Source organism: Cervus elaphus, chromosome 5 (assembly GCF_910594005.1).
Source record: "Cervus elaphus chromosome 5, mCerEla1.1, whole genome shotgun sequence".
NCBI lineage: Eukaryota > Metazoa > Chordata > Mammalia > Artiodactyla > Cervidae > Cervus > Cervus elaphus.
In genome coordinates, this window is record NC_057819.1 from 19,894,617 (window position 1) to 19,966,080 (window position 71,464).

Here is a 71,464-nt window from a genome sequence, read left to right on the forward strand (position 1 = left end):
CGCCAGGGTGGCTGCGAGGGGCGGGTGAGGTCAGGTGAGAAAGTGCTCCGAAAACTAACTTCCTGAGCTGGACACGCACCGAGAGGAGGCAGCGTCTGCTCCTCGTCTGCGAGGGAGACAGTTTCAGCAAACAGACCGACACACCTGGTTCTCTCACCAAAGCAAACCAGTGCAGAAGCGTGTGAGCTGACTACACTCACGACCCCAGTGGACACACCTTTCCGTGGAGCCCCCCACCAGTGAGCACACCTACCACTCTGGCTGGGGCTGGGCCCTGGGCCTCCCTGGACGGGTCCTGAGCAGCGTGGCCCAGAGGAGGGGGAGCGCTCAGACGGGGCTGCGAGGAGGAGCCAGGCGCACCGGCCAGCCCCACTGGGGGTAGACTACAGACTTGCCTGCAAGCTTGCTAGCAGCCACTGGGAAGAGACAAAACTGTCAGAGACATTCTCGTAAATAAAAGCAAGTTGCTTTCTCAGCAGAAGCTGCCCCCCCAGAGGAAAACCATAGCGTCTCCTGCCACCCTCAGCACCATGAAGAGAACGACATGTTTAGAGCAGACAGCGACGGCAAACCTTCGGCAGGGCAGCTCCAGCCCTTGTGCTCCCGAGAAGAGTCCCTCCCAGGGGCACAGAGGCCGCGGCTCAGCTCAGCCGAGGGCCGCGGGCCCGAGGTTCCTCTTTGCACCCTCCAGCAGCGTGTGATGCTGCCACGGGTCCCCTCCGAACACCTGTGGGCGAGCCTCCAGAGCAGGTCAGCCACCGGACTCGATTCTACCTGAAATCAGCGAAAACGTCCTCACCAGAGTTCCCATCGGCTCGCCTGAACCCAGAGAGCACCCTGAGTGCCCTGCTCTGAGGCGCTGGCAGGGCAGCCCGGACCCCAAAGGCCCCTTCTGGAGGAGGGACGTGCTTCCGTCCTGACATACCTTGAGAATCTGATTAAAAAACGATGCTGCTGTGAGGGCCGGGGCTCCTGGGCCAGGCGGACACCTCAGCCACCTCCGTGGCCTTCCGTGTCTTAACTTCAACTACCTTACCGGTCCACTTCACTGTCGGAATGCTGACTGCTGAGACGCCAGAACCAGACACATCACAAGGCTCCCCAGGCAAATGAAGGGCGGGCCGTTATTAACAACTCTCTATTTATTAAAAAGGGTCTTACAGCTTTACAGCCACAGCTCAGATGTGGCCCTGGAGAGACGGTGAGGCCAGCTTGGCGGCCTCTTCCCCCCATCAACGCCGACCGAGCTCACACGTTTGGCTGTGCCCCTGGCAGGGGGCAGGCACCCCCAACGGCGGGGCGGACGGCAGAGGTACGGGGTGGTGGCACCACTCTCGAGGCTGACAGGCGTGGCAGGCCCACCTGATTGGCAGGGCAGTAAGTCGTCCTGTACAGTTGTTCTCTTGAAAAACAGTTAATGATACAGCAGAGTTCAAGTCCAGGAGTAGAAATGTACAGTAATTGAGGACACAGGGCGGTGGCCTTGCCCATGGCCTGCTGGGCCAGACCCCACCTGGATTCTGTCCTCTGGGCCGTGGCCTGCTGGAGTCACAGGTCCGAGTTCCACCACTCAGCACGGCTTTTTCCGTCAGCAGATGGAGAGAGGCAGCACCACCCCCAACCCCCTGCCCCAGCTGGGCCCTGGGAACCCGGCACACGTGGCACGTGCAGACGAGCGCCCGGGGAGCAGGGAGCACCCGGGGTGCGGCCAGGGCCTCAGCTCGTCGGCCCCCATCCAAGCCGAGGGGTGGCTGGCAGCCGTCGCACCCCTGCCCCACGCCCAGCCAGAGGCAGAGAATATTGGCTATGAGTAAGTATCCTGGTTCGAAGTGGGTGGACCTTCCTTCCACCTGCAACACGACAAGGAACGAATGCAGACGAGACCCCCGCCTGGCCGGCCCCTCCCGGCAGCAGGTGGAGCTAAGGCACAGCACGAGCCTGCAGGTGCGACCGTGCGCCGCTTGCACGGAACGAAACTGCGTCACTTCATCTGCATCTCAACCTGCTCAAGACTGTATGTGCATTTTTCCGAAAGTTTCCCTGAATGGTCTTGTGAGTGTCAAAAACAAAAAATGTTTTCTTCCCCAATATAAAACAGGAAAAGTACACACGTAGTAAAAACATCGGAGGAGTAGGTCTTCACAGAAAGCCTGGCTGGCTCGCAGAGGAGGAGGAGGAGCTGGGGACAGCCTCCGTGTGCCAAGCCCAGCTCCCACCCTCCTCCTCACCCGGCCATGACTCGCCGGCCTCTGGACGTGGCTGGGGGCAAGTGCAAACTCCGCAGGCGGCTGTGAAGCGTCCAGGGTCGGGGAGGGAGGGGCTGGGAGGACCGCTCGCCCCACGCAGGTCCAGAGAGCACCTTCCGGGCTGGCTCACCCAACCAACCCCTGCCGGCGGCTGCAGTGGGTGGTGGGCTGGGACGCACAGAACCGTCTTGAAAATAAAGCAGAAATGATGAACCGTGCTTATTAAATAAAGCTGCAACGGGAAGACAACGATCCTACATGGGAACAGAGGTGCGGTGGGGGGAAGGGGAGGCTTTTCCCCCCAAACTCAGGGGCTCATCAACACAGAACAAGAAACCATACCGAGAACACACACCAGCTCGACCACAGTGATGTCGGGCCGAGCCCCTGCGCAGCTGCCTCGGTGTCCAAAACCAGGGTTCTATGTCTATGACCACTGACCTACAGCGCTAAAACCAGCCAGACGCCCTGCCCCAGGCACCGGAGCCCCCGGCAGAGCAGCTGGTGCCCACAGCCTCCACCTGTGTGTGCGGAGCCCCAGCTGGCGGGCGGCGAGGGAGCCTCCCCGGGAGGATGAGGGCCGCTCACTGGAGGATGAAGCCGGGCTGGTGTGGGGGCAGCCGGGGCGGGGGTCTCTGGGGCAGCGCTGGCGGGTACGGTGGCGACACAAACTGCTGCGCGGAGAAGCCCTGCTGGGCGGGGAGGCCCCCTCGGGGGGGCAGGGGCGGGCACTGCACGGCCGGGTACGGGAGGGCCTGTCCTGAGCCCATGGCGGCGGTGAACGGCGTGGCTAAGCGTCCTGCAGGCGCTGGGGGCGGTGGGGGCGGGATGCGCCGAGGCACCACGGAGGGGGGCCCGCTGGCCTCCGGGATGGGGTAGGGCAGGGGGGCGGCAGGGGCCGGCTCAGGCACCCTGGGTGGCAGCGGGGTGGGCGCGGGGGCCTGCGGCAGTCTCTGCCCCTTCAGCACCATCTCCTGGAGCTTCTCGATTTTGACCCTTCGCATGTGGGCCAGTTTCCGCTTGCTCTGATAGACGTCGATGAAGGAGTCCAGAGGGAGTTCTCCATCGAGAAACTTCTCAGCCATGTTCTGAAGGAGCAGGAGAAACTCAGTCACGGGCTGGGAGGGTCAGCCGTTAGGGGAGGAAGACCCCCTCACCGACCAGGGCAAGGGGAGACGTGGCCAGCTTCCTCCCGACACCCACCCCTTCCTCGCTGCAGACCGTGGCCCACCCAGGACAGGGGCCAAGAAGAGAGGAAGGCCGGCCCTGTCCGCCTCCCGAACCACAAACTGGGCGGGCAGCAGGCCCTGCGAGAGCTGGCCTTCCAGCAACGGGGCCCGAGACCCCCCGTTTCCTTCCCTCCACTGGCTGCGACCTCACACGCTCGCCCCGCGCAGGCCGGGGGGACAGGAAGCTGCTCGTGCCCACGAGGACCGCCCCGCCCAGCGGGCCGTCGGGCCACACGGCCGAGTTTGGCACCGTGCTGCCTGCCCAAGTGTGCCACAGCGGCTCAACTTTTGACCCCGATTCGTTTCCTTATCACTGAGCAAGGCTCCAGCCTCAGGTGCTCGGCGGGCCATGCCCACAGGCTCCGCCCAGCCAGCTGACTCGGACAGATGGTAACTCAGCCGCCGGCACCCACAGGACAGGTGCGGAGTCACAGGAAGACCTGGGCGCCCCGCGGCTCCCCCGGACCCCTGCCCAGCGCGCTCCTCAGCCCACAGGCCCGCCCGCCCCAACCTGGGGTGTCCCCCGGGGCTGCCAGAGTTACCTCGGTGTCTTCCTCAATCTTGGCCCCTTCCGCCTGCAGGAGCGCTAAGAGGGTCTCCAAGGAAGCGCTGCTGGACTGTTTATCTGGAAGAAGCGGGAGGCACGATGCAGTCAGGGGGCACCGGCAGCCCCTCAGAGATCATGTCGGCCCCCAGCCCCTCGGAGCGACACGCCCCACACCCCACGCCCCCTCAAAGAAAGAGTGCACTTGAGCTGGAAAGGTGACAGGAGAAGCTCACCGAGTGAGCGGACTTTCCAGGAAGCAGAAGGGAAGGTGGGAACATGCAGGAGGGGGAGGAGTGCCCGTGGCGGGGCGGCGGGGCGGCCTGTGCCCGAGGGAGAGCGTGTCACCACCCGCCCCACCACACGGGGCGGCTGCTGCACACCTGACCTGAGCCTGCCACCACCCCGTCACTTCCCTGGGATTTCTGAAGGACAGTTCACATAAATACCTAAAGCAGACACGTCTTCAGTGTGTGTGTATAAACCCCCCACCTCAACCCAGACCGAGACAGAACGTTTGCAGAGGCTCCAGCCCCGCTCCCGAGGTGCTGACGTCCGCTCTCCAGGAACGCTGCCTGGTTCTGAGCTTCACCCAAGTGGCCTCACAGAGGGCGCTCCGTGCTGGCCTCTCTTGCTCAACACGTCTCTGAGACCATCCGTGCGGCGGCACAAACGGGCAGCTCGTGCCTTTCAACGCTGCCTGGCGCGGAAAGCTGCGTGCCGCGACTTACCCATCAGTCCAGAGACGGGTGTTTAGATTGCTTCCAAATTTAGCTCTTACAAATAAAGCTACAACGAGCACTCGTGCGTGTATCTCTTGGTACACGAACGTCCGCTTGTGGGGGAGACGCCCGCCAGCGGGACTGCGGAATCAGAGCACGCGCGGCTCCACCGCAAAGGTGCTGACAAGCAGCATCTCCAGTTCTCACTCCTCCCAGCACCGCAAGAGCCCCGCGTGCCCGCCAGCACCGTCATTACCAGTCTTTCCACCTGTACTCAGTCTGGTCAGGCCTGTTACAGTACACGTTTTTTACAGTTACAGACATACACGGATCACCGTGTCGGATGGCCCTGAAGTGTCACTGGAGAGGGATTTTTTTAGCCTTCTCTCTCATGCCACGCTGCATGATACGTGAAGTCTTAGTTCCCTGGTCAGGACCTGAACCCAGGGCCATGGCAGTGGAAGCACCAAGTCCTAACCACTGGGCCCCCAGGGAAGTCCTTTTTTAACCTTCTATGAATCTCAGGGTTTCCTTGAAAGCTACTCAGGCCTCAATGCTAGTCAATTCCTATGTCGCTCTTCATAATGGCTGCAAATTTAAGTGTGACATTAAAATAAAGTATCCCAGTGAGGAATCTCTTTCAGCGTTAACTGTGAGGGCCAAACCTCACAGGATAAAACATTAGTTGTATTATCGTAATTCAGAATATTGCCTTTTTTTTCCTATGCTGTTTGGAAAAGGTGGAGTCTTGTTGAAAAGGCAATCAAGTCTCTTTCTCTAAACTGGTGACACAATCCTATATACAGATGGTTTCTTGGCAGCAGTGATCACTGTCTTAATCTGAAACTGTTCCCTAAATAACATTTCTTTCCTGTTTAGTGCAACAGCTTGAAAACGCACCCTTCCATCGGCTCCTTATTTTTGAAAGATCACCCTAAAAGAGTTACCTAGCTTGGTCTTCTTTATCTGATAGGCTTCAAAGAGCACCTGGAGTTCTTGGTATTTCTGGGTCAAATGAGCCTTCCGCGAGTCCAGCTGGGGCTGGTAGAGGAGGTTTCCTTCTGCCAGGCTCCGGTTGCTGGCCAGCGTCATCTCCTTGTTGAGCTGAACATTCTGTGTCTGAAAGGACCATACAGGGTGATGAGAAGCAGCGTGTTAACCCCCGAGCACCATCCCCAGGGCCACGGCACCAAGAGCTTATGTTTGGCTGGGCGGCTGCTCCCAGCCCAGCTCCAGCCCTAACCTTGGACACTGCTGTCCATTCTTAAAGAGCAAGGCCATTTCCTCTCCCTCTCCCTCTGGCTGGGCTTTGACCTGGGGCCTGTGAGGCTTTCGTGCCCGGAGCTTCGCTGTGACCAGAATTCCTTACTGCTGCCACTGTGCTCTTAGAAGTGACTGGCTCTAAACATTCGGAGCTAGGCTTTTCCTAAACAAATTGCTGCTGCCCCAGAGAAGTGAAAGAATCACTTCTTCTCAGAGGAGGGCCAGTTGGCATGGTGTCAATTCAGGCTTAGTCACCAGGATCTGAGATCAAACATGAAAGCCCGAGATCCTGGGAAGGAGCCTGCTCAGGGGCGCTGTTTTACTCCGTCCTGTGCCCACCTCGGGCTCTGCATCTGAGCAGAGGCCCAGCTCCTGGTCACCTGTCCATCAGTGCCACCGGCCCAAAGACGGAGGCGGCGGATTTATCTGCCAACAGGGGTTCTGGGCATGCAGGGGGTGACAGGTTGTGTGGGGGTGGAGAAGCCCACCTGGACCTCAGTGAGAGGGGTAGTGGGGAGGTCTGAGAAAAGGTGCGGAAGTCCTAAAGAAACAGAATCGAAAAGTACACCTGAATAAAAAAGCAAAAACACCGCGTCGTGCGTCTAGTTCAGTTCCCTTTCCCCTCGCTGGCTGGTGGGCGGGGCCCTCCACGGCCCGCAGCCCCCTCATTCCCTGGATGTGAAGACTCCTTTGCCCCGGCCTCGCTCAGAAACGCTCCTTCAGCCCCACACCAGCCATCCCGCCGTCCACCCTGTAGTAATACTGCCTACACCCCATCCTACCCCACCCCACCCAGGCTATTTTCGTTGCTACTTCCTTCCTCCTGCTTCTCTGACTGTCGATTCCTGGCCTCGTTGCCTCGGCTCTGACCCTCCCCGTCCAGCCATACCGTTTGGTGCTTGTGTAGAGTTCCCAGTGCACACACACACACACGTGTGAGAACAAAGAAAGATCGTGGGAGGCCCTGACTACTGAGGGGTGGGGGTGGGGACGACCCTCTCAGTCAGTCCAGTCGCTCAGTCGTGTCCGACTCTTTGCGACCCCATGGACTGCAGCACGCCAGGCTTCCCTGTCCATCACCAACTCCTGGAGTTTACTCAAACTCATGTCAATCAAGTCGGTGATAACATCCAACCATCTCATTCTCTGTCATCCCTTTCTCCTCCTGTCTTCAATCTTTCCCAGCATTTTCCCCAGATTCTCTCCTTTGCAGACACCTAATCTGCATCTCCCCACCTGGATCACTTCATGGCAAATAGATGGGGAAAAAATGGAAACAGGGACAGACTTTATTTCCTTGGGATCCAAAATCACTGCAGATGGTCTTCAGCCATGAAATTAAAACACGCTTGCTCCTTGGAAGAAAGGCTATGACAAACCTAGACAGCATATTAAAAAGCAGAGACATTACTGACAAAGGTCCCTACAGTCAAAGCTATGGTTTTTCCATGTGTGGATGTGAGAGTTGGGCTATAAAGAAAGCTAAGCTGCTGAAGAATTGATGCTTTTGAACTGTGGTGTTGGAGAAGACTCTTGAGGGTCCCTTGGACTGCAAGGAGGTCCAACCAGTCCATCCTAAAGGAAATCAGTCCTGAATATTCATTGGAAGGACTGATGCTGAAACTCCAATACTCTGACCGCCTGATGAGAAGACGTGACTCATTGGAAAAGACCCTGATGCTGGGAAAGACTGAAGGAGGGAAGAGAAGGGGATGACAGAGGATGAGGTGGTCGGATGGCATCACCGACTTGATGGACAAGAGTTTGAGCAAGCTCCGGGAGTTGGTGATGGACAGGGAAGCCTGGCGTGCTGCAGTCCATGGTGTTGGCAAAGAGTCGGACACGACTGAGTGACTGAACTGACTGACTGATCCACTTGGATGACAGGGCAGGGCCCTCAAGATTAGGCTCAATTTAAAGAAGAATTTAATTTAAAATAGAAAATTAAGCCTATAGCTTAATATAGTTGAACACTATAAATCTGTGCAGTAGAAACACTCTCTTTTGCTGTTGTTTTTAGCCAGCAAAGAAAACGGGGGCTGGAAAGACCTTCCAGAGGACTGGGGGAAACAGAGACTCCAGTCTTGAATGGCACAAACAAAATTTTGCCCGTATCAAGACCCAGAGGAAAGGAGCAGTGACCCCTACAGGAGATCAAACCAAAACTACCTGCTAGAGTTGGAGGGCCCCCTGTGGAGGTGTGGGTCAGCAGGGGCTCACACAGGGATGGGGGCACTGGAAGGTCCCCCTTGGCATAAACCTTCTTGGAGTTCACCAGTAACCCTACCATGAAGCCTGTAGACCCCAGGGCTGGGTGCTTCAGGCCAAACAACTAGCAGGGAGGGAAGGCAGCCACATCCATCAGCAGAAAATCGGATTAAAGCTTTGCTGAGCAAGGCCCTGCCCACCAGAGCAAGACCCAGTTTTTCCCATCACCAGTCCCTCCCATCAAAAAGCCTCTTAGCCTCATTCATCACAGGGCAGACAGAAGAAGCAAGAAAAAACACAGTCTCACAGCGGCTAAAACAAGCCCTATTATAGAAAGTTAATCACGATGAAAAAGCAGAAAGTGATGTCTGAGATGAAGGGACAAGATAAAATCTCAGAAAAACAACTAAATGAGGTGGAGATAGGCAACCTTCCAGAAAAAGAATTCAGAATAATGACAGTGATGATCCAGGATCTCAAGAAAAGAATGGAGGCAAATATTGAGAAGATGCAAGAAATGTTGACCAAAGACCTGCAAGTTTAAAGAACAAACAGCTGAATAATACACTAGAAGGAATCAACAGCATAATAACTGAGGCAGAAGAATGGATAAATGACCTGGAGGACAGAAGCATGGAAATCACTGCCACAGATGAGAATATAGAAAAAAGAATGAAAAGAAATGAAGACAGTCTAAGAAACCTCTGGGACGTTAAATGCATCGACATTCGCACTATGGGGGTCCCGGAAGGAGAAGAGGAAGAGAAAGAGAAAGGAGCTGAGAAAATACTTGGAAGAGATAACAGCTGAAAACTTTCTGAACATGGGAAAGGATTTCCTCAACCAAGTCCAGGAGGTACAGAGAGTCCCAGGAAGGATAAACCCAAGAAGGAACACACTGAGACATATGGTAATAAAACTGACAAAAATTAAAAGACAGAGATAAAATATTAAAAGCAACAAGGGAAAAATGACAAATAACATACAAGGGAACTCCCATAAGGCCATCAGCTGACTTTTCAACAGAAACTACAAGCCAGAAGGGAATGGCATGATATATTTAAAGTAATGAAAGGGAAAAGCCTACAACCAAGAATACTCTTACCCAGCGAGACTTGCATTCAGATTTGATAGAGAAATCAAAAGCTTTCCAGATGAGCAAAAGTTAAAAGAGAATTCAGCACCACCAAACCAGCTTTACAACAAATGCTAAAGGAACTTCTCTAGGCAAGAAACACAAGAGAAGGCAAAGACCTACCCAAAATAAACCCAAAACAATTAAGAAAATGGTAATAGGATCATACATATTGATAATTACCTTAAATGTAAATAGACTAAATACACCAACCAAAAGACATAGACTGCTGGGTGGATGAAAACATGTGCATGTTATGCACTTCTACTTACCACATCACTGCCTGACCCCACAAATTGTATATAATTATTTTATATTGTTAATCATGTTCCCATTATGGCTTGCAATTGTAATTATCTTTTATTTTTTGTCTGGCTATTGATTGTGAAAACTGATAAATCTCTTTTACTATTGTGATTATGTAACTATTACTCACTTAATACCATTGTATCATGACTGGTCAACAGAAAAATAACAGAACTCTATATATCACCAAGGAATACCCTGGTGGCTCAGAGGATAAAGAGCCTGCAATGCGGGAGAACCAGGTTCAATCCCTGGGTCGGGAAGATTCCTGGAGAAGGAAATGGCAACCCATTCCATTATTCTTGTCTGGAAAATCCCATGGACGGAGAAGCCTGGCAGGCTACAGTCCATGGGGTTGCAAAGAATCAGACACAACTGAAGTAACTTCACTTCACATATATCACCAAAACTAGGATCCAACAGAAAAACCTGTAATCACTTTTTGAAATCCAGATGCATATCAGAATCATCTTGAAATTTTCTGGAAAATTCAAATACTCAGATATTGCTTTTTTTTTCTTCTTCAGAGCTCCAGATATGTTTCTAATGAGCAGTCATGTTTAAAAACAACCAGATTGTATGATGATCTTTTACTTTTATCTAGTTTGTTTCACTTTTTCCATTTCATATTCAGTGCTCCCATTTCACTTAGTTTATGTTCTCCAATTTCTCCATCTCTCTTTTTCTGATGTTCTTTCTTAAGCCTTTATCAAGTGCAGTAGAAAAGCTTTTGTATACATATAAATATGTATAATATATATATTTTAGAAAACTTGTGAATTTTTGCCTAACTAAAAAAATTATGACATTTTGATTCCACTTGTTTGACTTAGTATGACTAGACTGCTAGATTTCTGATTAAAAAACAGATATGCAACAAGCAACAAAGGTTTACTGTCCAACACAGGGAACTACAGTCAATATCTTGTAATAACCTCTGATAGAAAATAATTCCAAAAATAATGTATGTGTATTTATATAACTGAATCACCTTCCGTGCACCTGAACCATTGTAAGCAAACTATACTTTAATAAAATAATTTTTTAAAGAACAAAACAAAAATAAACCACTGTACACCCTGGAAAACAGCTCAGAAACTCCTTTTAAACAAAACAGGCAACTACCATACCATCCAGAAGTTGTGTGCTTTGGCATTTATTCCAGAAAGGTGAAAGTTTATGTTCCCAAAAAAACCCTGTACATCAATGTCCAGAATGGCCTGCTATGTAATCAAAACCTGATGCCACCCAGGTGTCCTTCAGCAGGTGAGGGGATTCGTCACAGCGCGCCACCCACAGCTCAGCAGGGCGCAGCCTGGGAAGGACAAGCTGCTGAGACACGCGGACACCTGGGTGAAGACCCAGGAGACTCGGCCGAGCAGGGGGAAATAAACGACGACTCACGGGGCACAGACTCCGTGATTCGGTATATACAACATTTCTTGAAATGACAGAACTACAGAAATGGAGACGGATTCACGGCTGGGGGGAGGGACGTGGCTGTCAGAGGCAGCAGCAAGCTCCTCATCGCCGTGGTTCCCTGCTGTTATGGGCATCAAGTCTGGTTGGTTGTCACTGGGGGAACCTGGGTGAAAGGGTACACGGGATCGCTGTGTTATTTCTTACAACTGCATGTGAATCTACAATCACCTCTAAATTTGAAGTGTGAAAGTGAAGTTGTTCAGTTGTGTCCAACTCTTTGCGACCCCATGGACTGTAGCCTACTAGGCTCTTCCGACCATGGGATTTTCCAGGCAAGAATACTGGAGTGGGTTGCCATTCCCTTCTTCAGGAGATCTTCCTGACCCAGGGATTGAACCCAGGTCTCCCGCATTGTAAGCAGATGCTTCACTGTCTGAGCCACCAGGGAAGCCCAAATTTAACGTTTAGTTATAAGTAAATAAACAAACTGCTGAGGGGCTTCCCTAGTGGTCCAGACTAAGAATCCGCCGGCCAGTGCAAGGGACACAGGTTCAATCCCTGGTCCAGGAAGACCCCACATGCTGCCAAGCAACCAAGCCTGTGTGCCCCAACTACTGAGCCCGAGCTCCAGAGCCCACGGGCCGCAACGACTGAGCATGCCCGCCCTGGAGCCTGGGCCCGGCAGCAAGAGAAAACAGCAACGAGAGAGTAGCCCCTGCTTGCTGCAACTAGAGAAAGCCCAAGCGCAACAATGAAGACCCAGCATGGCAAAAACCTACATCTAAGACAATAAACAAAAATAGACTGTTGGTGAGATCTTCTGCTCCTACTGGTCTCATCTGCCGCACAAGAAGGGAGCAGAGGGGCTCAAGATCACAGTCCAGACCCACCACCCCGGGGCAAACTGTCATTCTGACTCAATCAGCTCTGTGTGTAATAAACTCTGAGAGGAACAGGCATGTTTCTGTCCTCAGATCGCTGAAAATGGAACAGAATTCGTCATACCCTGATCTCTGAGCCTGGGGTGACCTGGCCCTCACTCACTCCGTCCCGCCAGTTCCAAGAACCAACCAAGTTCTCCCCCACGAGCCCCAGCTTAGCGCCCTGTCCACAGAGGCCTCCCCAGCTGTCCTCTCTACCACCCTCTGTCCCAGCACCTCGTTTCTTTCCTGTCTCTGGTGAGAATCAGTGAGCACCATGCCTGTGTTCCAACTCGCTGCCAGCCCCTCTGGAGCGCTGACAGGCAGTACCCTGTCGTCTGCGGTGGGCCACACACCCGGCACACAGCGCCATTCGGCAAGGATCTGCTAAATGAGGCAGAGGGACCCTCTCGCCCCCCAAAAAGCCAGTGACGTGCAGTCAGGTCTGGCCAACAAGGTGGGTAAAAAAACACAGAGTTTAAAAAAAAAAAAAAAAGAGCTGTGCTTGATGCCCCAAATCCTTTATGCAACAGATGGGCTCCCTTAAAAGAGCTCTTGGAGACTTTGTGGGGTCCCAAGACCCTCTGTGGAGGGTCTCACTCACCCTGGATCTAAGGGTGATCAGATCAGGAATTTTCCCATGTCTTCAGAGCACCATCAAGCGCCACCACCTCCAAGGGCCACCCTACAACGGGGCTGTCTGTGTCAACCGAGTTCCCTGAAGGGGAGGTGTGCATGCTGTCATGTCTGACTCTGCGACCCTATGGACTGAAGTCGGCCAGGTTCCTCTGTCCATGGGATTCTTCGGCAAGAACACTGGAGTGAGTTGCCATTTCCTTCTCCAGGGCATCTTCCCAACCCAGGAATCGAACCCCCGTCTCCTGCATTTCCTGCACTGGAAGGCAGATTCTTTACCACTAAGCCATCAAGGAGGGAAGGGGGATGTTCACAAATTCCCCATGCCCAGACCATTCCTGGAGTGTCTTCAAAGCCCCCGGGTGATCCCAATATCCAGCAAAGCATCTGGCCTCACAGCTCTGCCCTAAAATGTATCTATGAATAAAGTGTATTTTCCTGGGACCCAAGTCAGGTCACACCCATGGCTACAAGTCACACACAGGATGCACGGAGGCAAACTAAAACTTCAGCCCACAGGGACGACTGTTAAGCTGGCTGTTTTCTCTTCATCCCCGAGTGTTCAGATGTTTTCACATGAACATCAGGAAAATCTCCAATGGCCTCCCAGGGCACATCTGCAGTACTCTCTGGGGTCAGGCCGGGGGCAGTACTGTGGAGACAGGTGGCGAGGACAGTGGCTGAGGTGGGGAGAAGCCCCTTTCTTCAGCCTCTGACAAAGCTCTTCCAACACAACCGTGGGCAGAGAAAGACCTTCCTCCGTGATGTTCCTCTTCATCATCCCAGCTAAGGAAAACTGGGAGGAAGTGGCCAGCCTTGATCTATCATTTGCAAAGCAAAGGTGGGGACAGGACCTGGGGGACTGCACACAGAACACTCAACAAGGCTAAAGCAGCAGCCACCCCGGGTGATGGGCGACTCAACTCTCAACCTCCTGTCCTACCGACCCGAGGACGCCGGCAGAGGCCCACCGTGCAGGGCCACAGACCCTGAAACTGAAAACAGGCTCCCCACCTCCTGATGGTTCCTCATGGTCCTTTTTCTTAACCATAGAGAAATCTTTTCAGGAAATAATCTCTCTGTGGTAACGAAACATTTTTATACGTCTGCTCAGTTTCACTTCAGCTTCCTTTTCCTTTTCTGTTCAAAATCAAAGAAAACTGAGATGGGTGATGGCAGCATTTACAGTTCAGTTCAGTTTACACAGTGACTTCTGCCCATCGGTTCATCTGTGAGCAGGACTGTCAGAAAGGATGGTCACCCGAAGCCTACAGCGACCTCTCAAGGGTGTGACTTTTTTTTTACTTTCCTCTTTCAACTTGTGTACAATGTGTGAATCACTGCAATAAGTTATGTATAAATTTACAGTAAGTTATGCTTTAATTAAAAAAAAACTGTTAGATATTAATAGAACCAGAAGGACAGAGGCTCTAGGGAGAGAAGCTGCCTTTGTTTAAAACAAATAAACAATGAAGGTCTTTTACATACACTTGTCCAGGCTGAGTGGAGCTCCCCCTCTCTCCTGGGGGGCTCACACATCACCAGAGGACATTCTCACAGAATCCACATGCCACCTCAAACGCTCAGGTCATTATTTACTTGAAGGACTGTGGTAAAAAAATAAAGTTGGTTAAAAAAGACAACAGACCGAAACCCCCCTCTGGTGACACAAGCGGTATTACAGATGAGAGGCGCGCGGGGACAGCCCGGGAACCCGCCTGCGCCCCGCTGTCCCGTGCTGGGTCAGGGTTCAAGGTGCAGTGAGGGCATGTCGTCCAAACCAGATGCTTCTCCGGTGTGATGTTCAGATTCCAGCTGGCTGGTCGGCCCCTTCAACTACACCTGTTCCTTCCTAAACACTCGGTGGGTACACGTACCGATGTTTCCAAGCTAAACCTTTTTATGGAAAAATACTGAGTGGTCCCTTTCTCCCACTTTATAATATAATCCTTATCATAACAAAGTTGATGACGTTATTGAATTATGTTAGCAAATTTCAACGAAATAGATGGAAATCTTCAGTTGTATTAGAAGTCCTAAACGCCCAAAAGCCAGGAAGGATTCAGAATCTATGCTGGGAACTAAGATAACAACACAGGTTTGGGACGAGCCTGGTGGTCCAGTGGTTAAGAATTCGCCTACCAATGCAGGGGACGAGGGTTCGGCCCCTGGTCAGTGACAAGATCCCACATGCTCTGGGGCAACTAAGCCTGTGAGCCGCAGCTACTGAACCCGAGTGCCACAGCTTGAAGCCCATGCACCACAACGAAGCTCTCTCGTGGGGCCAGCAAGACCTGACCAGGCAAAATAAACAAATATTTAAAACACACCTCTGCCTTCTTACTTACTGCCATGCTCAGAAGGCCTAGTACTTATACAAAGTCAACGATCCCATTTTATTTAACAAGCAAACATCTTGTCTGGTAGATAAAACACTCTTCGCCAACAATTTTGCTCATGCTGCTCCCTAGCCTGGAACGCCCCCTCTCCTCAGATCCCTGCCCTGGCTACGGCTTTGGGCCTCTTTTCGACCTCAAAGCGCCACACTCTCACTCACGGATCGCCAGGCATGAGGCATAACCTACACACCACTTGATCCATACACTTAAAAGTGTCAGACCCCACGGCAAACTGCACTGACCCTGGGGGGGTGGTCTACACCCACTACCTCCTTGTGAAGAACCCCTTTATTAAACCCCTGGAGTCCCCTAAGCTGCGTGCCCCCTGTCCTGCCAGAGGCCCGACTGATACACCTGAACCGGCTTTCCCCATAACATGCAATGGCACGTGGGCTCTTGCCTGCGGCCTCACTGAGCACACCTCTGGTCTTACTCTGCGCTGCAGTTCACTGTGCTTATTCATCTGTTTACTCGTTCACCTGAAACAGCGTTTTCTGAGGCCCGGTGACATGCTGGCTCTGGGCAGGGGAGGTGATGGACGTGGATGAACAAGCAGGCAGAGACCCTGCCCTCACAGAGCGCCAACCGACTGAAGACAAATTAAACAAAGTCACGCCAGCACTACCACTGTCTCACGACTCCCGGGAGTGACCGGGGTTTGCAGTGGGCTGAATGGTGGTTCCCAAAAAGAAATGTCACGTTCTAATCCCTGGAACCTGGGAATGTGACCTTTTTCAGGGAAAGGGCCTTTGCAGATGTAATTAAGTTAAGGATCTGAAGATAAAGAGATCACCTTGGAATATGTGGGAGGCCCGAAATCCAATGACAAGTGTCCTTATATGAAACACACACAGGAGAAGACGCAGACGGGAGGTCATGTGAAGACAGAGAAGGGGAATGAGTGATACGGCCATAAGCCAAGGAGCCAGCAACACCAGGAGCTGGAAGAGGCTAAGCATGGATTCCCCCGCCAGAGACTCGGGAGGGAGCGTGGACACCCCTGATCTTGTACCTCCGGCCTCCAGAAGTGTGAGAGTGTAAGTTTTTCTTGTTTTAAGCCACCGAGTTTGTGTAATGTGTTATGGTGTCCACAGGAAATGAATCCAGGCCTGGAAACTTCCACTTCCTCTGGAGATCCTCTCTCCATCCTGCTCTGAGTCCCAGGGCGGGGGTGGGGGAGCTGCCTGGCTGAACCAGAGCCGCTGCGTGCTTTCTGGTTCCAGCTGGACTCGGGCGATGGGAACTGAGGGTGAGAGGAGCCTGAAAGGCGACGGGGTTCTCTGGGCCCCCTCCCCCTGGGGTGGCTGTCGGTGACCTCCGCCCCCACCCCCATCCAAAGCAGCCCTCTCCCTCCTTCTCTGGTTCTCCACACGCTGCTCCATCCCTCAGGCCTGGAGGTGGGATGTGCACACCTGTGGCCAGTCCCGCACTGGCCCTGGGGGGGCCTACACCCCTCCCCCCAAGCTGAGTGCCCCATCTTGCCAAAGGCCGGACACACAGAAGTGGAATGGCTTTTCCCGGGACATACAATGACATCTGAGCACATGCTCAGCCTCCTGATGAGAACATCAGGCCCCTGAAGAAGAGAACTGTGTCGTGTTCCCTCCCCGTTGCCCAGAACGTGGTGTGGGGCCCAGGTCACCACCAGCTAGCGCTAAATACTTGTCCCTCTCAACCTGGAGGACTCCCGACTGCTGCGGCCTCGGGCCACTGCCTGTCAGCTGTTAAAACCTTGCCAAGCTGTTCTGAAGATTAGCTTCTTTGAATGATTATAATAAATTTTTAAACAGTTAACGTCACAGATAAATGCTCGTTATTGCAAATCACCAGGCGAAACTGTCTGCACCGGGAGGGCTAACAGTTTGGAAGTGAGACGTAAGGGGAGGACACAGATTATGATGGTTACTGCTCTAAAGCACAATCAATCACCGCCACGGCGCAGACATCAGACACGCAACACGCATCTGGAGACTCATCAGACACGGGTCAGCTTCATACAACCCCTCCTCTTCGGCTGAAATTCAGCCCTCCTGGAAAGCCTGTTAGAATGTGGGAGTAAAGTTATGACTGTGATGGCCTAGAAGCCACTTACTTCACATCTTTTTTTTTTTAATCACTCATAAACTCCAGTACCTAGACTATTGAATCATGAGAGCCACCAAACATGTTTCAACACAGTGGTTGGCTCATTTCATTCATTCATTCAAGAAATACTTAAGAAGCACCATTACACGCCAAGCTTAGGGGAGGCAACAACCAGAATACAGCCTGTCCTCCTGAGCATCAGTCTCTGTGTCAAGACCTCCTTGGAGACAGGCCATGGGAGCTGACCACCACCCAACTCCAGAGGGAACCATTCACTCTGCACTGCGGCTTGAAGCCCTGGCTGCATTTGCTCTTCAAATAAAAGGGCCAGGGAAAGAAAATTGGGGGGGGGTGGGGGGTGGAGAGTTAAACAGATGTGAATTTAAAGATTTAAGTAAGAAGAGTTCCTGGTGGTGACAGGAAAGCGTCACTTGCCTGCACCCGTTCACTGCCCAGTGGACATTTACTGAGCACCCACTGCACGCCTGGGGCTGTGCCACCTTCTCGTCACCTGTTATTCTCCATCTAACCCTCTCGGTGAGGGTGAGACAAATCTGTTCCCATTTTACTTGGGAAAAAGGAAATTCAGTCCTGGGGAGGTTGAAGAGACCACCGCAGTCACAAGTCCCAGGAAGGAGCTCCGGATCTGGGACCTTCAGTGTGAGGACATTCAGCCCCAGCGTCTGCTATATGATCATGCCATCGACTAGGCCACAGAATCCACTCTCCTGCACGGAGACCAGTTTACCACATCTACCACCATGTCTGTAATTTCCAATAACCACCGAAATTCCCTTCCTATTTATGTCTCCTATTTATTTCTTTATGAGGATATTTCAAACACAGAGCAAAGCAAAGTATAATGAATTTCTGGGTACCCTTCTCCCGGGTTCAACAACCAGCAACATTTGCCGACCGTGTTTCATCTGCCTGTACTCCTCACTTTAGGGAATGTATTTTAAAGCAAATCTCAGCATAGTATATTTCACCCTTAAGATTAATATGTATTTGTAAGGCACAAGCACTTTTATCACCCTAACTACAATGCCATAACTACACTTACTAAAAATTCTTTAATTTCACCTTCTGTACGGATCGGCCTGCATTCCTCTACGAGCATTCTGCCTCATCTGTTTGAGTATCTGAAGTCACTGATATAGGAAAAGCAGAATGAATGTGTGACTTTACCACCCCTCCACTTTTAAAACCAACTTTTAGAAGGCTGAGTTAGTGCTTCAGCAAACTCCAAAAACAACCAGCAGGCTTTTTTTTTGGAGGTATCATTATTAGGTAACAGATTTTTTAACCAGCTGTCGTCATTAATCTCTCCAGTGCTCAAGTTGTCCACAGCCAGTGGGAGGAGATACCTTGAGCTGGCTCTCAGGCTGACACCCCCCCCGGGCTCTGACAGCTGCCCTGCTCTCTGATGAACAAGACATCCCAGACCCACCTGTATGCAAGGGGCCCCCAACCCAGACTGGTCCTTCTCAAAGACATACTGGTTCCTTCTGGTGGGAAATTCATTTTGATCTTTTCCTCTCCAAACAAATTTATGTAGAAAATTATTTTTAATACAGAGATACAGAACGAAAGAAATCTCAGCCTTTGTACTTCCTACTAGGAACATTTAGGTTGCATTAAGACTTTAAACACAGCAGGTTTAGGGATTAGGTGATAAAAAGGTCAGCATGCATTCAGCCAGGTTAACCTCATTTCCTTTAACTGTGCTATACTTGATCTAGTTCACCAATTAATTTTAGGGTAGATTTCACCAAAGCTGCATGCAATTTGAGTTTGGGCTTATATACTAAAGGTCATCAGAAAACCCAAATTCATCTTCCATTCAGTGAAAAGACATTCCCAGTGATGCACTCACTTTACCAGAGTCTTCCAATTAAAGACAGCCTCTCAGGAGGAGCCTGTAATCCAAGCCTACAATATCCCAGAGGACACTGGCAAATGCAACCCAATGTGGCTTGATTTAACCCAAGTATTCCTTGAGTTTTTATGAAAAAACTTAACAGCTGCTGAGTTAGACTGTTAAACATGCTAACGAAATTAAGAACCTGAAAAAACAAAATACAGTTAAAGAACTGGAGAACATTCTGAAACTGCTCTAAAATACAAGAGTCTGGTGGGCTGTGTGAAACCATCTCCAAGGCTACAGCCTACTCGGGAAAGGACATGTGCCGCTGCTTATCAAATGTTCCACCAGAACCACCACTCAACAGAATGCATTAGACTAAAAAAGACAGCTATTTCTGATGGCAGACACCAAAATCCTTCTTGCTGAGAGAAACCTGCTGTCCTTAGAAAGCAGCAGACGATGGATACAGACTCGACCAATTCCTTCCATATGGAGCTGGCTCGCCATCTTGAAAATTGAGTATTATTCACTTTAAGTACAAAACTGAACACAGAAATGAAAAAAAACTAGGCTTGAAAATAAATGGACCAGCTCCAGGGAAGAAGTCAGTGGTCTCAGCGACACACAATTTGATTGTTTTCTACTTCTGATAGGCACAGCATACCAGGGTGTTCTGCTGGGCCTTTTTTTTTTTTTTTTTTTCCACTAGAAGACTTACTTCCTGAAATTTAGAGGAAAACTAAACAAGATGTCCCCACTTCCTGGACTTGTGTGGACAGCTGTGCCAATAACAAATGTTACTTTCCTGGTATCACGGGCCTTGTAATTTCTGGGGACTCATGGTGGAGACAGAGGGGGTGAGGAGCAGAAGGCAAGATGGGACCAAAACAGATCACAATGTTACCTGTCTCTGTCCTCCATCTCCTAAAAGCAAGGGGCTTGGCACACCTGGACCCATCCTACTCCTACAGAATCAGAACCTCACCACAGGTGAACCGGAAAACACAGAGAAGCCCTCATTTCATACTATCAGAACCAGTCAGCTCAGCTGCCGGTTATCTGAGCAGTTTGGTTAAAGTGGTAACTCACTAAACACTTAGAATTTTACAGATCTTATCCGTGTTTTTCATTTAAGGCAAAGGTCTTTTCTTAGTGATAAGGTCCACTACTAGCTCAAGTTTCAAAAGCTCCTTGCCCAGACCACAACCTCTCTGTGGGGAACTTAAAAAAAGACACTGGACAAGCAAGATGAAAGCAGAATCCTTCTGGAATCTTCAGTTTCCCCCCATCTAGTCCATACCTAATTCACTAGCTTTGTTTTTTTCCTCTAGTGAATCACCTGTAAGCCCTCAGCTTACAGTTTTGTTTTATTTTTTTAAGTTTTTTCTGATGTGGACCATTTAAAGCCTTTATTGAATTTGTTACAACAGTGTTTCTATTTTATGTTTTTTGCTTTTTGGCCATGGAGGCATGTGGGATCTTAGCTCGCTGACTAGGGATTGAACCCTCATGCCCTGTACTGGAAGGCTAAGTCTCAACCCTTGGACCTCCAGGGAAGTCCCAGCTTACAGTTTTCATGCACGGTTCATCAGTTGCCATGGTATTTAATGAAATCATGTAATTACTATAACAAATAAAATCAGAGTGAACAGGTCTGAGAGCCAACACACTTGACTACGGGTAATTACTCGGTGTGGGAGCAGAAATGCCTGGCGCATCTGATCATGATTGGGGGGGAGGCATCAATCATTGTATCTGATGAAGGGCCTGGAGAGCGCCAATTACTAGAACACTTTAGTTAAGTGGAGGGAGGTCAACTAATAGCTTCTACTGTAATTTTAAAATCCAGATCCCTCCTCCCCTTCCCAAAAGAAAGCAGTCTATGGAAGACAGAACTTCTAAACTTTGCTTTTCTTATTAGTAGTTCCTTGCCAGCACAACCAACCAAAGCGTTTAGTTGTTTAGTAAGAGCTTTGAGGTTTTCCCCTCTTGGTCTCCTCTTAACCACAATCTACAAGAAAAGTAGGTATGAGAATTTTCTGGGATTGTCTTTACACAGGTGCAGGTAAGAAAACGCCTCTCCAGGAAGATCCCGGGTGTGTATTGAGACTACATCTTTAGAAGATTTTGCTTTTACACATAAAATATATCATGACATGAAATTTCCAACACCTGACTCAAAAATTCAGTTTAAGAGATAAGGTTTACTTTCACATGACTGAAATTATTCATCTTCTGTTCAGTATGAGAAAATGTTATTCTAATAATGAGATTTTTTTTTCTAGTCTGTGGGTAGAGAAAGGGATCAGTCAAAGGAGAATCAGTTACTCTAAGTTATTCTACTTAAATTTCATACACACACACAAAAAAACTGCAATTATAAGTGATGCAAGCAATAGGATTTTTAACTAAAGCAATCACCAGATACTTAATAATTTTTTGAAAATAAGTCATTCTTAAGTGTTGATATTTTAATGGATTTATGTTCAAAGATGTTAACTGCAATATAAATTATGAAAGCAAAAAAAAAAAAAAACCCAGTACCTAAGGGACTAGTCACATAAATTGTAGCATCAGTTCAGTTCAGTCACTCGGTCATGTCCAACTCTTTGCGACCCCATGAACCACAGCAAGCCAGGCCTCCCTGTCCCATCACCAACTCCCAAAGTTTACTCAAACTCATGTCTACTGAGTTGGTGATGCCATCCAACTATCCCATCCTTGTCGTCCCCTTCTCCTCCCACCTTCAATCTTTCCCAGCATCAGGTTCTTTTCAAATGAATCAGTTCTTCCCATCCATCAGGTGGCCAAAGTATTGGAATTTCAGCTTCAGCATCAGTCCTTCCAATGAATATTCAGGACTGATTTACTTTAGGATGGACTGGTTGGATCTCCTTGCTGTCCAAATTGCAGCATACCCACATGATTAAAATATAAGCCGCTAAAAATCATGTCATGTAAGAATCTTCTGACAAAAAATAAGTGCCGAGAGCATAACCTCATAGATAAAAAACAAGATAAAAACTCTACATGCAAAATTATCCCAGTGGCAGAAAACATAAAGAAAACATATAAAATGTCTAACAGTGTTTATCTCTGAGTGGTGGTATCACACGTGACTATGTATTTCTTCATAATTCTGTACTTTTTAGTTTTTCTATAATATAAATGTTAAAAATGCAATTTTTAAAGGTTTGATTAATTGGGATCAGAAATTTTACACACTATATATACTTCCTTGCCTTCTCAAACAGGGAGATGAAAATAGGACAGCCTTTGATGGGACAGAATTATAAGTATCAAGTAGCCATAGTGCCCTCTGGGATAAAAACATACTTCTGGGCCATGGAAGCAGATGGCTACATTTATGACCTTAAATAAGCAGTTGCCGAAGTATGCCCCAGGGAACCTAGCCCCACCAGACTGATTAAAGTGTGGGAAATACTGCAATACATACTATTAATAACTGTAAGAGACAAACCAAACAAAGCAAAGCAAAAATAAAACCCCTCTTATTTAACCAGATTCCCCAAATTTCTTTACCATGGAATCATTTTAATTTAATCACCATCAAAAGCCATGGAATTGGGCAAACCCTACCCTAAATCAAACAGCCCCAACCACTTCATTAACAACTGTTGAAGCTTTATTTACTGGGCATTTATTAAACTGTCATGCACTGTGTTCCACAGTTTACAGTCTTATTTAATCCTCCAAACATCTCCCAAGGATATCTTAATTCTCTCATTTTAAAGATGGGGAAGCCAATACTTAGGAAGGTTCATCCGTGTCCCAAGTCTCCTAGCAACCCAAATCCTGTCTTAACCACTATGCTTAACAGCTGACCCTCCATTTTTTGAGCAGCTTCATTTATTTCTTGACGGTGTATCATCGGCTCTACTAGTTACCTCCCACACCCTGTAAAACCCTGCCGCTGACAGACAAGCCGCAGGACCCAGTGTGTCGTTACCCGAGTTGTGCGCAAAGCAAGACTCGGCCGACCGGGCCCTGAGTTCAGGGTAAGACTCCCTGCTACGAGATTCAGGCTGCCTGAAAAAAATTTTTTCTCTTCCATCTTCTTTCAGCCTTCTAACTGATCTCTCTGCTTTCTGGTCTTACCCCCTCAAATCCATCCTCCTCTGGCTGCCTGAATCATTTGTATGAATCACCAAGTGTCACCACACCACTCCCAGGCTTAAACCCTCCCGTGACTGGAAGGTGAAGCCCGAGCCCTTTCAGTAAGCTTGGGACGTCTGGTTTCTGCCGGCCTCTCTGACCACGTCCCCTCATGCCCCGCCCTGGCCCCTCCAGCAAGGCCTGCCACAGTCCTGCGCACACGCTCTGTTTCCTTCCTCTGTGTCTCTGCTTGCAGGGCCTGGAAACCCTTCTCCCTCCTCACCTGCCTAACACACCCTTGCAATCACAGCTCCTGAGTCATCTCTGCCAGGAAACACTCCTGCGGATCACCCCCAGCCCTGCAAAGGCTCTCTGGGTCTCCCGCCAACTAGGGTGTGCCCTCACCCCTACCGTGTCACGTGCGCATTGGGATCGGCTTACGTGTACCAGCGCGATCCTCAAAGATGAACATTCTGTGGCTTAGCGGTTTCACATCCCCAAGGTGCTCCATGAAGGTTGAGTAAATGCATAAACTTCCTTGACCTCAGCTGTGCTCGCATTAATGAAAGCCGCTTTCTGAGGGCAAACGTTATTTAGCACTTACTCTGTCCCTCTGCCAAGCCCAGCCCTGGGCTACAGTATGAAAATAACCTCAAGGCGCCATTAGCTAATCTTGGAGACAATAGAAAATTTGATTGGAAAGGGACATTCACTATGGCACTGCTTGTAATGTAACAACTATTCGAAATCTGCTTTTCACATACACTCTTTGGTACGATGGACCATGTTGCTCACAGTTGCTCACAGAGGTGCGTTTAAAAGCTTTCCCCTGGTGTACAGCGAGGTAACCTACTGGCAAGAGAGCTCCACCCATGGCTCTCCTTTCCCTCTTCCCTACAGAGAAACTCAGAATCTTCCTCCGTCTTCATACCATTAGGGAGGATGGTTTTCCTGAATGATGATGGGATGTGAAAACCCCCTGGAGCTGAGGAAGGAGATAAACCAGCTAGAACTCTTTCCCCAGTGTGTTCTGAGCCTCAGCAATCACACCCGTGAGCAGAGGCTGACACACAGGTCATTACAGACAACCGGGCACTGCTGCCTGGCGTGGTCCGCTGAGCAACTGTCTGCCAAATACTGTGACAAAAGCCGAATCTACGACCAAGCTGACTGGGCTCTAGAGAACCTCGATTCTGCACGTCGTGAGGTTCCTCTTGACCAGTCTGGACAGCACAGGCAGCGCAAAAGGATGCTGACTTGTCTGTAAAGTTGAGTTATCAGACCCGTTTCTCCTTGCCCCTCCATGGCACCTCTTTCCTTCTCCCAACCCACCAATGATTAGCCCAATGGCCTTTTAAACTTTTATGTTCGCCTTGATGTCAACAAGTGCTTGCAAGGCGTTACCTCTCAAATTTATATCTCTAAGCAAACCATCCCTGAGCTCCAGAACTGCAGTCAACCGCCCCCTGCACGCGGCCATGTGACTGCCCGGGCTGACCCCATGCCAGCTCCCACGGCCTCAGGGACCCCCGCCCCTCCTCCGGCCTTGCGCTGGGCCCTCCTTTTACTCGCTTCGCTTTCGCTTAAAGCCCAGCTAGCTCCACTCACTCAGGAGCACTAACTGGGCACAGCCTGTGTGCCAGGCCTGTACTAGGGTGCCTGGGACACAAAAGAATGGAGCCCCGGGGCGAGACGGAGACACAGGAAGCTGGTGACTTACCAAATGTGGGTCAAGTGCCACCGAGGAGGCAGAAAAGAGGCTAAGGGGCCGTGTGTCTGTGGCTGAGCGGGAAGAGTGCTTGGAAGGCAAAGCTGACGGGGCCCCTCAGTGGGCGGCGGGGGTATAGCACCACGAGGGTGGGAAGGGGTTTGGCCAGCTGGTCTGCATCTCCCCTCCCAGAACTCTGGCTGGGACCCTAACCTCTTCTCACCTGGTCTTCCTGAACCCCCCACGCCAATCCAGCCCACACTCTGCAGCCCACACGGTCTTCCTGAAGTGCTCCTCCGATCACACTGCTGCCCCGCTCCAGAGTCAGGAAACTCAGTGCTCCCCAGTGAGCCACCACCCAGCTCCTGCCCGGGCTCTCGGCCTCGCCAGCTTCATTTCTTGTCACTTCCCTTCACACTGGCAAAGCTGACCTGGTAACTCACGAGTCATGAAGTCTGCCCCGGGCTTTCCTGCTCGTTGCCCGGGCTCAGCCGCCTTCCTGAGCCCCCACTTTTGTCAAAATACAATTTAGAGAAATAAATACCTAATTGAAGACGGTGGCTCCCTTGGGGGTAGGGGTGGCGATCACACTCGGAAGGGAGCAGAGAGGTTTGCTCTGGCTCGGTCGTGTTTTCTTCCTAAGCGGCTGCCAGGTACACAGATGTTCCTTGTGTCATTCCACACCCTTGTAGGAATTACTGTATTTCATCACTTATTTTCTTAAAGCTTACCCGCCTATCAAAGTCCATCTCTAGCGGTAGGAACCTAATCTAGCCAGAAAGCCCCTCTTCATCTGACATTCAATGTTATTTACAATTCATGTGTGCCCTCTCTCTTATTCTTCCTCTAAAAAAAAATAAATGACTGTGGTAAAATATACACAACATAGGTCTTTCCTGGTGGCTCAGCGGAGAAGAACCAGCCTGCCAATGCAGGAGATGTGGGTTTGATGCCTGGGTTGGGATGATCCCCTGGAAAAGGAAATGGCAACTCATTCCAGTACTCTTACCCGGGAAATCCCATGGACAGAGGAGCCTAGTGGGCTACAGCCCATGGGGGTCACGAGTCATACACGACTTTCCGACGAAAACAACAGCGTACACAACGTGAAATTGACGGCTTTAACCATTTTGCAGGGCACACTTCCTGCAGAGTCACGTGTAAACTGTGTGAGTCTGGTGTGCTGTCACCACCACCACCGTTCTCATCTCCCCACCTCTCATTCTCTCTTGCACGGTAGGTGTTTGTGCACTGAATTTCTCTCCTAAGTTATAACACAGTGATTACATGCTACCCATGTTTCTACCCTTTACAGTGCCTCACACAGTGAGTACTCCACAGACATGGAACTGAAATGGAATCGTCTTGAAATGGCAGCCAGGACATTATGCCTTTTCGTTTTAGCCAATAACAGCCAATAATAACAATTTACTCAGTGTTCACTCTGTTCCAGGTACCATGATAAGTATCTTAACAACTTCTCTGATTTAGCCCACCTGACAACCCTATGGAGGAGCTTACTGTTATTATCCCCTTTATTTTCAACGAGGAAACTGCAGTTGGAAAAAGACTGAATACTTGCCAAAGGTCACATTACTGGTAACAAAAGCCAGTTCTGTACTGTACCGCCCCCACTGCGCTTTTAATCAATACAGAGGAAGTAGACAGCAATTAAGTAAAATAAGGGATCGGATTTCACATAAGCCAGCCTAAACAATTCTGAAAATCTCTTCAAAGAAAGGGAGCCACCCTCTACCAACATCACCTGTTATTCCACTTAGCCTCACAAGAACCCTAAAAGGAAGGCACGGTTACTGTCCTCACTTTCCAGGGGACGCACTGAGCTAGAAAACAATGAAATAAGTCACCAAAGTCTCAGCTATAGTCTTTCCACGAAATTTATATGCCTTCTTTGAAAAAGAGTCAGCCAATGTTGGATTCCAGAAAATATTCTGGGACACAGTAATGTTTTACTTAAGAGTTAAAGTCATAGGTCCATGGAAGAGAAGATTTAAACATAAAAGGTGAAGCCTTTATATATACAATAATGACTGGATGACAGGAACAGAAACATACTCCAGTAATAGACACTCAAAAGGGTTTTACATCTCAGCTTCTAAAAACCAGTCCCACCAGCATTCAGGGCTTGTTTGAGGAAGCAGTCCCTGGCCGGTACGCTTCAAAGAGCCATTATGATTCATGCAGTAGCTTCGCAGCCCCACACAAATCACACCAGAACACGCCTTAGGGAAACAGCTTCTTCCAGACCAGGCTCTTGACTTGCCACAGAACTGTTTCTCAGATCCTCAGAGTTGTTGCGTGTGGGCAGTTTCACTTGTCATAGGAGCAGAGTTCCAGAGTGTGAATTCTTAGTGAATCCTCAGCTAACACCAACTCGTCAGCATTTCCTCAGAAAGCACACTGGGAAGAATGACCCAAGAGGTCCGGTTTAGCTGCCCAATCCCCTGAGCGATGGTTCCTTTTAAGGGAGTGCCCTGCAAGTCCAATGGGATTAATGTGGACAGACAGACAAAGGCGCATTCCACTGCCAAGTAAAAATAACTTGACAGAAAAATAAAAACGTGTGCATAAGAAACATCAGCTCAGAGCAAAAGGAAAGAGCCGCTTATCAGTAGGGGCACACTATGTTTTAAAGAACTGCAGGCAGACAAGAGGAACAGGAAAAGAGAAACCCACGGGCAGGGAAAATGAGAATGTCTGCAGCTCCAACACTATCTGACTCTAGTTTCCAGCTGGACTACAGCTCAGATGCCACAATTAAAACGATGTAAGTGATGCACAACGCACAGCTGTATTTAAACCCAACAGTGAATGCCTTCAAAACCTAGCCACACTTTCCAGTCGCCACAAAATAGCCCCTCAGGCTTGAAGAAGCCTTACTCTACAATTTAAAACACTTCCTTCTGCCAATTAAAAAAAAAAAAAGCCTCTGGTTTAGGGTAAGAGATCTACGACTGAAAGTCCTGTTCTATTTACTGTCTCATTCTAGTGCTACTGAGACAATCACTAACCACAGAAAGCTAAAAAAAATTTTTAGGCAAATAGCAAATAAAAATCTACTTTAGATTCTTGATATAAAACCCTATTATCTGGTTGGGATGACCTCGTATGCATGATTGTCACTAATTGTTCCAAAAAGAGAACTACAAGTTACTAACGCAATTACTCTTTATTGAACACTATTAATACGTACCATGTTAAGGACCTAACCCTGGAGAAGCAAATGGCAACCCACTCCAGTATTCTTGCCTGGAAAATTCCATGAACAGAGGAGACTGGCGAGTTACAGTTCATGGGGTCCCAAAGAACTGGACATGACTGAGCACTCACACAAGGACCTAACACGCACTCTCTAACATAATCCCCAAGTCAACTCTAAAAGGTATTTTCATTGAACTTTCCTGGTGGTCCAGCGGTTAAGAATCTGCCTCACCAATGCAGGGGATACAAGTTCAATCCCTGGCCCGGAAAGATCCCACAGGCCACAGGGTGGCTGAGCCTCTGTGCCGTAACTACTGAAGCCCGAGTGCCCTAAAGTCTGTGCCCCATGAGAGAAGCATGTGGGCAGTTTCTCTGCAATGAGAAGTCCAATCACTGCAACTAGAATAGCCCCCGCTCACCACAACTAGAGAAAACCCACATGTGTAAACCAAGACCCAGCACGGCCAAAAATAAAACTAGGAAGTATATTTTTTTCCCACATATCCTTCCCCAGCAGCAGCTCAGAGGTGAGATGACCTGCCTGCAGTCACACGGCTGGGCAGTGGCCAGGCCTGGCCTGGAATGTATAATTCCAGAGCCCAAACGTTCTTTAACACCAGATCATAAATATGCCATCTGGTCTAAGCTATTTCACAAATATTTTCTTCTGTCTCATAGCCACCCCCAAATAAACCAACACACAACATTAGCAGCTGAGTGAAGCTACCAGGGCCAGAATTTTGGTTGTTCACATCACAGCCCTTCCCTCAGAAACACACCACATATGCCCAGGGCAACCGGATTTTCGAAGGGTCACCGGGGCTAGGTGAGCTGCCTGGCTAAGGTAGTCTGGTTTTCACGTTCAATTTCCTTGTTTTAATAAAAGCACTACACCCTGAAGAACAAACCTCTGCTGAGTAATTTAATCACGTGGCCTAATCAAGAGAGGTTGGTCCTCAGTATTTGTATTTATATAATACTCTGGCATGAAGATCATCTGTACTAAAAAAAGAAAAAAACAAAACCTGCTAGATTAATCTACCTTTCCCTTTAAATAGTAACCTCCGGTGTCTCAGGTAGAGGATTCAGGTAAAGCTGTCCTAACAGCCTGAGTCAGCAGACTGACTTGACTCCATAATCTTCCCTTCACTAAAAGGCACTTTACTTCTATTAATGTTCTACTAATATAACTACAGTACTCTGTCCTGAAGCTGGGGAGTCACACATAATAAAATTAACTTGTAGGCAGGGTTACACATTAGAAATACATACCTATCATTTTATTATTAGACTAGAAAGATGCCTGCAGGCAGTCAACAAAAGGTCTCCCGGCAACTGACAAGCAGAGTTAACTAAGCAAAGATTTTCTTTCTTTGGAGACATGAAACTCTCATTCAGTCAAGAAAGATGGATTTTGTCACTTATTCTTCTCTAAAAAGGAAAGCGCCACATGGAGACCATAAATGGGGTGAATTGCATCTCAGAGCAATGTTATATGTGCCAAGTTACAAAGCCTGTGAATACAAGGGGTGGATTAATGGAAAGACTGATACCATCTTACTACAGTGGCCTCTCTGTAGCTCCGGACAATGATCTGTTGAGGGTTTTCCAGTGATTTTGAATGTGCAACCTCCATACAAGCCCCCTTTCAAGGGGGCTGGCTCAGTGCTTAACAGTCAATCCCTTTGCAGAAAGCAAGCCAAAAGCCCCCACACAAGCTTCTGGGTGAGAAGCTTGGCCCTGTAGGCGTGGGAAGGCTCAGACTTCAGAGACAAAGGAGTAAAAGCGGGAGGTGGGCTGGGGAGAGCTGGCTGGGCCTGGGTCCACCTGCCTGGAGAAGACCCAGACTCACAGGGCTGGACTTTCGGGGAAAGAGTTCAAAAGGGCTGGGGGAAAAGGACAGAAGAAAGCACATCAAGAGCGAAGTCAGTGACCCCTGAGAACAAACCCCGCTACAAGGGATGAAGTGAGATCTCCAGAAACAGCGGTGGGCACACCGTGCGGAGACGGGGCAGCCTGCCTACTATCAGAGGTGGGGATGGGCTATCGGCCCCTGACCTCCAGTCTATCTCCTAAAAAACAACTTCAGGGATCCTCCTTGGCCCCAGCGAGGAAGGAGACTGTGGGGCAAAGCCACCATACTAGAATTACCACATTCCCTTCTTCTACGGAGGGGGGCATGGCATCCTTCTGCCAACCCACAAGACCGGAGGTGAGCGCCCCTGGGACAACACTGGTAAGATCCCTTCCAAATGAAGTCAGACCCGGAACAGGCCCTCTGACCCTAAGGATCCCTCAGATACACGGCTAAATCAGACCTTAACCTGGGTAAGTCCGCTGCCGCTTGTCTCCCAGCCTTGGAGATCCCTGCCCACCCCGAAGGCCCATCTCAGAACCACCTCTCAGATTTAGCTACAGACACTGCCCCCAAACCCATCTTGGAACCCCCGATCCTTCCCTAAGATTCCTATCTAGCTAATCCACTCAGCCCCTAAAAGCCTATTCTCAGATCCCAGTAACTGGGATCCCTGTACCCGTCAACCCTCCCCTCAACCCCAACCCCTGCCCAGACCTAACCCTCAGCCCCCTCGGTCCGGTCTCAGGCATCCCCAATCCTCGACTACCGTCCCCTCGACCCATTCCAATCCAGTCTCGGTCCCTCAATTCCCTCCTCGCCTCCCCAAACTCGGCCACAGCCCTCCACGATCCCGAATGCCCCTTCCAGGCTCCCTAATCCGCGTTCCACTCCGCCTCAGGACCCCTCCAGCCCCCGCAAGCTCTGTCCCACCCAAGACGCTTTTCCCAGCTCCGCCCCAGCCTCGGTCCCCTCATCCCCAACCCCACCCCAAGCCCCCCTCCCCAATTTCTCGTCCCAGTCTCCTCAACCCAACTTGAAGCACCGCGACCGTCTCCGCCTCGGGCCACTTCCAGCCCGCCGCGGGCCCCCGGCCCCGCGCGCCCCCCTCGAGGCCCCGCCGCCGCCGCTTTGAGCTGTCGCTCAGCTCACCTCCTCCATCTTCTGCACCATCTCTGTCAGCTGCCCCTCATCCTCCAACAGCTCGTTGAGCTGCACCAGCGACAACCCGGCAAACCGAGCTTCGCTCGCAGCGCCCGCCATCCTCCCGTCTCGGCCGCCGCCGCCGCCGCCGCCGCCGCCGCCGCCGCAGCTCTGGCCGCCAGGCTCCGCGGACCGGAAGCGCCGCCCTCAAGGCCCGCCCCCAACGGGGGGGCACGTGACGCCAGCCGTGGGCCCTGACGTCATCGCCTCGCGGGCGGGCGGACATGACGTCGCAGTCTGGGCACTTGGCAGGAAGCGTGTTAGATGTTGGGATTGTCTCTGGGAAGCATGGGGGTTCTAAGGGAAGGGACCTGGAGACAGGCTTGTGACGCAGTGGTCAGCGGTAATGATGTCACTGCAGCATGACATCAGGAGGGTACGCCATGATGTCAGAAGAGCCTTTTCCTCAAGGAAAAGAGATGCCTAGATCTGAAGAAAGCAGGAAGTGGGACGGAAGTTCCTGCAGCCTAAGCCCGGTCTGACTGACGGAACCCTAAAGAAGGGGATTTATGGAAAAACAACTTTAGATGCCTTTGGTTTTTCGTAATTGTGGAGCTGCCGTGTCATTCATTTGACAAAATTGAGACCTACTATGTGGACTAGGAATTGGGTATATAGTTCTGAATAAAATGAAAAGGACCCCTGCTTACATGGAGCTGACAGGGAGGCAAACAAAAAAACGAAGTGGTTACAAATTGGGAGCGTGCAAAGAAGGAAATGAATGTTGAAATAAAGAGAGTAATCGGGATACCTTTAAAGAAAGTAATGAAAGGTTGTCCTCTCAGAGAAGATGACATCTGAGGAGATCTGAAGAGTGAGAAGGGCAGAACCACCCACCATTCCTATAGGAAGCCCAAGGCTGCAAGACCAGCATGTAGGAAAGCCCCAAGTCAATTCTAGCTTGGTACATTCAAGGAATGGCAGAAAACCAGTATGACTGGAACATCAGAGCAGGGACCCATATTAGTGACCGTTTGCCTCAACTCAGGAAGGTACCTAGATATTTAGGTGGGCCAAGCTGTGCTCTTTCAGAGATATTATTGAAGGTGCCATTGTGCAGTCTCCCCACCCCTAACAGCCTCTCAAGATCCAGGAATTCTGGGAACTTGTTATTCTGCTTTGGAATCTTCCACAGTTCTAGCTGGAAGAAACCAACATCTGAGGATAACCACAACAGCCTCCTAATTTTACACATAAGGAAACTGAGGCCCTTGGAGGAGGAAGTTCTCTTTTTTCAAAATCAAGTAACTGGCAGATCTCCTGGCTCCCAGACTGGCATCGGCCACGCTGGCATCCTACCACACTGACCTCGGTGCATAACTCAGCACTGAGCACAGTCCAGACATTCAGTAAACACTTGTTGGCTGACTAATGAGCTTTGTGCATAAGGCTGATGTTTCTGCTCCCCCATCCGTAGAACATAAGGTCTGAGTTGTCTGCCCATACATTAGACTGGGCTCCAGTGACCATTCTCTTTCCTCCTAGCCCCTGTGACTAAGGGCACATGTTAGTAGGAGATGAGTAAAACTAGAGGAAGCATTTCATACTATCTGTAAACATAGATTTTTATTGAGTTCGAAAAGGGCCCTCGATTGTTTTCTTCCTTTGAGCTTGTCCAAAAAGGTGGCTTTAAGAAAGACCGTAATAAAGAGGAAGGGGATGGAGAAAGTCAAGTTTATAGCCAGAGTAGGCGCCCAGTTTAGTTTCTTTTTTTTTTTTTTCCTTTTCTCTCCAGGAAAAGTATAAACCTGCCAAATTGAGAATAGTAGCTGTACTTCCAGGAAATCCTCACCCATGAGGCTTAAGACGATGTCCAGAAGTTTCTCAAATTCCCCACAGAAGGTAAGAACAAGGTTGGAGGTCAGAGCACTCCACACATAGAGGGATGAAGTGACTCACCCAAGGCACACCAAGAACAAACCTGGCACTGAATTACATACCTGTATACAGTGGTCCCGAGAAGGCTTAGTCCAAACCAGGTTCACGGTTCAGCCCTGCCTGGTCCTTATAAACCTTCTCAAACCTGCTTTCTGCCACTGACCTACTCGAGTCACACACCACTTCCTTTGTCAAACAGAGCAAACCACAGAAAGGTCTTGTTTTCTGCTGCTCTAAAAACTTCTCGTCGCTCTTAAAAGTGGTTGAGAGAAGAAAAGAAACATAAGAAAATCCTGGCATTGGTGTCAGACCTGTTGATTTAAATGCGTGGGTGAGCTGGTACATCCCCCCCCACCCCCTTTGTTTTGTGTTAAACTGAGGTCGGGGTTTCTCTGCAAACTTAAATCTGCCTGTAGTATTTCTGGGTTAATTAAGATTTTGCACTGGCGAATCAAGGGCAATGTATGTAGGTGCCAGGGCTTCTGTCTCAATGGGAGCATTGTTACTGCCCAGAAATGGATCTCCTGTTACACAACATGGGGAAATGGTTTGGAAGGCATACTTCCCCACCACCTGATAAAAAAAGAAAAATATATAAGGTTCAACTAGGTGGAGGTTACGGTCTTCTAGCCTTGAGGTTAGAATTCTTTCTCTCTGATGGAAATAAAGAGAATTACAGATAGATGTTTTCCAGTTTGAGAAGCTGGGAGAAAATCTGAACCTGATGACGCCACATCCATAGCTCGTGCGCTCAGCTATGTATGGGCAGCAGAGGAATGATTCCCTAAGGCAGCAGGTGGAACAGCCATGCTCCTCGGGATGTGCCCCTCCTCCTGAAGTCACTGCCGTTGTCACCGTCATCTTCTAATTTCTAAATAGCCAACATGACCTAAGTACTAGTCATCAAGAAGGGAAAAAAAATTCATTTTGGACAAAGTCCCTACTTTGGTGAGTATAAGGAAGATATAAAAATAGAGAGCAGTATTTTTTAAAAATTATATTTAAGGTTGGTGTTATTTGGGTGTGTTCAAAAGGTGGAGGATGTAGGAAACTTGGTTATTTTGATTTGAGGTTTGCGTTTTCTTGGTTTGGGGACTTTCATTTTTTTTGCTCCCTTGTGGGGTTTATTTAATCAACTGTTTCAGTCCCCCCACAAAAAGAAGAAGAGGGAGAGAGAAAACATAACAAACCCTCACATAACTCACCAAGTTAAGGACTAAACATCATAGGCACAGTTAAAGCCCCTAATATCCTTTCTCCTTCTCTAGAGGATAGCTACTGTCCTATTTATTTTACCTTACATGTATACATCCATAATCTTAATTTTAAAACATACACATTATAGATATATATGCATATATAAGGGGCTTCCCAGGTGGCGCTAGTGGTAAAGAACCTGCCTGCCAATGCAGGAGACATAAGAGATGCAGGTTCAGTCCCTGGTTCAGGAAGATCACCTGGAGGAGGGCATGGCAACCCACTCCAGTATTCTCTGGAGAATTCCACAGACAGAGAAGCCTGGCAGGCTATAGTCCATTGGGCTGCAAAGAGTTGGACAAGACTGAAGCGACTTAGCTTCACATACATATATACACACACAGATTTTTCCGGTACTTGCTTTTTAGGATCAATGGTGAGTTTTTTGCTTTTCAGTTTTAGGTTTTTTTTTTGGCCACACTGGACGGTTGTGTGGGGTCTTAGTTCCCCAACCAGGGATCAAACTCCAGGCCCACAGCAGTGAAAGCACGGAGTCCTAACCATTGGACCACCACGGAGTTCCCAACAGTGAGTTTCTGAGATGTATCCTTGTTGATTCAGGCCTCCCAGGTGTCTCAGTGGTAAAGAATCCACCTGCACTGCAGGAGATGCAGAAGAGGTAGGTTTGATCTCTGGGTTGTGAAGATCCCCTAGAGGAGGAAATGGCAACCCATTCCAGTACTCTTGCCTTAAAAAAAAAAAAACCAAAACCCATGGACAGAGAAGCCTAGCATGCTACAATCCATGGGGCCACAAAGAATCGGACATGACTGAGCACACGCACATCCTTGCTGATTCATATAGTTTGAAACATTTTTTCCACAGCTGTATGGTGTGCCATTGTATACATACAGGACAGTTTTTAAACTCCTTTCTTCTGTTGTTGGGGTCATAGGGTATTTACATCTTCAACATTACGGAATGTTGCTAAATTGCTTTCCAAAATCGTTGTACCGGTAGTGCTTGTTTTATTGTGATCAAATATATGTAAAATTTACCATTTTGAATATTTTAAGTACATAGTTCAGTGGCTTCAAGTACATTCACATTGTTGTGTGACCATCGCCACCATCCGTCTCCGTAAGTGAAGCAGTAATTCCTGTTTCTCCCTTCACCCTCTGAAAACCATCATTTTATTTTCTGTCTCTATGAATTTGACTCTACTAGAGGCCTCACATAAATGGAATCATATAATATTTTTCCTTTTGTCTTCTCTGGTGATCCAGTGGTTAAGACTTCTGCCTTCCAATGTAGGGGGTGCAGGTTTGATCCCTGCTTGAGGAAGGTAGGATCCCACATGCCTCTCGGCCAAATAAACAGAAAAACATAAAACAGAGGCCATATTGTAACAAATTCAAGGACTTTTAAAAAATTTGTCCTTTTGTGACTACCTTATTTCACTTAAAATAATGTCTTCAGGGTTCATCCTTGTTGTAGCATATGTCAGAATTTCATTCCTTTTAAAGGATGAATAATATTCCATTGTGTGTATCGACCACATTTTGTTTATCTGTCAATGGATATTTGGGCTGTTTCTACCTTTTCTGCTGTGAATAATGCCACTATGAGCACTGGTATACAATTATCTGTTCGAGTCCTTCATTTCAGTCCTTTTGGATGTACACCCAGAAGTAGAATTTCTGGACTATATGGTATTTTTATCTTTTGGGGGAGCCACCATATTGTTTAACAACATATATTGGTGCACATAGCAACTGCACCATTTCACATTCTCACCAGTCACACACAAGGACTCCAGTTTCTCTGCATCCATGTCAAACTTGTTTTCTGGAGGGTTTTTTCTTTTATTTTTTTTTTTAAGTATATAAACAGTCGTTCCAGACTCTTTGTTGGCTTTGCTTTTCTTTAAAAAAAAAAAAATCTTGTACCAAAAAAAGTGATCTCTGAAAGATTTGCATCACCTCATCTTTCACCCCATGCAGGTCAGATGGAGGAGTGTCTAAAAAGTTCTAGAAACCAATGATTATCTAAAAAGATCACTTTATCTCTACAAGCCAGGAAGTGAGATGTAAAGAGGTCCTGGATGAGTAGAGAAATGAATGTTTCTGTACATAAAGGATGTGGCTAATTTTGAGACTGAGAACTTGAAAATGATGAAAGGAATGGGAGACAGATGGCTGTTAGATATTGGGAAGGTGCCTGAGGTAGCCAGCCTCCCGATATGCACACCTGTGAGTAGCCCTCTGTTGTCTGCTAACAGAGCCGGGCTGTGTGATCAGGGGAATAAGGCAGTGATGGGCATCACCTCCAAGATTAGGCTTCTGTTTCACACTCCTCTTTCACCTGATGAACTGTGGGGTGAGCCAGCTGTCATATCAGGAGGACATTCAAGACAGACACATGATGGGGCTTCCCTGGTGGTCCAGTGGTTAAGGCTGGGCCAATGCAAGGGACATGGATTCGATCCCTGGTCCAGGAGGATCCCACTTGCTACAGAGCAACTGAGCCCATGCACCACACTGCTGAGCCAGCACTCTAGAGCCTGAGATCTGCGACTCCTGAGCCTACACGCTGCAGTTACTGAAGCCTGCGCGCCTAGAGCCTGTGCTCCACAACAAGAGAAGCCAACGAAATGAGAAGCCTGCAAACTGCAACTAGTGAAAGCTTGCCTGCAGCACTGAAGACCCACAACAGCCAAAAATAAATAAAACAAATCTTAAAAAAAAAAAAAAGTCGTACACATGATAAATCAAGTGCTACCAACAACCATCCCCAGCTGAACCTCAGGTGACCATAGCCTCATGAGAGACCCTGAGCCAGAACCACCCAGCTACTCTAATCCCAGCCTCCTGACCCTCAGAAACTATGAGAGGTAATAACTGCTTGTTGTTAAACTGCTCAGTTCTGGTGTAATTTGTTCTGCAGTAAGAGATAACTAATGCTGCACCTATAGAGTGGTCATAAGAGAGAAGGATGAATAAAGGACCATATTATGATGACTTCTGGAGTAGGAAATGGCAGTCTGCTCTAGTATTCTTGCCTGGAAAACTGCATGGAGAGAGGAGCCTGGTGGGCTACAGTTCGTGGAGTCACAGAGAGTCAGACGTGACCGAGTGATCACGCGCACACAGACACACATTATGAAACTTAAATGATCAACATTAAGAGAATGGATTAGTCTGGGTGGTAAACCTGATGTGGTATATTTAAAGGCCATGCAAATAATAAGCAGACTGTCAAACAACATGGAAAAACCAATTGGAGTTAATATCAAGGTACAAAGGCAAAATATAATCACATATTGTGATTATAACTATGAACAAGTCATGCTTGTATATAAACAAAGACTAGAAAGTCTTTTTAAATTGTTGGTGGATAGGACAATAGATTAAAATTTTTCTTGTATGAGGGTTATGTTAAGGTGACAACTTGCTTGTAGTTTTTTGTTTTTTAACAACAAAAAAAGAGAAAACTGATGTAGGTTCCTTTTAGCAGCTACTGACAACCTCAGAAAAACCTTTATTGAACATCAGTGCAAAGACCAAAATAATCACCAAAAACATAATAAATTCCTCAAACCCCAGACTTCTATGCTAAGCCAACCCACAAGAATTAAAAATGTGTCGACTCATACTCCAGTTTTTACAGTCTGATTTCCTTTAAACTCCCTACTTTAGTGTTGCTGAAATTTTACTCTTCTCACTATTTTAAAGAGTTTTTTAAAAATATTGGCTTTGCTTTTTGTACCTCTCACCAGAAACTATTCTGTTCTGCACCATTATTTCACATAAAATCAAGAAGCAGACTTCCTGATGGCCCAATGGAGAAGTGTCTGCCTGCCAATGCAGGGGACACAGGTTTGATCCCTGGTCTAGGAAGATTCCTCATGCCGCGGAGCCACTAAGCCTGTGTGCCACCGTCACTGAAGGCTGCAAGCCTAGAGCTTGTGCTTTGCCACGAGAGAAGCAACCGCGACGAGGAGCCCGCACACCCAACGAAGAGCAGTGCTTGCTCAGTGCAACTGGAGAAAAGCCCATGCACAGCCAAAAATTAATTAATTTTAAAAAAAGAGGCAATAAAAAATAAAAATAAATAAAAGAGAGGCAATAAAGCTATTCACTCTTCTGTTCAACCTTCCCCTTCTGCTCAACGAATCCATTCCACAGGGAAGATCATCTGCAAGATTACTTAACTTCTGCTCCCCCAAAGAACAGTTTCACAGATTGTCCCTGGAGAGGACTCTAAATGTTTTCAAATTCCAGAACTTTGTTTTCCTCACCAAAATGGCCTTCAGAAAAAGTGTTCAATATTTTGGCCTGTCTTTCCTTGACCCTGCAGCTAAACCACAGAGGCAATAAACAGTCTGTTCTGTGTATATATACACTGCAATAAGCTTGACAACGTCAAGAATATGAAGTTCCTGCACCAAGAAATTAATTTGGCTCTAAATTTCACTTCCAGTCATGACAAGGTTTGAAAAACCTAACATATGAGCAGTGGTTACGCCATTTAAGTTGATTTACATGTAGGTAAAACTAGAAAGACAAGATTTCCAGGCAACGTACTTGTAAACTCTCTAGGGAGAAACTGAAACTTTCTCAAGGTGGTACTTTCAAAAGAACCTTTATAGGGTTTGGGTTTGGGGTTTTTTTAAGTTATAAAAGTAATTTGCATCTTTCATTTCTTAACTGGGTGATGGGTTTATTTTTCTCTGTCTCTTTTGGGGAAATTTGAAGTACTTCACAACAAACATATATAAATTAACGTTTAGAAACTTAAATGTTGGTCTACTGTGAAAACACTCCAAGTGGTTAAGATGTAAACTGTAATGTTAAAAAGAAATCCTAATCTCTTATCCTAGAGGTAACTATAATAAGCAGATGTGTGTTTTTCTTTCTAGAATTTTTCTAAATCTAGGTAAACACATACACGTGTAACATTTCATTTAGCACAAGTAGGATTTTACAACATACCCTGCAGTTGGAAGTTTAGAAATCTTAGTTACACCACATTCTTTTTAATGGTGGTGTAGTATTCCAGAGGACCTGCTGTGGGCCTCCAGGATTCTAGTTGTCCATACAATATGATGCAGTGAACTCTCTCATATATACATCTTTGCATACTCCTGTGAGTGTATAGGTAGGAGAATTTCCTCTCAGTTGAAATGGAACCACTTCTTAATTTTTTAATAGATTTTGAAAGAACAGTTTTAGATTTACAGAAAAAAAAAATGATAGTTCAAAAAGTTCTCATATTGTCCCTCATCCAGTTTCCCGTTTTTAACATTTTACATTAATAAGGTACATTTGCCACAATTAATAAATCAATAGTGATACCTTATTTTGAACTAAGGTCGTACTTCATCTCAAGGGGCTTTGTTTTTATATCTAATGTTCTTTTTCTGTCCCGGGATCCCAATGAGGACACCATACTGGATTTAGTCATTACGTCTCCTTAGGCCCTGAGGTTGTGGCAATTTCTCAGACTTTCTTTGGTTTTCAGGACCTTGAGGAGTACAGGCATTTTATAGGTTGTTCTCTATTAAGAATTTTTTTTCCATTTATTTGTATTAGTTGGAGGCTAATTACTTTACAATACTGTAGTGGTTTTTTTCATACATTGACATGAATCAGCCATGGATTTACATGTATTCCCCATCCCGATCCCCCCTCCCTCTCTACCCGATCCCTCTGGGTCTTCCCAGTGCACCAGGCCCGAGCACTTGTCTCATGCATCCAACCTGGGCTGGTGATCTGTTTCACCCTAGATAATATACATGTTTCGATGCTGTTCTCTCGAAACATCCCACCCTCGCCTTCTCCCACAGAATCCAAAAGTCTGTTCTGTACATCTGTGTCTCTTTTTCTGTTTTGCATATAGGGTTATCATTACCATCTTTCTAAATTCCATATATATATGTGTTAGTATACTCTAATGGTCTTTTCTATTAAGAATTTGTCTAGTGTTTTTTGGGACTTCCCTGGTGGTGCAGTGGCTTCCAATGCAGGGGGCCCGGGTTCCATCCCTGGTCAAGGAACTAAGATCCCATGTGCCACAACTAAGACCTAGTGCAGCCAAATAAAATATTTTTTAAAAAACATTAAAAAGGAACCTGTTTAGTGCCTTTCTCATGATTAGACCGGAGTTACAGGTTTTGGGGAAGAAGGTCATTGTCATCATGTTGTAGCAAGAGTATAGACAAACACTGACTTCTCTGGAGATATAGTGGATAAGAATCCACCTACCAGTCAAGAAAGATCAGTTCAATCCCTGATCTGGGAAGATCCCACATGCCATGGAGCAGCTAAGCCCATGCACCACAACAACTGAAGCCCACACGCCCTAGAGGCCGTGCTCAGCAACAGAAGAAGCTACCGCAATGAGAGAGGCCCATGCATTGCAACAAAGAGTAGCTTCCGATTGCCGCAACTGGAGAAAGGCTGTGGGCAGCAGTGAAGACCCAGCACAACCAAAAAAAAAAAAAAAAACAGTATAGACAACCGGACCTGATTGGTCACTGTCAGCGTTGACCTTGATCACCCCTGAGTAGCCAGTGGGTGTCAGGTGTCTCCCCTGTGAAGTTATTTGCCTCCTCTCCACAGTCCTCTTTAGAAGAAAGTCACAAAACACAGCCTACGCTTAAGGAATTGTGCTCCCCCTTTTTAATTTTTAAAGTCTTAAAATGGTATAAAAATCCAATTTTAAATCAGTTGACATGGAGGCAAAACAAAAAGCCATTGTTAACAGCCTTCTGTGTTTCCTTCCTGGAATTTTTTTCAAGGCATTTTCAAGTCACTATGTTCATCTCCACCCTCCCACCCACTCCTCACTTTTTTTTGTCTTTTTAAAAGGGGGATCGTATTTGACTTCACGGAATCTATCATTTTGAAATCATGCCAGTAAAGAAGATAAATCAATGTGACTGTTTAATAACATGATCTGACCCGCGGATCATTTCAAAAGCACTTGAAGCTCCTTCAGCAAACACTGCCTCCCTTTCCATTTCCTCTATCAGCACTGAAAATAGTTGGAGTTTTTTTTTTTTTTCTCTTAATTCCATGCATTAAAAAAAAAAGATTCTTCTTGGCAGAAGGTGTTAATTCAGGCACTAAATCTGGAGCATTCTAATCACTGTGAAGTTTTGTGTGTCTCATCTTTGGCAGAAAACGTGTGAAGATGAGAGCTTATTCCTTACACCTTACAGCTCCCAAAGCGGCTCTGCAGAAGCTCACCACTTTACATCTTCCCACACTTGAGTCACCCCCCACCACCTGACCTCATGTTCCCAGCCTCAGGGTTTCCAGAAGCCCACCTAGTTCCCTCTCTTCTTCCTGCGGGGGGGGCTGCCTTAGCTGGTGCACCCCAAATCTGCCTTTTCCTTCCAAGCCTCTCCCCCTGTACAGTTTTGAACTGCACAAGTCATAAGTGAATCCCTCTGTATTTGTTTCCTTTGGCTGCTTTAACGAACCACCACCAACTTAAACACAAATTCACTCTCCTACTGTTCTGGATATCGGGAGGCTGCAGTCAGGAAGTCCCAAGAGGAAGGTGCTGGCGGAACTGGTCCCTTCTGCAGGCTGGGGTGGGGGGTGGGTCCCCTTCCTTGTAGCTTCTAGTGGCTGCCCGCATTCCTTGGCTGGGGGCCACCTTCCATTTTCAGAGTGCATGGCACAGAGCTCTGCTTTCCTGTCATGCCTCCTCCCTCACTCTGACCGTCCTGCTTCCCTTTCATAAGGACCCTGTGGTCACATCGACCTCACCGGGATGACCAGGAGACACCTCACCTTAAGGACTTTAACTGAACACACCTGCCAAGCCCTTCTGGCCTCATTAGGCAATGTAACAGATATTGAGTACTAGGATGTGGGTTTACTTGGGGGAGTATTATTCAGCCAGCCATACCATCCTTCTTTAAACAGAAATAAGTCAGAACCTAAGAGCTCCTTTGGGGCTTCCTTGGTGACTCAGCGTTAAAGAATCCGCCTGCCAATGCAGGAGATGCGGGTTCAATCCCTGGGTTGGGAAGTTTCCCTGGAGAACGAAATGGCAACACACTCCAGTATTCTTGCCTGGGAAATCCCATGGATGAAGGAGCCTGGCAGGCTACGGTTCATGGGGTCACAAAGAGTCAGACACAATTTATCAACTAAACAGCAATATTATTCAGCCAGCCTCACCGTCCCCCTTTAAACACAAATAAATCAGAACCTAAGTGCTCCTTTGACCGCCTAACTTTGTACCCCATCCTGTCTCCCAAGAGAGACCACTATTAACTCAACTTGGGGTCTATTTTTCGAGACCATTTTTATCTTTAATGTATGTACATATATTCACAGAGCAGATTTATTTAGTATACTGTTGATGGTGAATTTTTTAAATTAAAAGCCCAAGTGGCATATTATTCAACATATTTCTGTTTTAAGATTTATCTTTATCAACAGATACAAAACTAGTTCAGCTGCCACCATTTAAAACTATTTACGTTTCGTAGTAAAATATACACAAAATTTACCATATTAACCACTTTTAAATCTGCAGTTCCATGGCATTAAGCACATTCACACTGTTGTACAACCTTCACCATCATCAACTCCAGACAATTTTCATCAGCATAAACTGAAACTCTGTCCCCCTTTAAACAACTCTCTGATTCCCCATCGCCCCCACCCCTGGGGACCTCTCTCCTTTCTATAAGTTTGCCTCTTTCAGATATTTCATATAAGAAGCATCACATAGTATTGATGCTTTTCTGTCTGACTTTGTCTCACTTTGCATAGTTTTTTCAAGCTTCCTGCACATCACAGCACTATCGGCACTTCATCTGGCAATCCAGGCCTTCTGTTTGCGCTCAATCGACCTGCATCTGTTTACATTTTCTTCTGCAAGCCATCTGCAACCTTTTCCACCTGGGTTTGATCTGTCCCTGCCAATGAATTGTAAACTAGGAGGAAAAAAAAAAAAAAAACAAGGGACACTGGTCCGGGAGGATCACACATGCCTCTCAGCAACTGAGTCCGTGAGCCACAACTACTGAAGCCTTGGCTGGGTAACTGGAGCACCTGGGTTACCCGGTACAAATCTCCAGGAGGAGCAAATGATTTTATTTCTTAGACCTCTCTTTTCCCATCTGGAAAATGGGGCCAATTCCTGTCTCAGCTCCTTGACTGTAAAAATAAGGCATCACAGGGACTTCCCTGGTGATCCAGGGACTAAGACTCTGTGCTCCTAATGCAGGGGGCCCGGGTTCGATCGCTGGTCAGGGAACTAAGATCCTACATGCCACAACTAAAGACCCCTCACAGCCAAATAAATAAGTTAATAAATAAAAATAAATTAAAAAAACAAGGCATATGTATAGAAAAGCCTGCATGGGCAGATCTCGCCTCTTGACAAGTCAGCCCCTGGCAGCCTGGTCTGGGTGGCCTGAGGTTCCCCCGACGCCTGGCAGAGGCTTGACAGAGGGAATAAAAAGCTACACAAACCCTTTCTAACCCTCCTTCCTCCTCTCCTCTCAGCTGGAAGAGCCCTGGGATGGTTTTTCTGGGCTGGAAATATTTGTCTTTGTTCCAGGAGAGAAAGACGGCTGAGCAGGTGGAGCTATGCCTCTTCCCTGAGGGGAAAGCTCTGGAGACTCTCGGGGGGTTGCAGGCGGGCCAGTCACAGCTCAGTAGCTGGGTAACATTCCTCCTCCGGCCTGTCTATTTTAAACCACGCAGATAACGAGGGAGGCGAGGCGAGATGACAAAGGCTGAACAGTGGGTGAAGGACATCTGGCACCAGGAGCTGGCAGCAGGCTGATGGGCTTTCAATGACGTGGCCCAGCTCCCGCTGTGTGCAAGCCTGGGAGAGGAACGTGGGGGGCCTGGGAGAGGAGTAGGGGGGCTTCCTCCCCACTCCTGCATGCAGCTCATGCAGGGGTTTGAGGGGAGGGAGAGGGCAGGGCACACTTATCATGGAATCTTTCATTCACTTGTTCACTCATTCAACAAATATTTGGCCTCTTCAAGTCTGTTGACATCTCTTTATCAGTCCTGGATAATTCCCAGCCATTCTCTCTTTTTTTTTGGCCACACTGTGAGGCATGAGGGATCCTATTCCCCAACCAGGGATCGAACCCCCAGACGCCTCTCTTGGCAAAGTGGAGCCTTAACCACGGGTATGTGCTAAGTCGCTTCAGTCGTGTCCAGTTCTTTGCAACCCCATGGACTGTTGCGCTCCAGGCTCCTCTGTCCATGGGATTCTCCAGGCAAGAATACTGGAGTGGGTTGCCATGCCCTCTGCAAGGGTTTCTTCCTGACTCCAGGATTGAACTCACATCTCTTCAGTCTCCTGCACTGGCAGGAGGATTCTTTACCACTAGCAGCACCTGAGAAGCCCCGTTAACCACAGGACTGCCAGGGAAGTGCCGTGAGCTGTTCTGTCTTGCAATGGTTTCCCACCCCATTCTCTCTTGCTTCTCTGTCTGAAACTCCAAAGGTGTAACTAATAAATCGTCCCATTCTCATTTTTCTCTTTCTGGTATTTTCTATGTTTTTCTGTGTTGTAGTTATGAATTTCTTCTAATATCTCACTAATCCTTCTGCTGTGTCTAGTATTCTGTCAAATACGATTGCATTTATTATTTTTTAAATTTCTACCAGTTCTGTTTTGTTCTTTAACAAATCTAGGCCGCTTTTCATCGCTTTCTGTTGTTCCTTGTAAACATTTTCAAGCTTGCTGATGATTTCTTTGTGTGTGTGTGTGCTAGTCACTCAGTTGTGTCTGACTGTTTGTGACCCCGTGGACTCTAACCTCCAGGCTCCTTGGTCCATGCGAGTCTCCAGGCGAGAATACTTGAGTGGGCTGCCAGTTCCTTCTCCTGGGGATCTTCCTGACCTAGGGATCAAACCCGGGTCTCCCACCTTGCAGGCAGATTCTTTACCATCTGAGCCACCAGGGAATTTTAACCAGGGTCAATAAGCATGAGTGTCTTAGAATCTGGATAACCCAGTCCCCCAGGTTTCTGTGAGTCTGTTTCTGCTGGCTCTTGCTCATGGTGGTCTGTTCCCTTGTGAGCTAGGTTTTCTTCAACCACATGATGTTCGTTGCCCTTGGACAATTATTTGTGGGGATTCTCTGTGGCCTAGACTGAATGAGCCATCTTCTGAAGAAGACCTGTGGCTGCTTCTGCAGGGCTTTTAAGGCACCACCAGATGGAACCATCTTAGATCAAGCTCCTGTGGGCAGGCAGGTCTGCAGCAACGACTTCTTGGGAATTATTTTCTCTCTGTTCGTTTTTCTGACTTTTTCATCATCAAGACAGACCACTCTGCCATCCATCCCCTGGGGTTAGGGTCGGTCATGTTCCCCCATGCTGTCCAGGTCAGTGTTGAGTAATCAGCTATCAGGGAGGGGAAAAGCCCTAAACCGTAGCACCTGCTGCTCTCTGTGGTGTAAATACTCTCACTGTGGTTGGTTTCAGGCTGCCAGCAAGAAGTCAAAAATGTAATGGTTGGAAGACCTGGTGAGCCCAACCCAGGTGTTTGGAGTCTCCCCCAGGATTTGGGTGAATTTGAGCTGAGAGAGTCCTGAATGAGAAGGGGGTGGCCAGGAGAGGCGGAGTAAGGGGGAGGGGTGCAGGCAGAGGGAAGATCTTTGCATGGGCTCAGAGGTGGATACAAAGTTGGGATGCTTTAGGGAAAGACAGAGGCCATTGTGGCTGGTGTGATAAGCTAGGGGAGGGAATGGCAGAGATGAGGTTTGGGGAGGGGAGCATGGCTAGGAGACCCCAGATCAGAAAGGCCAGCTTTATTCCAAGGGCAGGAGAGGTCACTGCAGAGTTTGAACCAGAGGAGTGACAGGATCTGATTTAGAGGTTTGTTTGTTTGTTTTTGCTGCACCTCATGGCATGTGGGATCATAGTTCCCCCACCAGGGATTGAACCTGTGCCCCCAGGAGTGGAAGCTCAGAGTCCTAACCACTGGACCACTAGGGAATTCCCTGATTTAGAGTTTTAATAACCCCATGACTCCTTATGTGTAGGCTGCACATAGAGACTTCCTGCCAGAGAGAACAGCATGGAAAAGGGTAAAGAGTAACTTCAAAATGGAGATTCCTGAGGAACATGAATGCCAAGGCAGGTGACCAAAGTCAATATCGAGATGATGGCACGTCGATAATATTACCTTTGACTTGAGGTGACGACAATGGCATTTAGTCTCTGTGGCACATGCTCTCCCTTCCAATACGCCCCCACTCACAGTCTGATCGTGAGAAAAACATCAGACAAATCCCAAAGGACACTCCACAAACACCTGCCCTGCCCTTCTCAAAACTGTCAAGATCATGAAAAACAAGAAAAGTGTGAAACTGTCACAGCCAAGAGGAGCCTAAAGAAACATGACAGTTAAATGTAACATGGTCTCCTGGAGGGTGTCCGAGAGCAGGAAGAGGACATTGGGGGGGGGGGGGAGCAAGGAAATATAAATAAAGCATGGAGTTTAGTCAATGATGTAGCAATATCGGTTCATTCATTGTCACATACCATCCTCATGTTAAATGTTAATAATCAGGGAAGCTGGGTGTATGTATTACTAGCCCAATTTCTGTACTATCATCCCAATTATTTTGTAAATCTAAAACTGAAAAATAAAGTCTAGTTGTAAAAACAAAAAAGGAAGACTTGCTGGCTGCTGTGTGGAGAATGGGTCATAAGGGTGGGGTGAGATGGGAGCTCAAAGACAAAGATTATTATCCCAGCCATGCAGTGAGATGTGGCTTGGGGTTTCCAAGGCACAAAGGGGATGGAGAAACAGAACCAGTCCCACTGGACGGGATGAACTGAAAGCCTATCCAGAGATGAACTACAAGGATAAAGAAAGGGAGGAGTCAGGTATGAAGGCCAGGTCTCTGGACTCCAGGGACTGGCAGATGGCATTGTTAATGAAGATGGAGTTTATGTTGGGGGGGAGGGGGGGAAAGGTTTGGGAGAAAAATCTCCAGAGGCTGCATTTCTGCTGTGATGAGTCTGAGGTAGCTTTGGGACTTCAGAAAGGAAATATCAGGTAGACAGGGAGGTGGATGAATTCCTCTGGCAGTTAGCCTTAAAGCACCTACTATGAGAAAGTAGCACCCACCTACTATGTGGGACCCAGGTGTGAAGAGGCACAGGTCCTACCTTTGAGAAACGCTTAGTATGTTTGAAGAGTGAGTATCTCACTAGGAAAGTGTTGACAAATCAAACATATGAGGATGGGGACTTCTCTGGTGGCCCAGTAGATAAGAATCCACCTGCCAATGTGGGGAACACCGGTTCGATCCCTGGTTGGGAAGATTCCACATGCCTTGGAGCAACTAAACCCGTGTGCTGCAACTACTGAAGCCCTCGCTCCCTAGAACCCATGCATCACAACGAAGAGTAGCCCCTGCATGCTGTAACTAGAGAAAACCCTTACCCAGCAATGAAGATGCAGGAAAAACTCGAAAAAAAATCACCTCAGGAAAATAAAGATCATTTAAAAAAAAAATGCACGAGGATGAGGAGACCAGGTAGGGTAGTGAAAAATCTGGGGAGACTGCCTGGAGGGGGCAAGGGCACAAAGGATGTACCCAAAGCAGACATCTTCCAATTCTAGAAAAGCCTAACCTTCACCAGAGCCAGTCCACATCAGTCCAGACTTCCAGCCAGGCTCCCATTTGGAAACAGCCTTCCCTTTTCTGAGGCTAATGTCCAGAAAAGCCAGATAATTGAGGGCCAGAGATCAGATAACTCACACATGGCAGGTGCCCAGGCCTCAGGGCCCATGTAACTGTCCTGAGTCAGTTTCTGAGGTCCTGGAGTCTCTGATTGCCTTTGGTCATGTAATTCATCAATCCAGTCCAGGGCCAGGAAAGGTGAAGGGCCTCATATGTCCCTGGGCCCTTGCTGACCAGCGGAGCAGAAAACCCCTCAAAGTGTTCCTCAAAGCCCCACAGCTCCTTCAGTTATGAAGACCAACAGGACATCCTGAACAGGCCAGCAGGAAGGTCCAATGATGAAACAGTTGCTACACCCCCTGTTTGGGGCTACTGAGCAGGGTGAACCCTGGCCTGGCTGTCTTGGGGAGTGGTGGGGGGTGGGGGGCGCCTCCCCTGGCCCTGTCCACACAGAGCCAGAGGATCAGTCATGTCACACCCTGATCAAAACCCTCCTGTGCTCTCCACCTTTGCAGAGTCGGTCACACACCTCCCATCTCATCCTTTTCCTTCTTCCTGCTGGACCTTCTCCACGCTCCACCCCACTGCCCACTTCCTGCTCCGCCAACATCCAAGTTTCTTCTGCCTGCTTCGTAGTCTTGAGACCTGCTACCCCTTTGCCTCTGGTCAATTTTTTCCACTATCTTTATCTTTTAAAGAGGTGAAATTCACATAACTTGCAATTAACCATTTTAAAGCATGCAAATCCCTTAGTCTTAGTTATATTCACAATGTGATTATCACCAGGTCTTGGGAGTTACAAAACTCTCTCGTCACCCCATAAAAACCACTTCTTACCCAATGAAGCCTCACTGCCCTGCTCACTAACCTTTAACCTGCTTTCTGTCTAGAGACTTGCTTATTCTGAGTAAGTCATATAAAAGTAATCATACTTTCACACTTTTGTGACTAGCTTCTTTCATTAGCAAAATGTTTTCGAGGTTCATCCACATTATGGCCTGTATCAGAACTTCATTCCTTTAAAAAAATTTTTTTATTTGGCTGCACCAGATCTTAGTTGTGGCATGTGGGATCTAATTCCCTGACCAGGGATGGAACTTGGGCCCCTCGCATGGGGAGCATGGAGTCTTAGCCACTGGACCACTAGGGAAGTCCCTTCATTTCATTTTATGCCGAATAATATAGCCCCCTGTCTGCATATACCACAGTTTGTTTATTCATTTGTTAGTGGATGGACATGGGTTGTTCCCCCTTTCTGGCAATTGTAAATAGACCTGTTATAAACATTCATGGCCAAGTTTCTGCATGGACACCCGTTTTCATTTCTTTGGGGTCTGTACCTAGGAGTGGGATTGCTGGGTCACATGGTAACTTCAGGGTCAACTTTTTGAGGAACCTCCAGACTCATTCTTTGCCCTTGACATCCAGGGCTGGCCCTTCCTCCTCATTCAGCCCTGGCCCTTCCTCCTCATTCAGCCCTCAGCTCAGATGTGACCTCCTCAGATCACCTCAGCTCAAAAAACACCCCTCTCCCAACCACTCTCTTGTCTTTTCACGATGTTGGGTTCATGCTCACTTAGGACATAGGTGATTCCGTACCTCTTATTTTCCCTGGTGACCCATAGCCTCACACAGTACCCAGCACTCAATGAATGATAATAAGTCATTGCTCAACAAGGCATATAATGAAGAGGCTTGTAAGATGGACAAGCTCCAACACTTTGGCCACCTGATGTGAAGAGCTGACTCATCAGAAAAAACCCTGATGCTGGGAAAGATTGAGGGCAGGAGGAAAAGGGGACAACAGAGAACGAGATGGTTGGATGGCATCACCGACTCAATGGACATGAGTTTGAGCAAGCTCTGGGAGATAATTAAGGAAAGGGAAGTCTGGTGTACTGCAGTCCATGGGATCCCAAAGAGTTGGACATGACTGAGTGAACAACAAAGATGGACAAGACAGAGAATGCAGATCAGGGAAATGTAAAGTTAAGAGTAATCCTCTGCTACGTAATGAATACTGATCCATGGGCATTTAGCACCCTATTGAGGTGGCAGACCTCACGGCTCTATTCTCTGATCTGTGTGTAATCACAGTCAGAATGTAAAGATTTAAAAATCATGTTTTCAGGACTTTCCTGGTGGTCCAGTGGCTAAGACTCTGTACTCCCAATGCAGGGGGCCTGGGTTCCAACTCTGGTTAGGGAACTAGATCTCACGTGCCACAACTAAAGATCCCGAGTGCAGCAACTAAGACCTGCATGTCTGCGTGCTAATTTGCTTCAGTCGTGTCCAACTCTTTGCGACCCCATGGACTGTAGCCCCCCAGACTCTTCTGTCCATGGGATTCTCCAGGCAAGGATCCTTAAGTGGGTTGCCATTTCCTCCTCCAGGGAACTAAGACCATCTTACAAGCCTGGAAGTGCAGCCAAATAAAGAAATAATACTTCTAGAAAATGTTTTATAATTATTTATTATATAAATAATAATAATCAATCATTGCTGAATGACCGATCTCAGGTTATCTAAGATGAGGACCTGCAACAAGGTGAGGCATGTCCTAGTCATCTCAAGTCTGTTGGGACCACCCAGGATGACTCATCTCTTTAGTGGACTACCTCCTCCTGCCCCCTCCCCCATCCAAGGAGAAACAGAAACCAGTGGAAGGAAGTCACGCTGATGATCTGTTTCTAAATCCCTCCCCGTTGGTGACTCAGCACAGACATCTCTTCAGCAAGTCCCAACTCCATGGGCTGGCACGTGTAACCCCTAGTGACTAATTGCAAAGGGAAGAAAAAAGACAAGGGTGGGGTGGGAAATTGGTTATATGTATAATCTCATGGTCAGCCTGGTGCAATGGTTAAGTGCTCCAGCTGGGGGTTCAGGCTGCCAGGGTTCAAATCCCAGCTTTGGGACTTGCTGCAGGTTATTTTTACTTGCTTTGTTGCAGGGAGTGGGCTTCTCGTGTTGTGGCTCAGAAATTTCAGTGTGAGGGCTTACTGCTCCAAGGCATGGGGGAATCTTAGTTCCCAACCAGGGATTGAACCCAGGTCTCCTGCATTGGAAGGTGGATTCTTAACCAGTGGACCACCAGGGAAGTCCCTCTGCAGGTTATTTAATCTCATGTCTCTCTTTTTTTTTTTTTTCTTTTTTGAAAAACAGGGTTAATAGTAGTAGCTGCCTCATAGGCTTGTGAGAATTAAAAGAGTTCATATTATATAAAGTGCTTAGAGAGAGCTGGGTATGTTGAAAATGCTTTATACAAGAATAGTCATCATCATTATCATCCATCTCAGTACTGGTATCTGCAGCTGGGCATTCAGACAGAAGATAGTAAATGGGCTTTTAAAAAGTTAAATGGGTATGATTAAAACTCTCCAAAAAGCAGGAATAGAAGGAACATACCTCAACATAATAAAAGCTATATATGACAAACCCACAGCAAGCATCACCCTCAATGGTGAAAAATTGAAAGCATTTCCCCTGAAATCAGGAACAAGACAAGGGTGCCCACTCTCACCACTACCATTCAACATAGTGTTGGAAGTTTTGGCCACAGCAATCAGAGCAGAAAAATAAGTAAAAGGAATCCAGATAGGAAAAGAAGAAGTGAAACTCTCACTGTTTGCAGATGACATGATCCTCTACATAGAAAACCCTAAAGACTCTACCAGAAAATTACTAGAACTAATCAATGAATATAGTAAAGTTGCAGGATATAAAATTAACACACAGAAATCCCTTGCATTCCTATATACTAACAATGAAAAAACAGAAAGAGAAATTAAGGAAACAATACCATTCACCATTGCAACAAAAAGAATAAAATACTTAGGAGTATATCTACCTAAAGAAACAAAAGACCTATACATAGAAAACTATAAAACACTGATGAAAGAAATCAAAGAGGACACAAACAGATGGAGAAACATACCGTGTTCATGGATTGGAAGAATCAATATTGTCAAAATGGCTATTCTACCCAAAGCAATCTATAGATTCAATGCAATCCCTATCAAGCTACCAATGGTATTTTTCACAGAACTAGACCAAAGAATTTCACAATTTGTATGGAAATACAAAAAACCTCGAATAGCCAAAGTAATCTTGAAAAAGAAGAATGGAACTGGAGGAATCAACCTGCCTGACTTCAGACTCTACTACAAAGCCACAGTCATCAAGACAGTATGGTACTGGCACAAAGACAGAAATATAGACCAATGGAACAGAATAGAAAGCCCAGAGATAAATCCACGAACCTATGGACACCTTATCTTTGACAAAGGAGGCAAGGATATACAATGGAAAAAAGACAACCTCTTTAACAAGTGGTGCTGGGAAAACTGGTCAACCACTTGCAAAAGAATGAAACTAGAACACTTTCTAACACCATACACAAAAATAAACTCAAAATGGATTAAAGATCTAAATGTAAGACCAGAAACTATAAAACTCCTAGAGGAGAACATAGGCAAAACACTCTCCGACATAAATCACAGCAAGATCCTCTATGACCCACCTCCCAGAATACTGGAAATAAAAGCAAAACTAAACAAATGGGATCTAATGAAACTTAAAAGCTTTTGCACTACAAAAGAAACTATAAGTAAGGTGAAAAGACAGCCGTCAGATTGGGAGAAAATAATAGCAAATGAAGAAACAGACAAAGGATTAATCTCAAAAATATACAAGCAACTCCTGCAGCTCAATTCCAGAAAAATAAATGACCCAATCAAAAAATGGGCCAGAGAACTAAACAGACATTTCTCCAAAGAAGACATACAGATGGCTAACAAACACATGAAAAGGTGCTCAACATCACTCATTATTAGAGAAATGCAAATCAAAACCACAATGAGGTACCATTACACACCAGTCAGGATGGCTGCTATCCAAAAGTCTACAAGCAATAAATGCTGGAGAGGCTGTGGAGAAAAGGGAACCCTCTTACACTGTTGGTGGGAATGCAAACTAGTGCAGCCACTATGGAAAACAGTGTGGAGATTCCTTTAAAAACTGGAAATAGAACTGCCATATGACCCAGCAATCCCACTTCTGGGCATACACACTGAGGAAACCAGATCTGAAAGAGACACATGCACCCCAATGTTCATCGCAGCACTGTTTATAATAGCCAGGACATGGAAGCAACCTAGATGCCCATCAGCAGATGAATGGATAAGGAAGCTGTGGTACATATACACCATGGAATTTTACTCAGCCATCAAAAAGAATTCATTTGAACCAGTCCTAATGAGATGGATGAAACTGGAGCCCCTTATACAGAGCGAAGTAAGCCAGAAAGATAAAGAACATTACAGCATACTAACACATATATATGGAATTTAGAAAGATGGTAACGATAACCCTATATGCAAAACAGAAAAAGAGACACAGAAATACAGAACAGACTTTTGAACTCTGTGGGAGAAGGTGAGGGTGGGATGTTTCAAAAGAACAGCATGTATACTATCTATGGTGAAACAGATCACCAGCCCAGGTGGGATGCATGAGACAAGTGCTCCGGCCTGGTGCACTGGGAAGACCCAGAGGAATCGGGTGGAGAGGGAGATGGGAGGGGGGATCGGGATGGGGAATAAGTGTAAATCTATGGCTGATTCATATCAATGTATGACAAAACCCACTGAAATGTTGTGAAGTAATTAGCCTCCAACTAATAAAAAAATTTAAAAAAAAAAAAAAGAAAACTAAAAAAAAAAAAGTTAAATGGGGAATTCCTTGGCGGTCCAGTAGTTAAGACTCTTTGCGACCCCGTGGACTGTAGTCTGCCATGCTCCTCTGTCCATGGCATTTCCCAGGCAAGAATACTGGAGCAGGTTGCCATTTTCTCCTCCGGGGGATCTTCCAGACCCAGGGATTGAACCCATGTCTCTGCCATCTCCTGCACTGGCAGGCGGATTCTTTACCACTAGTGCCACCTGGGAAGCCCAAGTCCCAGCATGTGGGTTCAAGTCCCAGTCTGAGTTATGCATCTTCAAGCATGACCAATTTTTATCTTATGTGCACTGTACCACAATTTTTTAAAAAAGTAAACATTAAACAGCCTCTTTCAGAGCCATCTGCCAAAAAAAGAAAAGGTAAAAAAAGTCTCTGTATTATTATTTGAAATTATAATAGTTCTCCTACCTGGGGCCAGAAATAACTAGGTCAGCAGAAATGGCTGTTTGGGCGCCGGATGTGAAAGTCCTCAGTCTGTGCAATCTCCTAGAACTTCAGGTCCCGGAGGAGGACAGGGTGACTGAGTGGATGGATGGAGCTGCCTATGGCGGGCACTCAGGTCCGGGAGAGCGTCTCAGCTGAATGCACTGGCTGGCTCTCGGGCTTTTCAACAACTTGTGTTTTCAGTAAACATAAATCAGAACAGCTGTTCTCCGTCTTCCACGGCCCCTTGGGCACTTATCGTGCAAGGACTGGGTAGGCTTGTTTTGAGCATACCATCCTTCTCACCACCCCCCAGGGAAAACGGACACCCAGTCCTGAAACACATGTGTGCCCACTGCTCAGAACCGACCACTGTTAACCTTTTCTTCTATTTGCTCTGAATCCGCTTTTATTCTTAACAGAAGAGTAAAGCATCGCAAGTTCGTGCCCTTCTAGTCTCCAACCACCAGAGACAAACTCCAGCATGAATGGAGCCTGTAGCCTCCCAGCCGATTGATTTCTGAACTCCGTACACATATTTATAGACCCAAGAAAGAGATTTGCTAGTGTTTCGTATTAACACAGATAAACACTGTCATAATATCTTTCTGCAACGTGCTTTTCTTTTTTTGCTTGTTTTTATGTTTTTGAGATCTTTCCAAGTTAATATGTATGGATCCAATATGCCTTTTCTTCCCACATAATATTTCACCATATATCCTGTACCATACTTTAAAAAACCAAATTAAAGACCTCTCCATTGTTTCTAGTGATTTGCAAATGCAAACCAGGTGGCTATAAGCGTCCTTGGGCTAATTGCTGCAGAGCAATATTTTTCAAATAGCCTGAGGCATACCTAAGTCATGAAATCAAATTTTCCTTACATGATACAGGGTAGAATAACTTGTAATGAATACTATTCCTTGGTGAAGGTTTTGTTTTGTGTGCATGTGTGCTTGGTAGGGAGGTAAAGATGTTTTTCTTACTAATAAGGATTGCAGTGAAAGCAAAGTTTAAAAAAACATTGCTCTTCCAGTAATTCTACCCAAGAGAAATGTGATGTATAGCCGCACAAAAACAAGTACATGAATGTCCACAGAAGCTCTATTCACAATAGTCGTAAAGTGGAAACCACCCAGATGTCCATCAGCAGACGAATGGAAAAACAAAATGGGATCTAGCCATAAAATAGAATCTTATTCCACTGTAATAAAAAGTAAAGTACGGACACGTGTTCCAACGTAGAACTCTAAAGACATGATGCTCAGTGAAAGAGGCCAGACACAAAAGGCCACATATTGTCTGATTCTGTGCATGTGAAATGTCCAGAAGAGACAGATCCATAGAGACAGAAAGCAGATTAGTGGTTGCCAGGGGCTGGCAGGGGGTGGGGTGGGGGAACGGACAGTGACTGCTTCCTGGGTACAGATTTCCTTTCAGGGTGGTGAAAATGTGCTGGAACGAGGTAGTGATGATAGTTCCCCCACACTGCAAACTTACTAAAAGCTACTGAATTCTATGCTTTAAAATGGTTTAAGTAATGAACTCCATGTTATGTGAATTTTATTTCAACTTAAAAAAAAGGAAAACCACTCCTCTAAGGCAAGGGTCCCCAACCTCTGGGATCTATGCCTGATGCTCTGAGTTGGAACTGATGTAATAATAATAATAGAAATGAAGTGCACAATAAATGTAACATGCTTGAATCACCCTGAAACCATCCCTCCTGGCCCCCAGTCCCTGGAAAAATTGTCTTCCACAAAACCTGTCGCTGGGGTCAAAAAGGTTGGGGACCACTGCTCTAAGAGTGGAATAGTTGTAGACTTTGCACATTTCAACTTTTTTTTAACTATACATGGCAAATTGCTCTCCCAATTAGCATTCTTACTACAGTGAGCTTCTGTCTCCCCACATCCACAGCAATACCTCGTACCCAAGCGAAGAACAAGAAGGGGAATAATTCAGAGCTAAGTTGTGGGTGTAAACCAGGGCTCACAATCTAGAGGCCCAAGGACTTGTTTTATTTGCCTTGTTTGTATTTTTTAAATGTTTGAATTAGATACCTACCGTTAAAGTCAAGACATCACAAAATGTGGTTTGCCCACTTCCCTTGAAACATTGGCCCCATTTCATACACATTTCCTTGTGTTGACAGCGGCCAAGGTGAGCAGCAGGTGCCCCCTTTCAAGGAGTAATGAGATCTTCACTTCACCATAGTCCCCACTGCTCCCTAATGTCTTACAGCTGGTCCCCTTTATGGCTTTATGTTCCCCCTCTGGCCCATGTACTTTGAGCGCACTCATCCTGGTGTAAAGTGTTTCTTTTTTTTAGTATTTATTTATTTATTTGGCTGTGCTGAGTCTTGGTTGTGGCACTAGGGTCTTCAATCTTCCTTGTGGTATTCGGGATCATCAGCTATGGCACATGGGATCTATTAATAGTTCCCTGACCAGGGACCAGTTCCCGGCACTGGGAGCTCAGAGTCTTAGCCACTGAATCACCAGGAAGTCCCGTGGTGTAAGTGTTGAGCTCAATATGGGAGCTCAGCCTAATAGCTTGTATAGGCCCACGATCGGCACAACTGTACCAGGAAAGCCCTGATGAAGAGGAGGAGATGATTTCCAAGCCAACGAGCTATGGATGTTTTCCTGAGGTGGGGGAGGTTGCAGCCAGACAGGGGGAGAAAAAAAGAAGACTTGGAAGTTTGAGGAGAAGGTGGGGTCAGAGCCCTGGCACAGCCACTGTGCCAGGGAGAGGTGAACAGGTGTGGAGGGACCATCATTCCAGGGCCCACTTGAGCATGCTCAGCCTCAGAGCCCACCATAAGGAACATCTCAAGTTCCTGGGTTTCTGTCCTTGGAGACGGTCCTTCTGACCGTGACCCCAAATCAGATTAACAGCCTCCTCCCCCCACACATGCTTTGGGTCAGAGTCTGTGGAGACCAGCCGTTTGGAAGAACCCATCTGCTGCCTGCTGCACTCAATTCCGCTTCAGGGGCCAGTGTGGAGGAGGGATGGGGCAGCGACTGGGGAGTGGGGTGCCCTGTAGCAGACAGCTCTGATGGTGAGAAATGTCCAGGGTGATGATCTGGGATGGGGAGCAGAGTGCTGGTTATAAAACTCTCTGCACTTTTTAATATTAACAACAGCAACAAAAGTGCCCCCTTCACCAAATGCCAAAGATTCAGTTGTAGAGAGAGGCTTTCCCAGGCCTCTGCCTTTAGCGAGGACAACTCCCTAGGACTAGGTACATAATGTGCAGGGCCCGGAGAAAAGTGAAAATGCAGGGTCCCTTGCTCAGAACTGAAGAATTTCAAGGAAATTTCAAGTCCCAGGTGGTCCAGTGGTTAAGACTCCACGTCCCCAGTGCAGGGAGCCCGGGTTCGATCCCTAGACAGGGAACTAGATCCCACATGCTGCAATGAAGACTGAAGATTCTTCATGTTGCAACTAAGGCCTGGCACAGCCAATTAAAAATAAGTAAATATTACAAAAGAACAGGAATTTCAAGATGGTGGCCACAGAACTTTAAACTAAACGTGGGGCCCTTCTGAGCACAGAGGCCCTGTGTGACTATCTGGGCTTCATGACACCCCTTGCCCCCCACCACCCACCCCTTGAAGCCTGGGCTGCCTCTACCCTCTCACGGGCCCCAGATCCTCACACCAGGATTAAGCCTGCTCGGGGCCTCCACAGCCCCCCAGCTTGTCTCTGTTGTCTCCTTCTTGCTTGTATCTTTGCCCATTTCCTCTCCAGATGGTGCTTTTCCTGAGGGTCCCACTGCCATGCTTTCCCCTGACTGCCTAGTGTAGGGCCTGGAACAGAGGAAGGCAGCTGTATTTGCTAAATGAATTTAATACAGAAAAAGTCAGCTTCAAAAATCATGGCTCTCTACTTTCTACCCACTAGGAAGTCTGTAATTTAAAATAAATAAATAGGGGGACGGACCTCCCTGGTGGCCCAGCGGTTTAGGCTTCATTTAAACCACCATTTAAACAACCAATGAAGGGGGTGCAGGTTCAATCCTTGGTTGGGGAGTTAAGATCCTATATGCCTTGTGGGCAAAAACTAAAAGATAAAATGGAAGCAATATTGTAACAAATTCAATAAAGATTCAAAAAAATTTTTTAAATATAACCAAAAAATAACAGAAAATAACAAGTGTTGGTGAGAATGTGTTGAAATTGGACCCTCATACTTTGCTGTTGGGAATGTAAAATGGTGCAGCCACTGTGGAAGATGGCGTGGTGATTTCTTAAAGTGAAACTCTCTTAAACACAGAGTGATCATATGACCCAGCAATTCTACTCCTAAGTATAAACCTCAGAGAATCAAAAACATGTCCACACAAAAAAGTGTTCATAGCAGCACTGTCCACAGTAGTCAAAATGTGAAAATAACCCAAGTGTTCATCAGTGGATGGGTGGATAAACAGAATAAACAGAATGGGTTCCATCCATACAATGGAATATTATTCAGCCATAAAAAGGAATGAAGCACCGATATAGGCATAGATAGACATAGACACAGATGAACCATGAAAACATGATGCTGAAAGAAGTCAGACAGAAAAGGCCACAATGTCTACAATTCCATTTATATGAAGTGTCCAGAACAGGCAAATTTACAGAGACAGAATGCAGACTAATAGTTGCTAGGGTCTGAGGGAGGTGGGGGAATGGAGGATGACAGTTAATGGGGACCTGGTTTTTTTGGGGGGAACGGTGATAAAAATGTCCTGGAAAGAGATAATGGTGATGGTTGTACCACATTGTCAATGTACTAAATGTCATTAGTGGTAAATGTTATGCATATTTTATCTTGATAAAAACAATCTTAAAAAACCTATCTTTGAATTGAATTGAATTTTAGAACAGAAAAAGGACACAGTGGGAAAACTGGGGAAATCCAAAAAAAGCTTGGCATTTCACTGCCAGTGCCACGCCTGTGTAGGCTTCTTAGTCGTGACAAACGTGTCCCAGTCATGTGAGATGTTAACACAAGGCAAAGCCGGGCGAGCTTTGCCTCTATGTACAAAGCTGCTATATATACAGGAACGCCCTCTACCATCACTGCAACTTTTCTGCAAAACTAAAATGATTCCAAAATGAAACATTTATTCTTGAAAATCATATGTAACTTCCAGAAAAGGGCTTGCTTGGTCTCCAGAAGGTTCTTTGTCTGGCTAGGGCCCATGCTGGGGTTCAGATTTGCAATTTAGGGAGCTGGAGCTGACTTCAGCCTGGGAGAGGGAGAAGAATCTGGAATTCCCAGGCCAGGAGAGAGGGATGAAGCGAAGAGAGAGGGATAGGGGAGGAGGGAAGGAGGAGTCTGGGCAGGAATGGGGTTGGGCTGGGGGGATGCCCCATGGAAGCGTCTTGCTGTGGAAACTCCAAGAACTTTGGAGAACAGGAATGTCGAGCACAGAGGTTGCTAATGGATAACCCACAGTCCAAAGGCTAGGGAGGTGTTATATTTACCCTTGGTTTTGTAAACGTAATTGAGCCGATCTATAAAAAGCAGTCAATCTCACATGACAATTGGAAAGTTCCAACTTCTCTGGAAACATCTGAAAATCTGCTAATTCGAGGCCACCTTTCTCTATGTCCTCAGGTCTGGAGCTGAGTCCCAGCCATCCCCTTTATTTAATTTTAAATTTATTGATTTGTGGCTGTGTCAGTTTTGTTAGTTTTGGTATGCAGGATCTTTAATTGTGGTGAACAGGCTATTCCTTAGTCATGGAACACGGGCTTAGTTCCCCGACCAGGGACCAAACCCACATCCCCTGCATCAGGAGGCAGATTCTTAACCACTGGACCACCAGGGAAGTCCCCTGGCCATCCTCTTTAAAGGAGTGTGAGCTCTCCTGTTTGCCACGATCCCCACCATCCCCTATGGTCACCAATTATGGCAAGAATAATAAAGAATCTACCTGCCAATGCAGGAGATGTGGGTTTGATCCCTGGGTTGGGAAGATCCCCTGGAGAAGGAAATGACAACCCGCTCCAGTATTCCTGCCTGGGAGAATCCCATGGACAGAGGAGCCTGGCAGGCTACAGTCCATGGGGTCGCAAAGAGTTGGACACAACTTAGCAACTAAACAGCAACAACTGACACTTCAGTTACCACTTATCTTCAAGCTTGCACCATATTTTACGGACTAATTGAACAGATTTTCTCTGTACTACGTCAAAAGTGGAAAAGCAAAAGAGAAATCAAGGCATTGTCTGATTTTTATTATATCCAGCTGGCTTCACTCACCTATGATACCTACCTGGCTCCTGGAGGGACTCAGGTTTAAGAACTCAAGTCTCGTGTTTGATTGGCAGCTCTCCCTTGCAGGTCAACCTACCTGCCCCAATCCACACCCTTAAGTCTTCATGCTCACAGGTGTTGTGTGGTTGGGATCAAACATACACATTCTTCTTGGGTGTGAATCCTGGTTCTAGTCTTTACTAGCTGGGTGGTCTTGGGCAGGTCGCTTAACCTCTCTGTGCCTCAGTTTCCCCATCTGTAAAGCAGGGGTGATGCTGTACCTACCTTTCAGAGGTTTTATGAGGATTAAGTGATGCAGCTCATGTAAAGCATGCACACCTGTGCCTGGAACAGAACAAAAGAGGCAGAGATTTCAGGGGGTGATGACTGCTGTGATGATAACAGATCAGGGTGACCAGGGAAAACGCCACACTCAGTACCTGCTGAGGAGGAGGGGACACATGAGCTGAGAGAGAAATGAGAAAGAATCATCTGGGAACCCAGGGGGAGGAACAGTGTGTCAGGGAGAAGGAACAGGCAGTGTAAAGGCTCAGAGGCAAGAATGAGCTTGACTCGCTCAAGGAGAAGGAAGAAGGGCTGTGTGGCTGGAGAGGCGCTACTGAAAGGCAGGCAGAGGCCACAGGGAGGTGTTTGCACCTGATGCGCTGAGACGCCCTGGAGGGTTCTCAGCACTGAGTCCAGGATCTGATTGACGGAGGGACACGTGAACCTGGCAGCAGCAGGCTGGTCCAGTCCGAAGCCTCGGCTTCCAGTCCCATGATCCCTGTCACAACCAGCCTGACTCAAGCCTGTCCTTGCCCTCTGAGCACTGAAACCCCCTACCCCCAAACCAAACAGGAAGTCTTGAGGTGGCCCTGGGCCAGGGCAGGGGCCCCCGGGATGGGGCAGAGTAGGGGATGCAAAAACCATGTGAAAGAAGGCTGCAAGGTGTGTGCTACTTAGTCGTGTCCAACTCTTTGCAACTCCATGGACTGTAGCCTGCCAGGCTCCTCTGTCCATGGGATTTCCCAGGAAAGAATACTGGAGTGAGTTGCCATGCCCTCCTCCAGGGGATCTTCCCAACCCAGGGATCAAACCCCAGTCTCCTGTGGCTCCTGCATTGCAGGTGGATCCTTTACCACTGAGCCACCGGGAAAGCCCAAAGGCTGCAAGTTTCCCCCTAAAAACATCCATGTCAAATCCCTGGAACCATGAGAGTGACCTTACTTGGAAAAAGGGTCTTTGGTTCAGAATCTCAACGTGAGATGATTCTGGATAATTCACATGGGCTCATAATCCAACATCAAATGTCCTTACAAGAGAAAGGCAGAGGGAGATTCGAGACACATGGAGAAGAAGGCCGGGTGATGACGGAGGCAGAGACTGGAGGGAGGCAGCCACACGCCAGGAACCCCTGGAGCCACCAGAAGTAGGAAGGACCCTCCCCTAGAGCCTTCAGAAGGAGCTCAGTTCTGTCGACCCTTGGGTGTCAGGCTTCTGGCCTCCAGGTCTGGGAAAGATGTGTTTCTGTTGCTTTAAGGCACCTGGTTGTGGTCACTGGTTACAGAAGCCACAGGAAACCAGCACGCCCTCCTCCAAGGGCCCCCACCTTCCTAGGCAAGAGGTTCAATTTCTCTTTCCACCCTTGCGACACATCCCCCATTACAGGTGAGAACACTGAGGCCCAGAGAGGGGAAGCTCCTTACAGTTGTCTCAGCCTTCCTCCTGCTTGAATTGAGCTCACCTGTGCATCTTGTTGTTGCGCAAACTCCGGGAGATAGTGAAGGACAAGGAAGCCTGGCGTGCTGCAGTCCTTGGGGTTGCAGAGTCAGACATGACTGAGCAACTGAACATGTACCTTGATGGGTTTTCACAGCATTTTAAATTTTGTGTTTATTTTTATCATGGAATAGTAAGCATAGCAAAAAGAGTCCAGATAACATAATGCCCTGAAACTTTTTCATTCCCTGCTCTTGGCGAGGTGGGGTGGGGTGGGTGGATGGGGTGGGGGCTTAGCTGTGGGGTCTTGGCTGTGTAGTGTAGGATAAATCAATTAACCCCTCTGAGCTTCAGATTCCTCAACTTAAGAATGGGGAGAGAATTGGTTGTTGTGAGGATTAAATGAGATCAGATGCTAAGCACCCGGTATCTCTCCAATTCCACCTGAAACCCCAGCCTGGGCCTGAGCTGGTTCTTGCTGGGGGATCCAGCTCTCAGGTTCACGATGGCTTCTTCAGGGAGGGAGGGTCCTGGATAAATAAGATGCTCAAGGGAGGTCCAAGCCCCTGAAGGCAAGCAGGGGACTCAGCTGGCCCACAGTCTGGGCCTCAGGCCTCGATTTATTTGGCAGGAAAATGGATACACGGCAGACATGGAGCTGGTGTATGTAGTGTGACTTCACCGGTTGTTAAAATACTCAAATACTTCCATACCTGTTGGTAAAAGCCACTGCCCCAGTCCCGCTCCCGTGACCCCAGACTTCCACACAATTCAGCAAGTAAGAACTACCAGCAGGAGGTCTTCCTGGGTCCAGTTCTAAGCCTCCCTTCTGATCAAGCTGTACTGCTGGGTAATATATCTTGGTGCCATGGGCTGGTGAGCGTAGGGTGCTCTGTCCCTGATGGAAAAAAACAGGTGGCATTTGCTGGGTTTCGGCTTTCCCAGGAGGCACAGAGGATCCTGGGGGTTTAGTGGAGACCGGTTTGTTATCCTGCACAAGCCCCATGGAGACAGATGGATGGACGCGAATGTCTGCGCTGGGGGTCCTGGGAATGTGAAGGGCACCCGGACACTGGATGCGGGGAGGCCCTAGACCACCCAGAGTCTCTCCACAATTACACCAGGCAGGGCCTGATGGAGAAACCTAACCAGGCGATGAGGCAGATGGCCCAGAAAGAGGTCAGAGGTCAGGGGTGAGAGGTAGTATACTTTATTGACCGGGTTCTCCCAACATCTCGCAACCCCACTACAAAGCCAGACCTGGGCTTTGCCAGCGTCCCGTGCACCGGACTCCTAGACGTCCAGAGCGCCTCAGAACGGCAGAGCGGCGGGGTGGATGTGGGGAGGGGGCTGCCAGCCAGGGGAGAGGGCGCGGGGAGGGGCAAGCCAGCGGGAGGGGCTCAAGCTGGGCGCTGGGCCGGGGACCCCCCGAGGCTCCGCCAGGCCTGGCCAGCCCCTCACTCCCCTAGTTAAGGTTTAGTAGTGGTTCACAGTGAGACTGGCTTAGATTTGGAGGGTGATGGGCAGGCAGGCGCCTTCCACTCCCCACCTACCATTGGCCTGACTCACAAAGTTGGGAAGAGGGCAAGACAGGAAGTCTCCCCACCCCGCCGTGTTCCCACCACCACAGGGCCTGGGAAGCCCCTTCTCTCCAGGGGCAAACAGCAGAGGCCCAGTTCTCCCTGACATCCCCCCAGGCTCTTAGGGGGGAGGGTCATTTACTCCCGGCTCAGAAGTGTCCAGAACATCTCAGGGACCTTGCCCATCATTACTCCCAATTAGAAAAATGTTTTTGAAATCTAGGAGTTGATGGGGGCCATTGAACCAAGCAGTAAAAAAACCTGGTTAAGACCTTGGTTTAAAAAGGTAGTTCTACCTTCGCCTAGAAGCTTCAGGAGACCAGCCCGAGAGACCAGTGGTATCTCCTTGCCCAGACTGGCGGGGGTGGCTCATGGCAGCAGGGGGCCGGTGGTGGCCCGGGAAACAGGGCAGGGACCCGGGGAAGAGATGCAGGAAGCGGTGACTCGCGGGGCAGGGCAGCTGGCCCTCCCCCTCCAGTGCCGTGGGCTTGGGCTCAGAGGGCAGCGGGGGTGGCCGTGATGGGGGAACCCCGTGGGCAACTCTGCCGGGCCGGCTCCGGGGCCTCTGCCCCACCAGGAGAGGCGGGGCCCTGCGGTCAGGCCTTGTGACTGACGTTGGCCGGCGGCTCCCTGTGGCCGGCTGTGTAGTCCGCGGCGGGCTCAAGCCCCAGCATCTGCCGCTGCACCAGCCTGGCGTAGAGGCCGCCCTGGGCCAGCAGCTGCTGGTGTGTGCCCTGCTGCACCACGCGGCCCTTGTCGAGCACCACGATGAGGTGCGCCCGCTCCACCGTGCTCAGCCGGTGCGCGATGATGAGCACCGTGTGTTTCCGCAGGTTGCCGTGGATGGCCTGCTGGATCTGCGGACACAGGAGGGCACCGACTCACACGCCGCTGCCGCCGCTGCCCACCACCCCACCCAGGCCTGGCTCAGATCCCGGGTCCACCACATCCCACGGACGCTCAGCCCCTCTGGGGCTTCTTTGCCTGTAAAGCCAGGGCTTGCGCAGGACCTGCTTCCTGAGTTTTATGTCCTTGGGGGACAGAGCTCAGAGCCTGACACGGGGCAGCACTCCGTGAATGATGGAAGGGCGCGACATGGTCTTCCCCTAACCTTGGCCTTGGCTAATGGTCTCACCGTCAGCCTCAGAGCTCATGCCAACAAAACCAGCATCACCTGCTTCCTCCATCCTTCCCTCACCCCACAAATCTGACTCATCAGCAAATCCTGTCGCCCCATCTCCCCAGGGTCTCTCTGCTCCATTTTTCCACCTCTGCCACCGTTCCTTTTCGCTTGGATCCCGGCAACTTTCCTGACCCGCTCCCCACGTGGATTTAATACTTTTAATCAGTTCTTGTTGAACTCGTGCTCCAAGCCCTCCAAGAGCTTCTAGTCCTATTTAGGATAAAACCCAAACTCCTGGGGGGAATTTTTGGGCCATGAAACTCTTCTGCATAACATGACATCCTGTGTTTGTTAACACTCATAGAATTCACAATACAAACGGACCCGAGACCTGAATGGTGACCTTGAGTTAATAACAATGCACTAATACCAATTTTCAATGGGAACTAATATACTGCTAATGTAATATGTTAATAACAGGTGACATTGTTTGAGGGGAGGAGTATATACAGGAACTCTGTACTTTCTGCCCAATTTTCTTTAAATGTAAACCTCTAAAAAAAAAAAAAAAAATCCAAACCCCTTCCCAGGGCCTGAACAGCTGGTGTACCCACAATGACTCTGTCCCGATCTCACCATGCCCGACCCCCACCATCAACCATGCTGACCTTGGGGGGTTGGCTGTGGACCTGCTCTGAGCCTTTGCCCGCATTGCCCCTCTTCCCAGACCCCCCTGACTGGCTCCTTTCCCTTCTGGTCTCAGTTCAATAGCTACTTGATGACCCTGGTTCTGCACATGAATTCTGGGCAGGTGTGACCCCATGTGAATCCTGCACTAAGCCACATTCCAGCAGGGCTCCGGCAGGGGCAAAGCCTTGTCCCTGGGATGACCCCAGCCCCTAAACGCCGCCAGGAGAACTGAGTGTCCTAACCGACACGTGCCGGGCGGCGGGTGGCTGAGCTCCCTTTCTTAGAGCACTTACCAAAAGGGGCTTAGAGTTGTCACACCTTCCTCTGTCTCCTGGAGATACACATGCAAATCTCCTAAAGCTCAGGAATGTCTCTCTCTGTCATCCCTTTGAAATGTAATCATCGGAAGGATGGGGCCCCATCTCCCAGACTCGGTGGGAGACAGGAATCCTAATTCGAGTGGTTGCCAACTGTCGGCCAGCTCCCAGCCCTTTGTGAGTCTCCCCTGACCCCTGCTTCCCCCCCTTTCCTACGTCCTCAATCTCCCTTTGAAATGGCTGCCCCATCACCATCATAACCCCTGCACAAATCCTAGACAGACCTCAGCTCTTTTCCCTGCTTTCTTAGCTACTGGATAAAATGTGTTTTCCCAGCTTTAACTAATGGCCAGCCATGTTTCTCAAACTCTCCATCATAAGACTGTTTCATTTTCTACACAGTACAGGCCCCAGGGCACACTCACCCTTGTCTCCTTGTGATCTGTCTCTCACCCTGGACTGGAAACACCTTGGGGGCAGGGGCCAATGTGACCCTGGCATCCAGAACAGCGCCTGGTGCCCGGAAGGCGGGCATTAAATACCGTGTGATAAATGAATGGTTCCATGGCAAGATGGGGGTAGATAAGTCCGCTTCAAATACACTGTGGGCCCTGCTTTACCAATGACATGAGAGTTGGAGTAAGAGAGACACTCAGGTTATGAGCTCCAGGGCGAAGCTCCTAATCCAGAGCCCACATCTCCTGACTCGAACCCAAGTGCATTTGGTTTCAACACCTAGAGCCCTGAGGCTGGGCTGAGTAACCACGCCCTGGGTCTCCTCCATCCCCGCTCTCTGCCCTCAGCTCCAGAACACCCTAATCCAGGAAGCTGATGGCCTGGGAGGGTCCCCACAGCTACCCTGAGCCCTTCCCAGCACCTTTCACCCGCCCTGCTCCAGCATCACCCGCCACCCCGCAACTCACCAGATACTCGCTCTCCGCATCCAGGGCGCTGGTGGCTTCGTCCAGGATGAGAACGGGTGGGTTCCGCACCAGAGCCCGGGCCATGGCCACCCGCTGCTTCTGGCCCCCGGACAGCTGGGCACCCTTCTCCCCTGTCTCTGCGGGGCGGAGGCACAGGTGCAAGTGAATGGGAGGGGAGGCCGGGTGGCCCGCGGGGAAGGACGAGCAGCCCCTGCCTCTCCTTTCCCTTCTGCCAAGGGAGCTCTGCTCCCCGGGAAAGGTGGGGTTGACAGGGCCACCGGCTGGAAACCTCATGGAACAATGCTCCTCCTTCCTGGTCATAAGGGGCACGCAAATTATGACTGTGTGCGGCTGGTACCAAGATGCCAACTTTTACCTGTGAATCTGGCAAGACTCCAAACGTTTGAGAACAGTGTGCTGGGGTGGCTGAGGGCAAAGGGCACCCCGAGTCTCCCTGGGGTGCAGCTGCTGAGACCCCTGTGTGTCGGGTTGTGCTGCGTGAGTGCACAGGCCACAGTTACAGACACACAACCCCTGGACCAGCAAACCCACTTCTGGGAATATTTCCTGCTCATTTACTTGCACTGTGACTCACAGCACTGTTAACTGAAAACGACAAAACCCCCAAACCAAAAAAATAATACAAACTGTCTATCAATGGGAAACTGAGGAAATCAGTTATTTTTGAGGAAAGTATTATAAAGCCACACAATAGAATACTGTGCAGTAGCTAAAAAAAAAAGTAGCTTTCTAGGTATCAATATGGAAAATAAAAGGTATCATTTAAAAAAACCAGGTGCAGAAAATAAGGTACTGTGTTTTTTTTTTTTTTTTTTTCTGTAGATGGGTGGGAGGAACTAAAAACACACACTCATATTTGCATAAAGAAACTCCAAGATGACATGTAAGAAATTAATGAAAGAAGCTTTGGTGGGGGCCGGAGGGAACTGGTAGTGAAGACTGGGATGAAATGAAACTTTTCACTGGACATGGTTAGGTCTACTCTTTTAGTCTTGAACTATGTGAATAGCCCCACTGCAAGAGTTAAAATTTTAAAATACGTTAAATCAAATCTATAAGTTAATATATTGTTCAATTCATTAAATTAAAATACTTATTCACATAAAGTAACTATAAATAATATATATACCATTTTAAAATAATTATGTTTTGGAACTAACTAATAATTATGTTTTGGAGGTGGTGGTTTTAAAGCACTGTGAATGTACTAAGTGCCACTGAAGTGTTCGATTTATTTATTTATTTTTGGCTGCACTACAAGGCATGTGGGATCTCAGTTCCCTGACCAGGGATCAAACCCATGCGCCCTGCAGTGGAAGCACAGAATCTTAACCACTGGGACCACTAGGGAAGTCCCTGAATTGTTCACTTTAAAATAGTTAAGTTTAGGGACTTCCCTGTAGTCCAGTGGTTAAGAATCTGCCTTGTGATGCAGGGGATGTGGGTTTGATCCTTGGTTGGGGAACTAAGATCCCACATGCCGTGGGGTGACTAAGCTTGAGAGCCACAACAAAAGTTCCCAAGTATTGCAACCAAGACTCAATGCAGCCAAATAAATAAATAGATAAATATTTTAAAACACCTAAGTTTATGTTACGTGGATTTCACCTGAAATAATAAACAGTAGCTGGCAGAGGGCAACACATAACTCAGAGGGTTGAATCCCTGAGGATGGACCTCCGGGCACAGTGGAGGCGATGCTCTGGGCCCTGTACCTGTATTGTAGCCGTCCTGCAGCTCCATGATGAAGCCGTGGGCGTTGGCCTTCTGGGCAGCCTCCACCACTGTCTCGAAGGGCACAGTGGGCAGGCCATAGGAGATGTTGTCTGTGATGGAGCGGGCGAACAACACTGGCTCCTGGCTCACCAGGGAGATCTGTGGAGGAGGAAGGATGGGGCATGGGAGGCCAGGAACGCATCAGTCCAGCTGTCACCAGGAACCTCACCAGCCTCAGGCCTGGCTGATGCCTGGGGCCTCAAGTCTGAAATCTGATCAGGGCCCATGGCTGGCTGCTGCATCCAGTGGTCTCTCTTCTTTCTAAACAGTGGAGTCCACTTTCTGCACAAGCCCTCAGCCTCCCTGACAAACACACTGGGGGCCCCCCTAAGCTTGCCGCTCCGGGCTCAGCCAAGTTCCCTGACCTCCGAGACAGAGCTCATTGGCTGCCTCTGACCTGGAAGAAAAGAGTGAGAGAGTGTGGAGTGTGACTCTGTGAGTCTGTCCATGGCAAGAAGCAAGAGGCCAGAGCAGGCCGAGGCCACAGGGACCGCCCTGGTTGATGCCCCCTCCCTTCTAGAGACCAACAGAAAGGCGCTATTGTCTCAGGGTCCCAGCTTTAGGAATTTGTATGTAGTTGGAGGATGTCATTACAATATTGTAAACAGCAAAAAAGGAAAAAGAAAAGAAAATCTAATTGTCCATAAATTGAGGATTGATTAAATTATTACGGTGCACCTATAAAATCAAGCTGCAATATATATCACGATTCTATTTTTGTTTTAAAAAAGTGTACGTGCCTTTATATATTGTTGCTGCTGCTGTTTAGTTGCTAAGCCATGTCCGACTCTTTTCGACCCCATGGACTGTAGCCCACCAGGCTCCTTTGTCTATGGGATTTTCCAGGCAAGAATAATAGAGTGCATTGCCATTTTCAGGTGCCATCTTCACCTGAGGATCTTCCCGACTCAGGGATTGAATCCGTGTCTCCTGTGACTCCTATATTACAGGCAGATTCTTTCCCGCTGAGCTATCAGGGAAGCCTTTATATGTAGATATGTTTACATAAAGATGGGAAACACGTTGGAAAGGAAAGGATGTTGACTAAACTGATAATGCTGGATCGTGCCATGGGGTGGAATTCAAAAGGTGAGGTGGAGGGAATTCTCACGTGTTTGTTATAAAATTCTCTGAATATATGGGAATATAGTTAGATGGTTGAGTTCTACTGCTTTGGGTTTACGAAAATTACAAATTTAAACAGAGGATACTCACAAAAGAGGAAATCCAAAACTCCAAGAAACATATGAAAAAGGACTTAAATCTTTAGTCACCAGGAAAATGCAAAAGACCTCAATGAACTACCTCTAGATACTCACCAACTGGTTACAGATACTAGATACTAGTTATCTGAGATTAAGTATCTGAGCATGTTAACTATTGCAAAGCTTGAACAGCTCTGTCCAGGAGCCACTTCAAGAACTCTGACCTGGGACCACTTCTTCACCATCTACCCATGGTTATATACACATGAGTGGGAAGATGTCACAATCTGTGGCCTCCACCAGCATCTACAGCTAGCTGGAAGTTCTGGAATCTCTGTACCAACCCAGTCTGTCACATAACTTAGTGTCTGTAGATGATGTAAAGGGTGTCTGCTTAGAAGCTGGTGTTTCCTGTGTAATGTGCAACCTGAACAACCATCCAGGGCATCCATCCCTGCTCTTAAACCAGCTCAGAATCAGATGTTGAGTGCACCTGAGAAGGTTACCAAAAACTGTAAGGTCATGAATAGCCTCCTTTAAGTACTGGAGATAATTTAAATGTGGAAAACCTGAACTCTCATTCCCTGCTGGTGGGACTGTAAAGTTAAAAAAAGAAAAATGTAAACCACCTTAATGGCAGGAATTACTAGAGCTGAGAATACACATCCCCCCTGGGAGAACCTACCCACCTGTGCATACCAGGACACACAGTATCAGTGCTGTCCATATCAATATTGTTGCTAATATTAGAAAAACAGGAAACACCCCCAACTATCCATCAAGAAACAGAATGTGTAAATGGACTGTGACATGTTTACACAGGGGATTAGCTCCCAGCAATGAAAATGAAGGAACTACAAACACAGCCTCAACCTGGAAAACTCACAAATAACGCTGAGTGGAGGAAACAAGACACAAAGAATACACATGTTATGACTCCAGTCAGATGAAGTTCAAAACTAGCAAAACACAGCTGCGTTGTCTGGGGAGGCACGCAGCGATGGGAGGAACAAAAGAAAAGCAAGAAAATGATGATTATGAAAGTTGGGTGAGATGGCGCTTCTTGGGAGAAAAAGAAGGGGCACATGGAGTGGGGTGGGGGGGCACTTCTGGAGTGCTGGAATGTTCTATTTCTTGAACTGGGTGGTGTTACTTTGGTGGTAATCCCTTTTTTAAAAAAATATATAGTTTATTTATTTTATTTGGTTGCACTGGGTCTTAGTGACAGCATGTGGGATCTAGTTTCCTGACCAGGCATCAAACCTGGGCCCCCTCCTTGGGAGCACAGAGTCTTAGCCACTGGACCACCCGGGAAATCCCAGTGATAATCCTTTGAACTGTGTGTGTATCCTGCGCCCTCTCACCTGCATCTGTTAGTACTCGCGAGAGAAGGTCAAACGGAAAGGGCGAAGGAGGGCGGCAAAGGCCCGTGCACCTACCACGCGGTGTAAGTACTTGTGGTCATAGGCGCCAATGGGCTTCCCGTCCAGCAGCACCTGGCCCCCCTCCAGGGGGTAGAAGTTCTCCAGGATGTTGACGCACGAGCTTTTCCCACTGCCCGACGGCCCCACAAGTGCAGTCACCTTTCCTGGGGACAGGCTGAAGGACACGTTCTGCAAGGAACACGCAGACATAAGGCGGGGCCGCAGGCTCACTCAGAGGCTCTGGTTGTAGAGGCCCCAGGCACCCTTCCCAGCCTGCCCCACTGCCGCAGCCCCCAGAAGGCTCTCCTTTCTAGGCCTTGACAGCACTTTTATTCTTGTCTCCTTTGCCTGGAATGTTCTCGCTGCTGAGAGCCATTGGCTGGCTCCTGCTCCTTGTTTAGGTCTGAGATCAA

General features: G+C 47.9%; 2 protein-coding genes across 6 annotated transcripts in view; both read right to left on the reverse strand.

Annotated features, from left to right (window-relative positions):
• Positions 1-1,124: 1,124 nt before the first annotated feature.
• Positions 1,125-31,246, reverse strand: VPS37B (VPS37B subunit of ESCRT-I). The gene is made up of 4 exons (XM_043901974.1): positions 31,036-31,246; positions 5,689-5,860; positions 4,018-4,100; positions 1,125-3,334 (listed from the first exon to the last, which is right to left on the reverse strand). The coding sequence occupies exons 1-4, from the start codon at positions 31,144-31,146 to the stop codon at positions 2,831-2,833; spliced, it is 870 nt and encodes a 289-aa protein (XP_043757909.1). The 5' UTR covers positions 31,147-31,246; the 3' UTR covers positions 1,125-2,830.
• A 31,940-nt stretch (positions 31,247-63,186) lies between these two features.
• Positions 63,187-71,464, reverse strand: part of ABCB9 (ATP binding cassette subfamily B member 9) — a 37,030-nt gene continuing 28,752 nt past the window's right edge. For 3 of the 5 annotated variants that reach the window (XM_043901987.1, XM_043901986.1, XM_043901985.1), the window contains 5 exons: positions 71,067-71,240; positions 68,362-68,521; positions 66,626-66,762; positions 66,128-66,215; positions 63,187-64,429 (listed from right to left, as the gene is read on the reverse strand). In XM_043901987.1, coding sequence (XP_043757922.1) covers positions 64,233-64,429; positions 66,128-66,215; positions 66,626-66,762; positions 68,362-68,521; positions 71,067-71,240 — 756 coding nt within the window. In that variant the 3' untranslated portion in view covers positions 63,187-64,232. Of the gene's footprint in view, positions 64,430-66,127; positions 66,314-66,625; positions 66,763-68,361; positions 68,522-71,066; positions 71,241-71,464 lie in introns of those variants that run through there. The other 2 variants (XM_043901989.1, XM_043901990.1) reach the window with 2 other exon arrangements.

Bases quoted from the DNA above. Each gene is read 5' to 3' on its own strand.
- VPS37B (XM_043901974.1), bottom strand. From the start codon at position 31,146: ATGGCGGGCGCTGCGAGCGAAGCTCGGTTTGCCGGGTTGTCGCTGGTG. The intron at 4,101-5,688 runs GTAACTCTTTTA...CGCTTCTTCCAG, and splicing joins GATAAAGAAGACCAAGCTAG to ATAAACAGTCCAGCAGCGCT. The intron at 3,335-4,017 runs GTAACTCTGGCA...CTGCTCCTTCAG, and splicing joins AGATTGAGGAAGACACCGAG to AACATGGCTGAGAAGTTTCT.